The sequence below is a fragment of the Schistocerca cancellata genome, chromosome 1 (genome assembly GCF_023864275.1).
Source record: "Schistocerca cancellata isolate TAMUIC-IGC-003103 chromosome 1, iqSchCanc2.1, whole genome shotgun sequence".
In the NCBI taxonomy this organism is placed as follows: Eukaryota; Metazoa; Arthropoda; class Insecta; order Orthoptera; family Acrididae; genus Schistocerca; species Schistocerca cancellata.
This window is the reverse complement of record NC_064626.1, coordinates 67,244,142-67,316,230: the sequence shown is the minus strand read 5'-3', so window position 1 is coordinate 67,316,230 and position 72,089 is coordinate 67,244,142.

Here is a 72,089-nt window from a genome sequence, read left to right as displayed (position 1 = left end):
GATTAAACTCAACCCAAACAAAATACAAACCGTACTGGTAGGTCATTCTAGGCTCATATCAGTAATCGCTACTATCTTTAACCCTGTATGGGAACGTATCAGCTCCTCTCCTTCGGCAAAGAGTCTGATAGTAATAGATGAACATTTAAAGTGGACTCAGCCCGTAACTTCAATGTGCCCTGCACAAATACTTCCATTTACTGATTACATTGGTATTATACTGCAAGGCAATTCTCAGGAAATCTTATGCACCTGGAAGTGGTTATGAATGCCTCTGTTCGCTATATGTGTGATGTCTTCACCATCGTATGTGTAAGTACACAGCTGGATGCACACAAGCGCAGAGATTTCCATACCATTTGTTTCCTGTGCTGTTATATGAACGAACACTGTGCCTCATAAGTCTCCTAAGCTTTAACACTGTTTTTTTTTTAAAAGTAACAGTAACACACGTTCCCATTAGAGCAAAATCCTTTTGATCTCATTCCACCGTTCGACCATTTTCTTGTGTCATTCTTAGTAGCAGTGACACAACTGTGGAATAAGGTCTCACGTCATATTAGAGAAGTGAACAATATCTCCAGTTTAAGAGGACAGTTAATGACATATCTAAAAGCAATACTGATTATTACTATTGTCCCTGTACACAGACCTTACCCTTGCACATCCTTCATTCAAAACAGATCTCAAAAAAATGGTTCAAATGGCTCTGAGCACTTTGGGACTCAACTGCTGTGGTCATAAGTCCCCTAGAACTTAGAACTACTTAAACCTAACTAACCTAAGGACAGCACACAACACCCAGCCATCACGAGGCAGAGAAAATCCCTGACCCCGCCGGGAATCGAACCCGGGAACCCGGGCGTGGGAAGCGAGAACGCTACCGCACGACCACGAGATGCGGGCAAAAACAGATCTCTCTCATTTCCAAGTATTGTTCGATGGTCCAGTCTCCTTAAATTTCCTTTCCTAAGAAATCGCTATCTCAGAGCACGTATATTTTGCACACCTATAATTTGTTAAATATCTTCCACTGTTATTATTGTGACGTTATACGTGCAGACAGAAGCGACGAGTGAAAATTCGTACTAAGGCCAGGATTCGTACAGAGACCTCTTACTCGCTAGGCAGATTCGCTAACTGCCACGCCACCCTAGAAGACTGGCATTGCAAGACTGCATGGACTATCCTAGCAGGCCTCCAAAATTCCGTTCAGGCCTCAGCCCACTTCAGATTCAACCTACATATATACGCCGTAGATGTTTGAGACTTGAAATGGTCTCTGGAACCATATACTTCCATTTGATTAAAGAACCTATACCTTGGTTTCGTTCGATGCTGAGGTGATATTCCAGTACAGTCGGACAGCCTCTGCAATGCTGTTAGTGTCTAGGGACAATACCGTGAGGACTGAGGGTGGATTGGCTGGAGTTTGGACAGAGGAGGGAAGTGCGCCAGGGTAGCCCGCGCAGATGTGCGAAGCCACTGTGCCAGGGTGGCAGAGTGGTTGGCGCGTCTGCCTGGCGAGCAGGAGGCTTGGGCTGGAGTTTTCGTTTGTCGCTTTAGTCTGCATGACTACATCATAGACGCCTGAGACTTGGGAAGGTCTCTGGAGTCATATAGTTCTATTTGACCATCATTATTATTATTATTATTATTATTATTATTATATTCCTTTCTCAGACGTTATGTCTGGTTTAAAATGGAAAGTGACGCGGACCTTGATCAAGCGTGACTTCCTTTTAACTGTGTGGTATATGTTACATTGCATTTAGGAACTTTCAGGTAACTGAACATGTATCAATAATTACAGATTTCTGTAGTTGTATATATACGTTTGGATGTAGCTGTATTGCGTTGATGTACTGGTGGATATTGTGTGGTATGACTCCTGTAGTTGATAGTATAATTGGTACAATGTCAACTTTTGTCCTCATGCCACATGGCCTTGATATCCTCAGCCAGTTGGATGCATTTTTCAATTTTTTCTCCTGTTTTCTTCTGTATATTTGTTGTATTGGGTATAGATATTTCGATTACTTGTGTTAATTTCTTCTTTTTATTGGTGAGTATGATGTCAGGTTTGTTATGTGGTGTTGTTTTATCTGTTATAATAGTTCTGTTCCAGTATAATTTGTATTCATCATTCTCCAGTACATTTCGTGGTGCATACTTGTATGTTAGAACCTGTTGTTTTATTAGTTTATGTTGTATGGCAAGTTGTTGATGTATTATTTTTGCTACATTGTCATGTCTTCTGGGGTATTCTGTTTTTGCTAGTATTGTACATCCGCTTCTGATGTGATCTACTGTTTCTACTTGTTGTTTGCAAAGTCTGCATTTATCTGTTGTGGTATTGGGATCTTTAATAATATGCTTGCTGTGATATCTGGTGTTTATTGTTTGATCCTGTATTGCAATCATGAATCCTTCCATCTCACTGTATATATTGCCTTATCTTAGCCATGTGTTGGATGCGTCTTGATTGATGTGTGGCTGTGTTAGATGATATGGGTGCTTGCCATGTAGTGATTTCTTTTTCCAATTCACTTTCTTTGTATTTGTTGATGTTATGTAATCTAAAGGGTTGTAGAAGTGGTTATGAAATTGCAGTGGTGTTTCCAATGTATTTATATGAGTCATTGCTTTGTATATTTTGCTGGTTTCTGCTCGTTCTATAAAGAATTTTCTTAAATTGTCTACCTGTCCATAATGTAGGCTTTTTATGTCGATAAATCCCCTTCCTCCTTCCTTTCTGCTTAATGTGAATCTTTCTGTTGCTGAATGTATGTGATGTATTCTATATTTGTGGCATTTTGATCGTGTAAGTGTATTGAGTGCTTATAGGTCTGTGTTATTCCATTTCACTACTCCAAATGAGTAGGTCAATATTGGTATAGCATAAGTATTTATAGCTTTTGTCTTGTTTCTTGCTGTCAATTCTGTTTTCAGTATTTATGTTAGTCTTTGTCTATATTTTTCTTTTAGTTCTTCTTTAATATTTGTATTATCTATTCCTATTTCTTGTCTGTATCCTAGATATTTATAGACATCTGTTTTTTCCATCGCTTCTATGCAGTCGCTGTAGTTATCCAATATGTAATCTTCTTGTTTACTGTGTTTTCCCCTGACTATGATATTTTTCTTACATTTGTCTGTTCCAAAAGCCATATTTATATCATTGCTGAATATTTCTGTTATCTTTAGTAATTGGTTGAGTTGTCGATTTGTTGCTTCCAGTAGTTTTAGATCATCCATGTATAGCAAATGTGTGATTTTGTGTTGGTATGTTCCAGTAACATTGTATCCATAATTTGTATTATTTAGCATGTTGGATAGTGGGTTCAGAGCAAGGCAGAACCAGAAAGGACTTAATGAGTCTCCTTGGTATATTCCATGCTTAATCTGTATTGGCTGTGATGTGATATTATTTGAATTGTTTTGGATATTAAGTGTGATTTTCCAATTTTTCATTACTATGTTTAGGAACTGTATCAATTTAGGATCTACTTTGTATATTTCCAATATTTGTAGTAACCATGAGTGGGGTACACCATCAAAAGCTTTTTGGTAATCAATGTATTCGTAGTGTACCGACCTTTGTTTAGTTTTAGTTTGATATGTCACCTCTGCATCTATTATCAGTTGCTCTTTACATCCTCATGCTCCTTTGCAACAGCCTTTTTGTTTTTCATTTATAATTTTGTTCTGTGTTGTATGTGTCATTAATTTCAGTGTAATGACTGAAGTTAATATTTTCTATATTGTTGGTAGGCATGTTATGGGGCGATATTTCCATGTGTAAGTGTATCAGGGAATGTGTATGGGTCTGCAATGTAACTGTTAAATAATTTAGTTAGATGTGAATATGTTGAGGTCAACTTCTTTAGCCAGAAATTTGCTATTTTATCTTTTCCAGGGGCTTTCCAATTGTGAGTAGAATTAATTGTTCGGGTGACTTCATGTTGCAAAATTATCACTTCAGGCATTTGTGGTATCATCTTGTATGTGTCTGTTTCTGGTTGTATCCACCGTGCATGCCTGTTATGTTGTACCGGGTTTGACCATATGTCGCTCCAGAAGTGTTCCATGTCTGTTATGTTTGGTGGATTGTCTATTTTAATGTGTGTGTCATCTGATGTCTGGTAAAATTTCTTTTGGTTTGTGTTGAATGTTTGGTTTTGTTTCCTTTTATTTTCACTTTTTTTGTATCTTCTAAGTCGTTTGGCTAATGCTTGTAATTTCTGCTTCTTTTCATCTAATTACTCTACCGCTTCTTGTTGTGAGATTTTACCTAATATTTTTCGTTTTTTGTCTGATATTTCATTTCTTATAAATTGTGTTAGCTGTCCGATGTCTTTTCTCAGTTTTTCCATTCTGATTTGTAGCCTGTGTTGCCATGCTGGTTTTGTGGGTTTCTTCTGTGTGTTGGTTGGTTCTGATCTCTGCCTAGTGTGTATATTTAGTGTAGTGAGTGCTCCTATATAAACCAGTATTTGTAACTCTTCCATAGTTGTATTTTCATTTATTTTGTTGTGTATGATTGTATTGATACTTGTTATTGTTGTTTCGACTTGTGGGTTATTTGGTGGTCTATGCAAGAATGGTCTAATGTCTGTATTTGTGTCTTTGTATTCTATATATGTCAGCTGAAATTTTTCTTCTATTTCTAACATCTGTGTTACTTCGAGTTCTATTTGTGCTTGTTCTGGTGGCTGTCTTAAGATTTCGTTTTCCTCTGATTGTTTAATTGATGCGTGTTGTTCTTCGTTTGTTTGCTCTGGGATGTTTGAGTCCATTACCGTATTTTCTTCTTCTTCTGGTTGCACATTATTTTGTTCCAGTATTTGTTGTACTTGTTGTTTGATGTTTTCTAATTCTGACTAGGGTATCCCGTTATTTTTTATTACTACACGGATCTGATCAGCTAGTCGTTGTGCTGTTAAAAATTTTAATTCTGGGTATCTGGTAATAAATGTTGTGTATACTTTTGATCGGTATCCAGTTGAACTATTTCGTCACAATGCCACAACAGACATTCATATCATCTTAATATTATTTGTCTTATTAAAACTGTTATTTACTAGGTGACTGTGATGTAGAGGAGGCACTGCGTGTGTGAAACCCTGGTCTGGTGTAACAGAGGGCTTGACAGTCGTTATCAGATCAACCTAAAAAATTAATAAATGGAAAATAAAAGTAAATAAATAAATATCACTCGAAATATAACAGAGGGCTTGACAGTCGTCATCAGATCAAGCTAAACAAATGAATAAATAGAAAATAAAAATAAAAAAAGTAAAATAAATAAATATCACTCTAAAACATAGGAGGCAAAATGAAACTGCTGCTAGGTTACCACTAACAAAAATCAAAAGGTATATTGCTGGTAGCAGAGTGGCGGAAGAGAGGCTGTAGAAGGCTGTTGTCAGAATGAGGCTGAAGTTTGCCAGTGAATATGGATTGTTCAACGGACCTACGGGAGTGACCACTGGGACACCGGTCCACCGGAGCAATGACAGAACGCTGCACAAAACATCTGACGTAGCTACGTGCAGGTACTTTCCCACCAGGCTATCTTCTATTGGACGTTAACTCAAGTAACCAGTTTCAGTATCGCGAAACGCCTAGGGCTACAATAATTTGATGGACATTTGTCTTGCTAGAGTCCACAGTCCTCTAAATAGTAAACAAAAATAAATTTCACAGAATCTGTGCTTGCCGGCCGGAGTGGCCGTGCGGTTCTAGGCGCTACAATCTGGAACCGCGAGACCGCTGTGCCGTGCGTGTGATCATTGCTTGTACAGCCCTCTCGCAGCGTCCGGAGCAAGTATGGTGGGTCTGACACTTCGGTGTCAATGTGTTCTTTTTTCCATTTCCAGGAGTGTACATGGGATTTACCGGATGGTTCAAGATTTCCGATGGAAGATACGAATACAGATCGACAGACGGAATATTAAGTGAGGTTTCCGCCTTCCAATTCTCCTGTGATGTTGTTCTGTGCCTTCGCCAAAGATTCCTTGGACAGTGACGTGCGTCCGCTGTGTTTATCTGTCTGGAGCGTTGAACTGGCTGCGCGTGGCTCGGCATTGTCGCCCATTGTGCTACGCTGTCGCTGCTCGGCGGTAACCAGATTACAAGGTGTTTCCTTGCAGCCGCTCGACCCTTCTGCCCAGGAGCTGCGAAGCCCTCCACGTTTGTCAGTTTGGTCCTTTCTGACCGGTAAGCTCCCCTTTCTCTCTCTATGTTGTGTTCAGCCTCCCAAAGTTCCTTGTCGTTTCTGCGTACAGAACTTTAAAGTACATTTTAGAAACAAATATAAATGTCCACAACTTACAATCATTTACATGTAGTTAAGTCCTTGTTGCTGGTCACCTCCCGTGACCTTTCCATACATTACAATTTACTGCAGAACTTGTCAATTGTCCCATCATTATTCTCATTTAAAAGAACTGAGTTACTTTACTGTATTCAGTTATAGAAGTTACATCCACTGTTATTACAACAATAAACAAAACAATATAAGACATGAAGAAGAGAGAAAAAAAACAGGAAAACGTATAACCTATCCCAACCTAATAATCTATGCCTTTGCATTACGAAACAAAATATCTTTCTATGAAAATATAAATTTATACTATACTTTCTATCTGTTTACTAATACACTACTGGCCATTAAAATTGCTACACCAAGAAGAAATGCAGATGATAAACGGCTATTCATTGCACAAATATATATACTATAACTGACATGTGACTACATTTTCACGCAATTTAGGTGCATAGATCCTGAGAAATCAGTATCCAGAAAAACCACCTCTGGCCATAGTAACGGCCTTGATACGCCTGGACATTCAGTCAAACAGAGATTGGAAGGCGTGTACAGGTACAGCTTCCAATGCAGCTTCAACACGATACCACAGTTCATCAAGAGTAGTGACTGGCGTATTGAGACAAGCCAGTTGCTCGGCCACCATTGACCAGACGTTTTCAGTTGGTGAGAGATCTGGAGAATGTGCTGGCCAAGGCAGCAGTCGAACATTTTCTGTATCCAGAAAGGCCGTGCAGGACCTGCAACATGCGCTCGTGCATTATCTTGCTGAAATGTAGGGTTTCGCAGGGATCGAATGAAGGGTAGAGCCACGGGTTGTAACACATCTGAAATGTAATGTCCACTGCACAAAGTGCCGTCAAAGCGAACAAGAGGTGACCGAGACGTGTAACCAATGGCACCCCATACCATCACGCCGGGTGATACGCCAGTATGGCGATGACGAATACACGCTTCCAATTTGCGTTCACCGCGATGTCGCCAAACACGGATGCGGCCGTCATGATGCTGTAAACGGAACCTGGATTCATCCGTAAAAATGACGTTTTGCCATTCGTGCACCCAGGTTCGTCATTGAGTACACCATCGCGCTCCTGTCTGTGATGCAGCGTCAAGGGTAACCGCAGCCATGGTCTCTGAGCTGATAGCCCATGCCGCTGCAAACGTCGTCGAACTGTTCGTGCAGATGGTCATTGTCTTTCAAACGTCCCCATCTGTTGACTCAGGGATCGAGATGTGGCTGCACGATCCGTTACATCCATGCGGATAAGATGCCTTTCATCTCGACTGCTAGTGACAAGACGCCGTTGGGATCCAGCACGGTGTTCCGTATTACCCTCCTGAACCCACCGATTCCGTATTCTACTAACAGTCATTGGATGTCGACCAAGGCGAGCAGCAATGTCGCGATACGATAAACCGCAATCGCGATAGGCTACAATCCGATCTTTATCAAAGTAGGAAACGTGATGGTACGCATTTCTCCTCCTTACACGAGGCATCACAACAACGTTTCACCAGGAAACGCCGGTCAACTGCTGTTTTGTGTATCAGAAATCGGTTGGAAACTTTCCTCATGTCACCATGTTGTAGGTGTCGCCACCGGCGCCAATCTTGTATGAATGCTCTGAAAAGCTAACCAGCTAATCATTTGCATGTCACAGTATCTTCTTCCTGTCGGTTAAATTTCGCGTCTGTAGCACGTCATCTTCGTGGTGTAGCAATTTTAATGGCCAGTATTGTAGTTTTTAACAATAAGATTCCAGCTGTAATCTCGTTTTAGGTTATTTTCTATCTTACTTTTATGTTTGGAACAAGTGGGTGTGCTGAGGAATGAAGGATGGCCATTTGTTAGTATTCTAATTACATGCCATGGCATTCTTTCATCTAGCGCTAACTACATTTTCCTTTTCCCCTGCATCCACCTTCTACTTACTATTTTCTACGTAAACTTGGTAGTTCCGTGGAAATACATGTAGGTTAGATGTCGTTTCCAGTCAACTGCATACTGGTACGAAATTTTCGACTCTCCGATTCTCACTGCGATCTGGAACACTTATTAAAAGACAGTTACAACAATTGGCGCTGTTGTTAGGCTGCAGTACTCGTGTGAGTCTGTTACGTTGTCTACTTCTTTGTCTCCCGTCTGTAACATTAGAATGCATTCAGTGGTTAGTGCCTCTATACGTACTTTTTACTTACATCCTTGTGTTCGCTCTGCAGTTTACGTTACCCTTTTCTCTGGATTTAGGCTTTTTTTATCAATCCTTCTTTGCGTATCTTTTGGTCCGATTTTGTCTTCTTTCGATCTTCTTTGCCGTTCAATTTTCCTTGTTCCGTTCCCTATTCTAGACATAAAAAACAGAATATTTAATTATTAAAGCTAGCTACTTTAACCTAGCATTGTTTGATTTTCCGTCGCGTAACTCGGATGCTGTTACATTTCCTAGAATTATTTGTTCGCCACGTTGAAGGTTTGCCCTACAATCCATTGCTCCCCACACATTACGTGCTCCTGAAATCTAGCTTTCGCGTCTCAAAACTCGCCCTTGGCGAACGTCACAGAGCCCTGACCAAAAATCTCTCACATACGTCGCTCTGTCGGCGACCGAAAAAACTCACAAAACTTCGTCCTTCAACGCACGTCCGCGCGGACTACTCAAAAATGCGCCCCTTCAACGCCGCTAAAACAAGGCTCTACTTCTTCCTGACTGGCAAAAAAAATTCCGATATTCCATTTCGCGAACGCATCATCCTACACTTGGCTCAGTAGGTCGCTTTCAACCACTCAGCATCCCATAAGCTGACTCTGCGCACGCTTAGGCGCTCAAGTATCTTCCGTATCATAGCTCCTCCGTTCTCTTTGTCGGAACGTGCTTTTCCGTTGCAAAACAATGTTTTCCGTAACATGCCCTGTTACAAATTTATCATTGAACAATCTTCTGATCTCTTGTATCGAAGACAAGACACAAAAATAACACACTACACAAAACATGATATACCTGATAGACTCTAAGTCCTAGTCATTTCAGAACTTATTACTAACGCAACACAAGAAACACAAAGGCAAACAAATTACCATTTCTAACCAATAAAAGGTTTCGTATGCGCTATATGATGTAACCCTAATGACAGTTTACTCTCAATGTACTCTAACTCGTATGAGTTCGGGTGGGCCGCCCTTCTTACTCTGAATGGTCCATCATAAACTGCTTACATGACAGTCGGTGCGATTTCAATACGACTTTCTGTCCGACCTCAAAGCGTCTGACCTTCACCCCTCTGTCATCCGACTCACTCACGTAGGCACCGATGCGGGTGCAGTGACGCATAGCTGCAGTACGGTTCAGCACGGAGGCAGAGATTTCACAACACTTCCCAGAATACCGCAGCATGAAGCCATCCAAGCATTCCTAAATGTTTACAAAGTGCCTCACCGAATTCACACCTCAAACTGCTACTGCTACTGCCGCCTATTAAATATACAGGCGCTGCAGAGGCCACTTTAAAGTTTCACCAGCTATACTCTATGCGAATAGTTGTATCCCGCAGACTATACTAAATCCCTCTGGTCCTGTTTAGTTGTTTCAAACACTGTTTTCTAACACACTTTTGTACAATGCCAAACATGTCGGTTTTTTTTTTCTGCCACAACTTCGAGGCCCCTGCCCGGTTCTAAACTGACGCCCTTTCACAGGAAACTAGACGTTGCACTGTGTAAATCATATTCTTATGGCGGATAGCATAACACTGTACCATTTTAAATAAAAGACACTTACAACATAAGCAAACTGGAAAACTTCTACGGCGTTGGCGTGGGTCTCAAAAATACAGTCCACAGGTGATTCAGGAGTTCTTCATTTAGACTCGTCTCTCACACTCACGGAATAGCTGACAACTCTGCGTCACTTTCGACTGATTCCTCATACTGCACTCATGTACACGATCACTGTTTCGCTGCTACCAACCCCCAGAAGTTGCTGTCCATCCACCAAAACTTTTTCCCCAACTCAAACAAGCGATATCAGTCAATCATTATGTGGTAACCAATGCACGGTTGGGATGGAAAAGACACCATCGATGTACTCTAATAATAAAAATCACAGTTGACAGCACGAAGAATTTTACAGTAAGTTCAACATCAGCCAATTATGTGGCAGCATGTTTCCCCAATTTCAGTATCACAGCTAAACCATCCCCTCTCCACTTAGCGAGTATCATTGTTAACATGGATAAATGACTCTGCAGTACATCCATTCGGTGTTAATTCTCGAACACATAAATCAAAGTGTACCAGACAGCACTCCACATATGTCTATCACATCGAACATAGTGTTTAATTTACGATCTATCTCTCTGCGTATGGGAGTCACATTGCATTCTCCCTGTCTTAGTGTGAGGCTGGTCTTTCACTCTCTAATTTTACCCTGTCATTGACCAACCAGATCTGCAGCACCGTTAGCAAATTAATCTGCAACCGACCAGAAGAAGACCGCTACACTCCAAGTCTTGTGAATGAATGGAGCTTTCCGAGTCCTAACCCGCCCAAGTGTACTAGATTTCTCGAGATACGACCATCTCGAGGTGCTTAGCACTCCTTATTGATGTATAGTAATATATTTCGAAGTGCCGTTATGTAATAGCAGACAGTTAAGAAGAATCAGAAAAGATTCATTTTTGTGCGCGATGGAGCCCCAGAGGGATGGATTTCGACGCATTTTTACGTAAATCAACCAAGCTATCGACTCTGAAGTATTTTTCTAGAGTCCAGGATCCGCACCTTGAAGGTATTCGTAAGAGAGAGAACATGAACATACGCACTCTTAAGGTTACAACGTTCTGCACTTAAAACGGGCTATAATGTTAGATCGCCTGTGTTTCCAACCTATCAGTTGAATGGAATGTAGCGCTGTTAATATTCCAATGTTAGAAACATATTTCAAGCGCATGCCATACATCCTTCTTCCCAGTTTCTCTACGATAAACTATGTTATCGTACTGTGACACGAAAAGCAAACTACTTCCATAAAACACTTGCTCTCCGTGATAAGAGCACAGTACAGGGTTATTACAAATGATTGAAGCGATTTCACAGCTCTACAATAACTTTATTATTTGAGATATTTTCACAATGCTTTGCACACACATACAAAAACTCAAAAAGTTTTTTTAGTCATTCACAAATGTTCGATATGTGCACCTTTAGTGATTCGGCAGACATCAAGCCGATAATCAAGTTGCCTCCCACACTCGGCGCAGCATGTCCCCATCAATGAGTTCGAAAGCATCGTTGATGCAAGCTCGCAGTCTTGGCACGTTTCTTGGTAGAGGAGGTTTAAACACTGAATCTTTCACATAACCCCACAGAAAGAAATCGCATGAGGTTAAATCGGGAGAGCGTGGAGGCCATGACATGAATTGCTGATCATGATCTCCACCACGACCGATCCATCGGTTTTCCAATCTCCTCTTTAAGAAATGCCGAACATCATGATGGAAGTGCGGTGGAGCACCATTCTGTTGAAAGATGAAGTCGGCGCTGTCTGTCTCCAGTTGCGGCATGAGCCAATTTTCCAGCATGTCCAGATACACGTGTTCAACCGTTTCTTCGCTCACTGCAGGCCGACCCGTTGATATCCCCTTACAGAGGCATCCAGAAGCTTTAAACTGCTCATACAATCGCCGAATGGAGTTAGCAGTTGGTGGATCTTTGTTGAACTTCGTCCTGAAGTGTCGTTGCACTGTTATGACTGACTGATGTGAGTGCATTTCAAGCACGACTTACGCTTTCTCGGCTCCTGTCGCCATTTTGTCTCACTGCGCTCTCGAGCGCTCTGACGGCAGAAACCTGAAGTGCGGCTTCAGCCGAACAAAACTTTATGAGTTTTTCTACGTATCTGTAGTGTGTCGTGACCATATGTCAATGAATGGAGCTACAGTGAATTTATGAAATCGCTTCAATCATTTGTAATAGCCCTGTATAGCTACCCTGAGACGTATAGTGTCCACCATTCACATACGATCGCGGTTCAGAAATTATACGATGCCTGCATCAGGCCTATATAAAATGATAGTTAGTAATGGGGGATACATCCTACAAGGAAACACACAAACGCATAGCAGCAGCGTCCGACATGTGAAAATTACAAGTCATTCCGTCGCTAACTCTGTGAACAGCACATCTCTCGGGCAATTCTGCACACAGGGGTTGCAGTGCCTCACAAGCTCCTACCATTAACTTAGTTATGACGGTGAAGTCTCAATTTAACACCCAAGACTAATGTCCAAGTCCCTTCCCCACAAATCCTTAGCAGGAGGTGGTCGTCAGGTGACTGAGGTTAGTACACATGTCCTTTCTTTCGCGTCATTTTCTTAGCTTAGTAGAGATAACTGTGGTGTGATACATTTTACTGTTGGTAGCGAAACCCCAAGTGACCTTTCTTTACTGCCAAAATTCAAACTTGCGGCCAGTTCATAGGACGAAGTGGCAGTCGGGTGACTTAGGTTAGTGGAGGTAGCCCAAGTGACCTTCTTACCACCAAAATTCTAACTTGGTGCCAAAAGCCGCCATGTTGAATATCGGCATCGCCGCCATCTTGGATGATGGAGTGCGCTGTTGCAAAGTCTACATGACGCCATTTTGGATGACGTCATCTCTGCCTGGATACATCTGGCAACAATGCAGACTGAGCTCATGTCGGCGTTGCCTCAAGACTTCCCTGGTCATGTCGGTTTGCCAGGAAACGAGACTGCTGATGCTGCTGGTGAGGCTATAGTCCTCATCCCTCAGCCCACGAGTAACTATATTCCCTCCGGTGATGTCTGTGTTGCTGTCTGTCAGGAGGTGGTGTCCCTTTGGCATCGCCAATGGTCCTCCCTTTGCGGGAATAAGCAATAAGCTTTGCCTTATTAAGCCTCTCCCAACGCCTTGGACAACTTCCACTTGGCCCTCCTGCTGGGAGGAGATTATTTTAACTTGGCTGTGTATTGGACACTGCCGTTTTAGCCATCGTCATTTGCTCAGTGGTGCTACCTGACCACTTTGTCCACATTGTGCACAAATTTTAACTGTCTGCCACTTCCTGCTGGAATGCTCCTTTTTTAACCATTTACATTCCAGCTTGGGTTTTCCACGTGATTTATCAGTCATTTTTGTTGTGGCGTTGCAAGACAGCCACGCCACTCGGAAGTAGCCGAAATGCACGCGTTAACTCACGCCGGCTTGCGTGAGGTCTGAAACAGGATACTTAATGAATGCTATAAAGAAAAGTACGGAGCTTCTGTTTACTTAACTTTAATTCATCCTTGTGGTACATCGCTCTTGACGATACAAATGAGACTCTTTAAATACAAGCACTGTAAGGCTAATGGCGCCTTGCTAGGTCGTAGCCATGGACTTAGCTGAAGGCTATTCTAACTGTCTCTCGGCAAATGAGAGAAAGGCTTCGTCAGTGTAGTCGCTAGCAAAGTCGTCGTACAACTGGGGCGAGTGCTAGTCCGTCTCTCTAGACCTGCCGTGTGGTGGCGCTCGGTCTGCAATTACTGACAGTGGCGACACGCGGGTCCGACATGTACTAATGGACCGCGGCCGATTTAAAGCTACCACCTAGCAAGTGTGGTGTCTGGCGGTGACACCACAATTTTACCGAATGACGCTCAGGCTGTCGACCGCGTTTTACATTTTATCTGCCGCAGCAATATGGCAAAGGCCATTTAATTTTTAGTTTTGGATGTCAACTAATGTAAGGTGTTTTTATAGCCCTTTTTCCACGTGCCTATTTTTAGCTGTCTCCTATTCTGTCCATGGGGACTGCCGCATAGTCGTTTAACTCCACTCTGTGTTCGGGTTCTCTAGTATTGACTTGGGTGCATATGACCCCAGCTGTTTTTTGCGCCCTAAAGCAAAACAAAACAAAATTCTCTCAGATATATTGTGGTCTTCTGCTGCTGGGACAGACATCACAACTAATGCACAGCGCTACATGGGCACTTTGCAAAAATCAAAGTGTGCTATCAAGTCCAAACGCCAAAGAATGTTGATGCAAGCGATCATTCTGTTTCAGGGTAATGCCCACCCACATGAAGATAATTCCCTGGGAATCCCTTACACGTTCTCTATATATTCCCAGTATCTCCCCATGTGATTCCCATCTTGCTGGAGCCTTGGTGAAAGACATTAGTGGTGGTCCATTTGGTTCAGACGAAAAGCTACATGCTTGGATATGATAGTGATTCCTTAGGCAACTGCAATAATTTTTCCATGAAAGCGTTAACCATGTTGTCTCGCAGTGGGATAATCATATTAACGGTTATGGGGAATAATAAACAGTTTACTTACCTATTGTTCATCTGAAGGGTTTTCATTCAGCTGTCCCTTACCCTCACTCAACATCAGCTGCTCGGTCCTGCAGTCACTCGTCCGTCTCTTATCTCCAAGGAGGTGAGGCTAGTGGGCTTAACAAAGGGCAGTTGCACACAGAGCAGACCTCAGTGTCTGCTGTGATTATGCTGTAGCCTACGAAAATTATCGGATTCATTTTCTGAAAGATATTTGACTAAAATAGTGTCCAAAATAATTGACTACAATAATGTTGACAGTTGCAGTCATTGCAGTTATCAGTTGGAGTAGACTGCTAAGGGAGTCAGGGAAGATTATCTTTAAAGCCAACTGCAGGTCGTTTAAAGATTTGGCTTAAAGCTCGAGACAGGATTGGATTGTGAAGGAAACTGGTTAAACCAATTACAGAAAAAAATTGCAGCATTAATGTGGAGCAATTTAGGGAAATCACAGAAAACCAAAACTGGATTCATGGGTGGGAATTTGACCACCAACCTATAGAATACAAGGCCAGTCTGCTAACCAATGAAATACTTAATTTGGTGACATGTTATTGTTGAGCTAACTAAGGCATTCAGTACAGCATTCTTCCATAGCTCCAAACAGAGTGAAGGATGCGGCTTAAGGTCCTGTAGGCTCTTACAGTCCCCTCTATGATAACACCAGTGTTCAGCACTGACACAGGCACAACGTGTTTCCTCAGCTACCAAATCCTTGTATTTAACTGTCTTCACATTGGTTTGCAGGTTTTGCTATGAGGAAAGGAACTTAGGTGTATTGATCTCTGTTATATCAGATTGAATTAAACAGATTTTTTGTTGGTTATTATAGCACAATTCCAGTAAATTTCGAATTTTTCATTCTATGTGACAGTGAGAGAATCATATCTGTAGTATAAAGGGAGATCTTTCGTTACTAATACTGCTGTCCTAACTTCTGATGAATGATTTTAGTGATATCTTCATTTTTGTCAAATATGCCATGGGTTCTAGGGGTCTTACATCCAGGTGTAAAGTATAGTGTGGCTTCCTTTTGATTCACATACTTCCTGCACCTATCACTCATCCCTCACTTTTTGAGAATACAAGTGTGATAGTTTCTCTCTGAAATGACCTGATCTTGTATTGCTATGGAAAATCATGTTTCTGAGCATTAAATAGAAGTTGGAAACCTACATGCAAGTCAGTATTAACATGACTTTATCATTAATACATTTCTGGATAAGGTCTTCTTTAAGCTAAAATACTATCTCTAAGTCAATTATATTGTTCTTGCCGTTTCTGCCAGAGTGAGTGGTGTGTAATTAATGTTTAAAGCTGCTACTGCTTTATTATTTTTATCATTGTTAGGTAAAAGTTGTTCAACCTCACTTTCTCCCTCTCATAGTATCAATACCACCACACTGGATGAGAACTGCTACACACTGTGTTGCAGTGTGTGTCAATAGTGTACCCAAGGTCTAAGACAAGACAAGGAGAGGGCAGCAGATGGGATCATGGAGAGCTCACATTACTATTTATGGAAAGATGATGGGTGGAGGATATGAGGTCAGTTTCTCTCGAACTTAATTCCAAGCTACTGAAAAACGACACAACATAGTACAATTACCACTTCATAACAGCTATGTACTATCACTAGTGTTCTTACCTGAAAGTGTGCAGTTTATATGAAGTTCATAAATATTAATTCACTTTCAGGCATTTGGATACATACAAAGGTTTTCTTAGTTCACATTCTTTGTTTCTTTCAACATTTACTAGAACAGACAAAATATACAGAACTGAAGGTACAACACTGCTGTAACGTTTTATAACCCAGAACCATGTGGTAGTCATAGTTGAAAGGATAATACTGGTGAATGGTGTAATAGTTTTAAGGTTCCATAACAAATATATCTGTATCCTTTCCATATAATAGGCTTATTTAAAATGATGCAATTGACTCTGTGACAGGGCAGGAAGTGAGTCTATTTTGCAAAGATCTCAGTTTTACTGGTGGAAGGGACTGCCCTTTTCTAATCATTGCTGGAAACTGCCCTTGGTGAATATTTTAAAAAGCTGAAAATGGAGTTTCAATTTAATTATACAGGTTGTACCTAGTCAAGTAATAAATCAAAAGCAAATGAAATGAGTCGAAACTACAAATCTTTAATCTGCAGGGTTGGTTCTGAAGTACGAATCTGCAGCAGAAGAGATGAGCTCTTCTGCAACCTACATTACTTCTGTTACAGACTGTAGCTGCAAACCATAATATGTCTTTCACTCTGTAGCACAGTGTGCATTAGTCTGAGACTTCCTGACAAATGAAAATAGTGTGGCAGGCTGGTATTTGAAACCAAAACCCTACTTCATGTGAACAATGCTGTTATCATCTGAGATATCCCAGCACTACTTCCAGCTTAGAAAACTGGAGAATGTATTTATCAAATTGAAGCTGCGAGTGAAATGCATAGGTCATATCTTGATAGCTCAGCTGGAAACAGCAATGCTTGTGTATAGCAAGGTGGTAGGTTTATGTCCCACTCCAGCTCATTATTTTAATCCTAACAATACTGAAGCGTTTTCAACAAGCATTATCAAGGGGGGGGGGGAGGGAGTAGTTTATGCACACCTGAAAATGTTTTAAAAAACGTTCGTTAATTGTTGTTGAATTGTATTAACAAGATAATTATTAAAAGAGTTACTGACGTGCGAGTAGGGCCCAGAACCTGAAAATACATTTTACCTCACTCTCAGCAATATCAACACATGTTCAGTAGCATGTACTACTGACTATGAAACACCACAAAAAAATTAGAAATTGCAGATGTGATTCATTGTTATTGACTTTTACTCTCAACATAAGGGCATGAACCTGAAAATATTGAACATGACATTCAGTGGGTAAGTGAGATCTGTTACCGAGACTTAAATTTTTAGACTAGGTTTAACTGAAGAATTTAAAACATATACGGAATTTGTTACAGAAAACCATTAAAACAATTAATATTTTCTCAGAATTTTAAAATATAACATAACTGTCCAGATTATAATAATTTCAAGAAATGGCTATAAGGAATTCCCCCCTCCCCCGCCCCCCCCCCATCTTGGTATTGAGAGGTTTAACCAGGAGGTGTAATAGTGAAATCACAACATCATATATATATATGGGAACCAGTGATGCAACAGTTCTGTAGTACATATGTTACAAATTGGTGTGAATAAGATTTCATTTTTTCTCATCTAATAGTATAGTCATGCATGTATGTTGTGCAAACAGTCATAATACGAGTGGAAATGCACTGTACGTATAGCAACCCATTTGAAGATGTCCCCCAACACCTCCAACTTCATACTCCAAGGCAGTTAGCAATTTGTTACTAAATTATATGTCTGATGTTGAAATATTTATAAAGCATTTTCAGTCTCGAGTACTGTGTGTCAGTGAAATGAGCTCCACCGTGGATCTGAAGAAGTTAAATTAAACAGCACTTTTATCACTCATTTTGGAGAGGTTGTGTACTAGTTTGTATCAAGTGGTCTATCTCTCTGTGTCAAAATTATTCAATTTCATGCAAAACAAAACAAAAATACAAGATTATGAGGGCGTAAAATGTGAAGATAAAGACATATAAAGAGTAGATGATTCTCAGTTCCTGAGACTGAATATTGATAACACTATCAACTATAGACTACACTACACATATTAGAACTTGGTACAAGACTGTACTCACCATCATTTGCTACTTCTTTGATTACATCGTCTTTTGTGAAAGAGGTAAGCAAATAACTATTCTGTAGTTATTTCCTTTCAGCACTGCATTCAGGGGGATTCAATTTCAAGAAGTACAGATTTTTTACTACTCAAAAGAGCTTGATCACAATAATGAAGAGAGTCCATCCCAGATGCTTCTCCATTGATTATGTCACACAAATTGTTAAACCAATTTCCTGGTAGTTTTAAATTACTTATACATGTTTAACATTTGAAATAGAATTATAACAAGAATTTTTATTAATTATCAGTAAGGCAGTTCCTCTCAGCTCAAGCAGTTCAGATGTTATGTTACTCACTAGGCCAATGAATATCTTGCAAATAGAAAAACTTTGACATATTCAAAGTCATTTCTAGTTGGCCAGAGAAGTTCAACAGTTTCAGTCCTTAGTGTACATTTTTAATTCATGACCTATTTTCTGATGTTGTTAGTTTGGCATCAGTGTTGTTAGCTGTTGTAAAGTCTGATAAGTGACTTTCAATTTCCTGTGGAGAATATATGGGCATACAAAGAGTCAAAGTTTATCCTCAACATTCTGGACAAATTGTCGCAGTGTGTTGCATGCTAATCATCAATAAGAAGTTTGATGCCCAAAATGGTGTTGGTACAGTCAGAGAACAGAGTATTTGAGATAGTACTTTGTCGCATCTCATTTGACAGAACTATGTCACATAACACGCAATTATACCTTACATCAATCTGTACTTGGACAGCAAATTACTACTATTGTTATTTAAATGCCTCTAGTCCCCATAACCAAATTGCTGTCTGCTACCACATGATATTTGTTATGCTTGAAACATTTTTGTAGCAACTCCAGCATCCATTGATTCTCCATCACCAAACAATCGCATTTCAGCATTGCTCCCAATGTGATTCTGCTGGAACACTGTTGTCAAAGGCTATAGAATTACAGAGTAATTAAAATATTTTGTGATGGACATTTGAGTGGAATGAGTCGCTGTTATTTTTTGAAACCTACATACTTGCAGTGTGGTCTCTCTTGAACAGACGTGACAGTAAGCCTGAGAACATGCCAGAACGGCAGTAGCACCCACCAGCCAGCAGTGGTACTTGCCCACTCTCAGCTTTCAGTGACTGTGAGTCACTTACAGCCAGCAGTGGACCAAGAATTTGCCTTGTCTTTCTTGCAACATACAACATTGGTAACCATGGAGTGGTTTGCTTTACATTTCTGGTGTAGCCCGTCCCATCAGAGAAGGTAAACAGAACATAAGAGTGAACAAGCCAGATTGGACAGGTAATCGAAAATGGGGCGGAGTCCCGTAACATCAGGAAATATGCACAAGGATCATCACAAAATTATTCTGTAGATTGTATTGTTAACACTACCATTTGTAGGAATTTGTGCGTGCGTGCGCGCGTGCTCGCGCGCGCGCTGTTGTATGTGTGTGTGTGTGTGTGTGTGTGTGTGTGTAAGCTTTTTATCACTTGCTAGCTGCAGAAGAAAAGTTGGTCCCATCAGAATCTTTCAAATTGTTTGATGCATTTTCATATCAATTTCTTTCTAGATATGACATAAACATTCTGTTTTGCCTATTGTAATCTTTGTCCTGCTACGTTTTGGTTTCATCTGCTCACTACTGGTATTTATTAAAAACATGACCTTGGTGTCAAAACACTTTTAAAATATGTTTAGCATACTTCTGTTACCTTAGTGTTTCAATCACAGTGCTCCAAGAACCAAAGAAATGTTGGATTGTTCAGAGGTATCAGTTGCAGACAGCAACATTGTAAATGCAGAAAAGTAAGTCATAGAAATAAACTCTCAAAAACTTCATCTGCCAGCAGAGTCATTCAATGAAGTACATTACCATTTGTTACCAAGATTTCTGGAGTGATGGAACCATCACTGTTACCCAGGGTTCACACATTCACATCACCCTGATTTGAGAGAACGGAAAAAGTGTCGATTTATTCATCCAGCAGAGTTCATCCTATAACCACTCAAGTAATAATAATTTGCATTTTCTTCATAGCCAGTGAATTAAATTACTGTTAGCACATCAAGCAGAAATTAAATAGTGTCTAAGACAGTTGGTATTTCAAGTCATGAGAGGCAAAGAATTTGACAGTGACAATAATTATGGTACTACTAGCTGATATTATAATACTTTGATTTCAAACATAAAACAATAGGTTAATAAGTTCTCGGCATTAGGAAAGGGAAGTGTTGTGTGAAGAAAATAACGAAAATATATCAGTATTTTTACAAAGAAAATCATTTATTTTCTAAGATAAATACAAACAGGAAAGGGTACAATAACCACTTTACTAAACACACAACAGTAAGATAATAATAGTACGCATAATGCACACATGTCGTTATTTACATTCGGAGCTTTCACAGATAGTAGTACACATAGTGCACATATCATTATTTACATTCTGTAGAGCTCTTCCAGAAACCACTACTAGCATATATTCTGTGTGAATGCTGCCAACGTCCTCCTCAGCAGAGCTACCAGGCGACGACACCGCTTGCCCAGCCTCTTCCTGATGGTTTGTCGCCTGGGGGGAGACTGCCGCCCCCCTGCCCCCCGTCCTCCTCTGGTAGGAACCTCCTGATGGTCACTGTGCTGTTGTTCTCCCACAGCTGGAGGCACTTCATCCAGGAAGTCTTCATCAGGATCGGAGTCGCAGTCCTCGGCGATATGTCTCTGGACCAAGTCCTCGAATCCCTCCAGTTCCTTAGCCCAGTCCTCGAATAGCTGGTCTACCTCTGGTAGGTCCGCCACCTTCTGCAGCCAGAGCCGGTGGCTGTTGGTGTTGGCTGTCCTCAGGAGCCCCTGCCTCCTCTCCTGCATCTCTGCACTGCGCTGGCGGACCTGCTCTGGGGTCAGCACTGCACTGGGCCTCTTCATCTGAAAACAGCAAGATAGCTGTGTTTTGTAAAGTGGCAGGAAACTGCAGGGGTAGTTGCAGTTTTCAAAACAGTCATTCAATTATAGTTACCATAGCTCCACTGAAACAATTAATACCAATATAAATTAACTAGACTGATTAATTGATCTTCAAAAGCTTCTGATCGTGCCACAGTACATGTAATGTGTAATATTAGAAACTTATAATTCCTTAGTAATTCATAATAAAACGTTATATCAAACTGACAACGTTCAAAACACTGTAGCACACACATACCAAACACAAATTTGAACAATATTGTATATAATATTATATAAGATATTATTCCTTATTTACATGGAGCTATTAACAGATAACAGAAAAATTACATTTGAATCACTACATACTGACATCTGAAAGAAAGGATTATTTGCAAAGATTTGTACAGAAACTTTATAATGTTCTCCAAATGTTTAACTGAGAAATTCCCAAAACTAAACCCAGGAGGGTATGAGTAAGCAAGACACACTCTTACAAAAGTTAAAATATAAACACATACGGGTACAATATCCATCCCTTGTTATTTAGTTTCTACTTGTTTTGGAAATCTCAATTTAGAAATTATAAGTGGTAGATTAATTTCAAGAAGTCCAATAAGATGTACCACAAGAAGTTCTAAGAAAAACGGGAAACTGAAAACCAAAAAAGCAGCATTCAACGGAATAGTGCGAGGAAAATTAGAAGTCTGAATGTTGTAGGGAAGAAACAGAATGTGTAAAGGTTGTTCTAGATCTAGTTTGGGATGAAGGAAGTGAAACAGAGGGAAGATAAGGATTTTGGGTCAGACTAATAGGCCTATAGATTTAAGTGGAATTTGTTTCATTGTGGATAAGAAAATAGCCTAGGTAAGAAAATGAGCTTCATTAAACAGTGTAACTGTGTGACGTGTTAAAGTGAATGAACATAGTAACCATAAAACATTTTGGATTGAGAGTAAACAGAAAGCAGGGGAAAGTTGTGACTTTGGGAGGAGTAGCTATAAAAAAATTCTAATAAACATAACATCCAAACTGGAGACCAACAAAGATCAGGAAGGAATCATGCTACCTCAGAAGAAAAGAAACAGGATGTATGACGCAACGGCGGAAAAAGTAGACTATTATAGGTAGCGAGGACATTCCTGACAGTCCTGAGATAGACTGATTTAAAACTTGGCTTTAATTCGAAGAAGAAATTTTTGAGAATGCACATTTGGAGCACAACGGTGTATGTTAGTGAATTATTGACTGTGGGAAAACTGCAAATGAAGAGAATGGAAGCTTTATAGATGTGCTGATACGGAAGGATGCCGTACATTTGTTTAGGCTGATAAGGTGGGGAATGAAGAAGTTCTCCACAGAATCAGCGGGGCAACGAAAACATGAAAAATATTGACAAGAAGAAGGGACACGATGATACAACATTTGTTAGCGCGTCCGAGATTAGCTTCCACGACCCTAGAGTGAGCTGTATAGGGTTAAAACTGTAGGAGAAGACAAAGGGTGGAATACATCCAACAAATAACTGAGGACATAGAATGCAAGTGCTGCTGTGAGATGAAAAGGAAATCGTACGGGCCGCATCAAACAAATCAGCACAATCATGACACGAAATAAGAAGAAATATGCGAATGCAGTCAATACTTCACAATCCGATATCGAAATTAGAGGTCCTATACGGAAGGTAAAATCGAAAATTAAGACTGTATACCGGCAACTCACAAGTGATGTTTTTAATTTTAATGTGTGACAGTTTCTTAGGATCAGAATGAAAAATGAACATATAGGATAAACACAGCATATCAATAGAACACGAGTTTCAAAATACCACTACATGACCAGAGCTTGTTTTCAGGATAATACAGAATAAGTTTCAAAACAATCTCACCCGGTAAAACGGTGATATTTATGACGCTTGAATCTTCAATAGATTGGGTAATTTGAAACTTTCAGAAAAGGACCCCTAACTAAAGACAAAGAGGATATCCCACGTAAACAATATAAATCTAAGAGACGCATGGTAAGAACGCAGAGGACGTACGGCTGGGAGAATCAAAGAGAAACAGATTGTTTAGGAAAGCGCGCAGCGACGCCTCTGATCGCCGTGCTAAGTAATCTGCGAAGAACGGGACATGCAAATGGGCGAGTGTACAGATTCAGCAAGCGCCTCAAACATTAGTCGACTGTGAAGTCTACAAGTTGAGTTAATTTGGCAAAATGTGAACTGCAATGGAAGCGTTCCTCAATTCAAAAGCTTCATCGTTGCTTAAGAGCACAGTATAACCGTACGGAGAGGATGAGCTGCTGTTGTATGCCGGTCTCGTGAAGAATTCGTCCAGGTGGCTTGTCCTCAAGCAGCTCCAGGCTTAACCTGACGGAACCTCCCGTCTGCTCAGTCAGTCAAACCGTGAGTGGGGTTTACTGTATGTAAGAGCTAAGCATGTAACGACTGGTTACTACGGGCTCTCTTGCTTCCAGAGCCGACCAATTTTCTGAGTGTTTGTCAAGTTCCCTTCTTTTCAGGGAAACACAGAAAGTACCGTAATTCCGCAAGCCATTCCAGCGAAACACTAATTACGAATAGACTATTGGATATCCATCTATTGTTTGAAACTGTGGTACAGGGTGATGAATACTCCATCTCATATTTTTTAGTAAGGGCAGAAAGTGCCTTGTTCATAGCCGAAAGCTTCCTATGACACCTATATAAAACTTATTCTTGTAATCATCGGTTAAGTCTGACTCTATTAATATGTTAAATTGGAAATTTAGAACCAAGTAAAATGTTATATTGCTCTGACTGTATTAACTTACGCTTATTAATCTGAAACATTACAGAAGTATACAGGCATATTTACAGGCAACATCATCTCTATATCTGTAATAAATTACCATACACCGCAGTGTAAAATATGAAGCTTTTGACTTTCCCTACACTGATAATATATTAACTAAAAACGACAAATTTTAAAATCCTTCAGCAAAGAATGTCGTTGTTTGCATAAAGCAGAAACGTAGTATTGTGCAGTGGCAGTATTATTGAATTTATATATATAAACTGCAGACTAGCTTACTAAATCAGGACAGGGCCAATACTTCGATGGACTGTAGAAACTGAAGTATTATACAATTACAGTGTGTAACAACGCAGGTAACATTACAAACTTCTCTGCTTTACCTGTTACGCTCAATGTTCGATCAGTACAGATAATTTTAACCGTTGAAAATGAGCACGCAGCAACAACGAATTAAATCAATTAATTCATCCGTCAATGCTTTATGCAAAGACACGATATACCCTTAAAATTGTTCTCTTATTAATCATTACAAGAATTCTGTTGGTAACGATCTGGAAGAATAGTGCTGAATGTTGTTAAGAAACGATGTCGGAACAATTTTGCCAACAACTTAGCTCCTAGAAGCCTTCTGAACGTCACCTTCTGTAATTAATTTACCATGAAAAACAATGACACACTGTATCACACAAAACATACACAATTACAGAACACTGGTGTCAACGTTCTTAAATCCAAAGAGGTTTTTTCTCCGCTCAGATAAGGTTGCTATAAATTGGGCGAGTGAAGTAGTTTATCCGTGTGACTGATGCCAGCGTGTCATGACGCTGCACGTAGAGTAAGACAGGTATTTGGTGTTTCTAAACCACGGAGGTAAGACAGATTTAAAACAGGTTACAGTAACGAACGAAAACTATAACGATTTGGTCTCTAGGCCTGTACAGCCGCCCAGCAGTAAGTGCTACGGCACACGAGACTACGAAATATGAAGAGCTAGAAACGATCAGAAAGACATTATTTTTTAAACATATCTCTCAGAATGTTGCAAAGTAAATATCATCACTAATTTTTGATAGCTATGTTGTGTCTAGACAAGACAGTCTAGTAATCCACATTTGTAGAACATTGCTCTTGATGATACATTAATAGAATCTCAATCTCAATTGAATACGGCGCCTTGCTAGGTCGTAGCAAATGTAGCTGAAGGCTATGCTAACTATCGTCTCGGCAAATGAGAGCGTAGTTGTCAGTGAACCGTTCCTTGCAAAGTCGGCTGTACAACTGGGGCGAGTGCTAGTACGTCTCTCTAGACCTGCCGTGTGGTGGCGCTCGGTCTGCAATTACTGACAGTGGCGACACGCGGGTCCGTCGTATACTAGCGGACCGCGGCCGATTTAAAAGCTACCACATAGCAAGTGTGGTGTCTGGCGGTGACACCACAAGCTAGTTGGAGATTATGAAGTTTTGTACAAAACTGATGTCGCGACACGATGTTTTTACAAATAACGAAATGATTATTTCGTATACAGTGTTTATCTGCCACACAATTGTCACTTAGTCTGTGCTTCCATTTACGTGTTAGCTCAACACTGATTGATACAGAGACTACAGTTACTATGAATGGAAAATAAAGCAACTATAAAAGATATTTTCTCCTTTAATTTTGGACCTGCTGCGTCAACTGTTTCGCAATGACTGGTATCATCACGAAACATTGATATTTATTGCATTGCTCAATCGGAAGATTCCGTAGGAGTGTTGCCATTGGAATGTTTTTGCTATACTGGAATTCGTTTTGAAGGCTCTTAACGCGCTTGAGCTTTGCTAGATATAAGAGAAATACATGGCAATAGAAAATCACATTAGTTAGACACGCCAACAAATACAAAGTGACCTACTATAAAATTTCGCAAAGGCAGTAGCTCGTATTCAGGTTATATTTCGCGAGAACGGCACACACAGGCACTGGTTACACTGGAAGCACTAATGATGGTTCATTGCCGCCACGAAAAACTAAACTACGCGCAGTTAACTCGATTCCTCATCAAATTTACGATAATTCCGGATAGAAAGAGCTGATAACAAAGGCCAAAAAAGAAAGCATTTCCCTGGACAGCAGTGGAGATCACGAGACAAATGCCCTCATTGAACCTCTCACCTGTCTTCTCATCTCGCGTCGCTGGTTCCCCGGTGTGTGCAGCAGCGATGCTGGAAGCCTTCAGCTAGCGATGATGCTGGCGCGAGCTCCTCTTGCACACTGATTGCCGCGGTCGGCCTGTGTGTGACGTCACTACCACCCTCTCCCCCACCACCACCCCCACCCTCTACATCTCAGTGACGTGGCGACAGTGCTCCCTGCTTTTCTGTGACCGGCACCACTACTAGCGAATCCAATTAGGTCATTTCTCAAGTGTTCCGTTAACTTTTGTGGTCTTTGATGATACTTGTGGATTAGAAAGTTGGACACAATTCTTCGTTCGTCAAATACTACAGTTCTTTATCGTTGCCAACGTCTCACTTGACTTACGGTTGTATTTGTAACAAAATGTTACGTATTTTGCACCAAAGCTAAATAGTTTCGATAGCGAGATATTCTTACTTTTTATATAAAGAAATCCTATTTTTCCAGCAACGAACACTAAATGCAGTCCCAATAAAAGTAATAAAGATGGAACTATTTTGAAACTAAGCGTACAATCAACAGTTACTTCGTGTATGCTCTTCAACTATCACACTAGCACGAGTTAACTTACGCTTCTGTTCCACTGAGTATCGCATTAGGAAATACAGTTATATTCGATCAGAAACTTAAGAAGAAAACGTAAAACTAATTTCTGTTTTAAGATTTAAACATGTTCTTTACCCAGAAGGCAAAAACTTTTCCTATCACAAAACCAGGACTCCTACACACGTGTTACTACAGAGCACGCTGCAGATTCTGGTCAGCAGAACCTTCTCATTGTCAACGGAATGCCGTTCTGAAGATATCGAGCCAAATCAAAAATATGCCGGTAGCAGAATAAGTATGATCATTATACTGCCTAACATTTTTCAAGTTATTCTGCTCCTATGAAATTTCGTTCATCACGGTATATTCTACAGAAAGATATAATAGGAGAAATAGTGATCGTCAGCAAGAAATAAGTCACTTGAATTGTAAACTGCAATGCAAGAAACGGATCTCTCTCTCTCTCTCTCTCTCTCTCTCTCTCTCTCTCTCTCTCCACCTGAATTATAATAAATCGGGGCAAACGTACGCAAACCGGCGGCAGTGGAGTTGCTGGCAGCCTGGAGCACTCTGACTGTCGGCAGGACCACGTGGCCGCCACCCCCGCCTCCCTCCTCCACCTCTGCAATTCCTACCCCTCCCTTCAACCTACACACCTCATATTGGCGGCGGTAACGGTTCCTGCATTCCTGTAACAAGCTCGCACACCAATGAATGCACTGATGTTACTTATCAGATGTCCCGTCTACTTTCGTGATCTCTGATCCCACAAAGATTTGGGCAACATTCTTTCATAAGATACGGAATTTATGAGTCGATGGTGCAAACAGCATCTAATATTTCGTTGCAATTGTTTTACTTGACGTGAGGTTGTGCACGTAAAAACATTGCAAATTTCGTGATTGTGCTCATGATGTGTACACTGATCCTTCATAACGCTCTACAAAGACTTTAAAATGCAAGTATTTGGGAACTAGTCCTCCATTATGAGGTACAATGTACGGCGTCGGAATATTTCAACGCATAAAGCAGAACTTTGATTCAAATAATCAAATCGCTTCTTGGACGCCTAGAAGACACGTTCACTTTTAATCAAATTTCACAGGAGACAGTTGATTTGTGGGAATTAGTAACCCTAAATATAATTTAAGATAATACACAGCTACGTCACGTAATTTCTTCACACTCGCATTACACTTCAACAGAATCGTTAAATTTAATTTATTTAACCGTATGGCTAGCCCCCCCCCCCCCCCACCCCGTTGGGCACACCGTTCGCCGGGTGCCGGTCTTTCAATTTGACGCCACTTCGGCGACCTGCAGTCGATGAGGATGATAGAATAATAATGACAACAGAACACCCAGTCCCTGAGCGGAGAAAATTCCCCGACCCAGCCGGGAATCGAACCCGGGACCAGAGGATTGGCAATCCGTCACACTGATCATTTAGCTACCGGGGGCGGACAATCATTAAATTATTCAATGATTTACTTTTATTACACTAACGACTGTATTACAACCATTCCAAGTATACATTTCACTCCGGTCGTTTTTCTTTGATGAACGCCATGAAGGTTGTAACAGAGATACTGAATTTAGAGTAGGAATTTACTCAAACAAGTCTAATACAACGTACTGTATTCCTGCTCTTATTATGCCAGTGAATGATTATTATCAACAATTCCATTATCTGCGATGCAAAATTCCAAACACCACTAAATCCTTCGAACTGCTCATATTTTATAATACTAAATTATCAAAAGAAGGTAATTACTGTAAAAATATTACCGGTACACCATCCCGTTCTCGCATAGCCATAGCTACGGAAGAAGACGTGGTAGTAGTTGTAGAGAATGTGGGGCGGCTGGTGGATTTTATGCTGTTATATAAATGTAGAATTGTAATGTAGAAAAGAATGCATTTCCCGGCCGATTAACCATATCTGGGGTGGCGGGTGGAATTAATTGTTATATAAATGTTCCTATTATTTATGCTGGCTTTTGTCGTCCTCAACACTGGCTCTCTAACTACAATATTGGCAACCAGAAAGTGATTAGCAAAACGTGAAGCCTGTAATTAGAATTCCTAGTGCCCACTTCATCTGAGAAATACACTTATAGCTACAGCTTATAGCTCTGAGGAATTAGGAGATTGTCTGGGATTCATAATCAAAAACGATCCTGTAAAAACGTTCGCTATATTCTGAAAGTCACAGATCAAAAAAAAGGATCCACACTATCCAACTACCAGAGCAGTTCAGAGTCTAATGCGCTGATACAACTATAACTGTTCAAATTAAATGTTTAAATGAATGCTCGCCATAATCTGATGAATATGCTCATCAAACGCCACGCTAAATAATGGTAGAATGTTTGTCCCGCGGCGGCACGTGAAAATACGACATACGCAAACTGAAGATAGATCATTAAAGTCATCCCAGAATTAACACTTCACTCGAAAATGATTTCATGGTTACGCGTATCCCGAGTAACTTGATACGGCATCCGAGGCTGTTTATAGCAATAATACCGACGCGACGCGACTCCCGACACAGATGGTGTGCCATTCAGCGTCTGGAGAGAACTGGGGCCTTCCTTCCTTACTTTTTTTTTCTTTATTGTGATTTCATTCCCCTGCCCCATATGGGCAGGGGAGGGCTGTCAGCAGCACAATCCGCCGCTCTTCAGCCGAGTGACACGACAACTAAAACAAGAATAAAATAATACATACATAAGGAGATAAAAAAGGGGAACATAAAACAGAGTAAGGGGAGAAAATGGAGGTAAAAATACACTGACATGTAGACGTTCATTGGGGACAGTTAAAAAAGTCACCAGAAAGTTAAAAAACACAGTTGGCGATTCTTAAAACACAGAGAAGACACTGGATGCGCATGCACAGGTTGAAAGTTGGCCACAGTATTAAAAACACTCCGAAACAACACACTTAAAACCCACTTGGAGCACACACGACGAAGAATAAAACTACCAGGTGGGACCTGCCGAGGGAAAGGTCAAAGAGGATGGAAAAGGAGGGGAGAGCATGGGGCAGCTGGGAAAGCGGCGGGATGAAGAGAGGAGGGGCAACTGTGGGTTCACGAAGAGGCAGGAGACACATGGGGCAGGAGAGGAAAAGGGAAGACAGGGCAGGAGGGAGCGCAGAGACACTGAAAGAAGGCACAAGAGATGGAGGGGGAGTAGGAGGGGAAATCCGCTCAGAAGGAGGGAGGGGGAGGAGAGGGAGCCCTGAGGAGGAGGCAGGAAGAGGGGGTTAGAGTTGGTAGGAAGGGTAGATGTCAGGGTGAAGCTCATCATCCGGGAGGGGTAGATGGTGGAAGTTGTGTTGGGAAAGGAGATGGAGGGTGTGGAGATGGAGAGAGGGAGGGACACAACGGTAAAGGCGCGGCAACTGGTTGGGAGTGGAGAGGAAGGGAGACACCAGGGAGTGAGGGGGATCAAGGCGGCGGACAATATATAGTGTGCGGATGTGTTCAAGGAAAAGGAGAAGGTGGGGGAAGGGGATGAGGTCATAGAGGATGCGCGTGGGGGACAGAAGGCGGATGCGGAAGGCGAGGCGGAGTGCATGGCGTTCGAGGATTTGGAGGGCTTTATAGAACTGGGGAGGGGCAGAAATCCAAGCGATGCTGGCATAACAAAGGATGGGGCGGATCATGGATTTGTAGGTGTGGAGGATCCCTTCCTTCCTCGCGCAGCGTTCTTATATACAAAGACGCGGTGCGGACGGCTAAGGGAACGCCTGATCAAATCGGCTCTCCCAACTAGCCTCTGGGCTAGTAATGCACCCACTTTCAGTTATTGAATAAATCATCGCTTCCTTTGCTGATGGTCGATGAAGCTCTCAATTTAAATGTGCATTCAGCACACAGGTAAGTGATCATAATAACAGTCTGACGTGGCAAAGTAAAATATTTTGGGCGAGAGAATTAATTTAATTACACTACACGCAGTAAACGAGCTCTGAAATTGCCCTTTGGAGATACGCTATCGCTATAGTTTTATAGTTATTAAATTGAAACTTCTCACATCTTTATGATTATAGCGGATCTCCCTTCTACTTAAATTTAAACATCCTAGCCTTATTTATTAGCCTACTTAATCTATCTTGCTTCCTTAATTTCTAAGACAAAAACCCGAAAATCATGAATTTCAACTAAAATCTTAATTTGTGAGATCCAGAAGACTGTTTCTACTAAATTATTATGAAAAAGGAATCTAAATATAAAATTTTAAATCTCTAGCTCTTTTCTGTTGCGCCAATGATTTTTACAGAAAAACGTCCAAATTTTGAAAATGGTTAAAGTTATCGAACTGACATTCAACACATATTGATTTAGTATTACTCCTGACATGCTAGAAACGTTTCAGGTTATTGACTTGATTTTTAAAGTATTGCGCAACATTTATGACGTCAGAGCTAGTTACAGCGGGCTAGGCTGGCACACAATGGAAAGACTGATGAGAATTTTATACGGCGTGAGTAGGCTGCTTCCCTACAAGAAGAACTTCATTGCAAGATGAGTTTCGTATTTCGCTGAGAGATTACTTCAGTTGTGTCATTGATGGTGTAATGCTGTTCTCGTTTGTGTGAACTTATACCTCAGGTAAATATAAAATGATTACATTTCTTCAAAAGACGCCTGACGAGCAGTTCACAGTATTTTACAATTATTGAATACAGAGAATAAATTTAAATCATAACTAACTGGATCTCAGAATTTTCCTGTAGTGAAAAATTTTCGTTTTACACAATTGTATCGTTGCAGACCAAATATACTTTTTGCGAGTTATTCTCATCAGTGTAAATGATGTTCTCAGCCATAATATTTCCTTCTCTTGATGTCTTAAGAGTATAATAGTTCATGTCCACCTTTGAAGCTAACTTCTGATCACGCGAACGAAAGAAAATAGGATGTGATGAAGCCCAAGCAAATGAGAAAATTCTCTTGAAAAATATGAAGGGATTGATATGATTTTAAAATAGCAACTTCAGATAAATCGTATTATTACTTCCGAAATGGATTTTCAATCTTGCTTTCTTCCAGGAGTGCTAGTCCCTCGAGATATGCAGGAGAATATCTGTGAAGTTTGATAGGCAGAAGATGAAGTACTGGCGCAAGCAGAACTGCGAGGGCGGGTCGTGAGTCGCGCTTGGGTGGCGTTCTCGTCGATGGAAGTGCTGTGCGACATCCCCACACAACTGCTGATGAAAACTGACGAAAAAACAGAAACAGAAACATGCAGCGAATAAAAACAAAAAGGTCCATTGAGCACTTGCCCGAGAAAGGCATTTGCACGGTCCGGCAAACAGTTTTAATCTGCCAGAAAGTGTAATATTACACATACCCATAGAAACCATTTAAGTTCCACACAGTATTTCTTAATAACTCGAATGACCTGGTAAACAGTTTCATTCGGGTGTTCGCGATTCACCCCAGAATGTGGGTACGTGAACCGGTAGTCAGTATTATTTGAAGTCTCACGTCCCTTACACTTCACAGCTGCGGAAGTACGGTACAGCACTAACGCGAATAAATGCCGGACTACAATGGGGACACGTTGGAGAGAATTCATTACTTGAAGTACGACGTAAATCAGGCCCTGCATGTTTAATAGACGTATTTCAAGAAGACAGAAAAGCTTTCCTGCAAATAAAATGCGCTGTTATTATCGACAGATACACTACAAGGTCCCTGAAAACGGTACTTTTTGCTGGTGGTCACAGCAGCTGACTGTTAAAAGTGCGGCGTGACGTGTAACAGTCGTTTTCCACCTTTAGCTTTTCCGATGATGCGTGGTAAGTGCTCCACAGCGATTAGTTTTGCCCTGCGTATCAACGAGGCTCACTTGTCGTAGCAACTATGATTAACTTCATTTTACTCATATTGAATGTTATGAACTTCGCGGCTGTTAATGATTTGATGAAGAACGAAGCCAATCACTAATAGTTTAAAATGCTTAATTTCAGTACGAGTACCAGTTACGGACTACCATGCTGATCAATGTAATTGAAAATGTTAGCCACGTGAAGATGGGAACGAGTCGCAGCAGTGTAATGCGAAATTTTAGCCATCTGAAGAGTGGCGTGGTAGCCCTTAACTGCTAATGGCGTTTAAATGAAGCATCTGAAAAGTGTGTGTGTGGATGGTCGCGTTAGTCACCAACCAACAAGTATGACTAAACTGGTGGCAAGGTTTGCTGTTGGGTGCCCTGTATGGGATGGTTCTGAATTCTGCAAAAAAAAAGTACTAATAGCAGTTTAGTAGTAATGAATAAATTTCACCACAAACTAGCAGCATGGCGGATATTATTCAGTCCATAAAACAGCAGTAGCACGAACACAGACATTTTCTTATTATTTTACCAGTATTGCAAGGGGAGGCTACACTGGACGATCCGAAGAATTCTCTGCGCTTCAAAACATGATATTGGGAGAATTCAAAGAGTACCGTTGTAACAGGGTTCGCATCAATAGGCTCCAGTAAAAGCAAGTAGATGATCTAATGCATATCGTTTGTACTGTCGCTCAGGTATTATCTTCGTAAGAATCCATTGAGTGTTAAACGTCATTCAGAATATAAAGCATACATAACACAATCTTCTGCACCATGCACATTTAGTAAAACACATTTTGCGTAATAATCGCTGGAAAATATATGAAACGTCCCCTTAGAACAATTTTAGAATTACTGTGCTGATAAACCTCTTACATTATATGCTTTTCAAACAGCTGAGCAAAACTGAACGTACTCAAAGATTCGCTAAAGTGACACACAATATTTTTAGCGCAACGCAATCTGACTTTCAAAAATCCCTACAAAAGAATGGCCCTGACTAACATTAACCTATACCTTTCACAAATCACTTACCTCACAAAAATCTTCGTTACTCAAGCTACAGCAATACAGCGAGCGCCACTACTGCCAGCTAAATAACAGATTCAAACTACGGAAGGCACTAACTACTAGTAGGCATAGTTAGCAAATGAAAGATTTTAATAGAGAACAAACAATGTATTTACCTTAATAGTCATCAAAAGTCATAATATATACAGCAGTTCATGACATACATTTTTACAAATTTCAAAACTCCGCCACTTCTCTCCCCACATCCACCACTGCTGGTGGCTCACCTCCAACTGCGCAACGCTACGGGCTGTTCACATCCAGCTGCCCAACACTACAATGGCAGACAACAATGCAAACTAGCCGCAGACTGCACACAGCACAGCCAGTGATTTTCATACAGAGCGCTACGTGGCGTTACCAATAAGAAAACCTAATCAGCCTACTTACAAAGAAACCTTAATTATATTCGACCGCCTTCATGAAAAAGCAACATGCCTGTAATTAGTTAAAGGTAAGGGACTGCCTGAATAACAAAATAACAATACAAAACGTTATGCGTGTCAAAAATCTATAATCGTATATTATTTTATCCTTACCTGTATAATCACAGTATCTTTTAATTATTGCCGCGCGGGGTAGCCGCGCGGTCTGAGTCGCCTTGCCACAGTTCGCGTGACTACCCCCGTCGGAGGCTCGAGTCTCCCCTCGGGCGTACGTGTGTGTGTGTGTGTGTGTGTGTGTGTGTGTGGGTTTCTGTCATTGTTTACTCTTCAGTGTTCTCAAAGGTTGTATAATTTATTTGCAAGTGCTTTGGACAAGGAGTCACAAGGATAACGAGAAATAATTTAAAGCTTCATATAAAATACACACTTTTAAGTTCGGTAGTTACGTCCTCGACAATGACATGAGATTTTCGGATCTTGGGAGCAGTCTAATGTCCAATCATTCGTCTCCTACTGCCAGAGAAATAATTCTTCTTCTTAATAACAATAACTTCGCCCTAAATGACAGAAGACGGAAAGTTAAGCACAAAAAAAGTCCCAAACCTCAAACACCGTACGTCACGAAGGCGGAAAAGAGCTTATCTGTGTATCTGCTCATCTCCATCCACATGTTCATCACTATTCCATTATTTGGACTTAAGTGCCTTCCAGACGGTTCGTCGAACCACCTTCAGATTTTCTCTACCGTCCGATTTCCTAAAAGCGCAAGGGAAAAAGTAACTCATAAAACTTTCTGTACGAGCTCTGATATTTCTTATTTTATTGCGATGATCGGTTCTCCGTATGTATATGGACGACAGCAAAATATATCCCCATTAAAAGGTGAAATTTGATGATAGAAATTTCGTGACAGCTTCTCGCCGCTACTAAAAATGGCTTTGTTTTAATGATTGCTACCCTATGTCGCTTACTGTATTCGTGACAGTATCTCCCCTATTTCGCGATATTACAATACGAGCTGCCCTTACTTGAAATTTATCAGTGTCCTCCGTTATTTCTCTCAGATGAGCATCCCACACCGTGTAGCAGTAGTGTAGCAGTGGGCGGACAAGCGTGGTGTAGGCACCCTCTTCAGTTGACCTGTCGCATTCTGGAAGTGTTCTATCAATAAAACGCAGTCTTTGGTTTGTCTTCCCCAGAACATTTTCTGTGCGATCGTTGCAGTTTAAATCTTTCGTAACTGTAATTTCGAATTATTTAGTTGAATTGTCTGTCTTTAAATTTGTGTAATTTATCGTGTAACCGAAATTTAACGGATTATTATTATTATTGTTATTAATCATTCATTTTAGTGCTTGTGTAGATGACTTCATACTTTTCCTCATTCAGGTACAATTTCAACTTTTCACAACATACAGATATCATGTTGAAGTCATTTTGCAATTGTTTTACATTTTGGAGAGCGGAGCAGCTTGTTTACTGCTCTATAATTTCTCTTCTCCGTTTTTCTCATAGACAGGAACAAGGCCGCAACATTGAACTTCTTTCCACAAACATCGATTAAAATGAAAGCTGCAAGCCATAGCATGTGTTTCAGGAAAGAAGGTTCTAGGTGATTGGACTGTAGCAATTTCGAATCATGATAGATGCAGGGTTCTCTCAAAGCACGTTGGTTTCAATAGTTAAATAAAAAGTCGTATGTTACTCGCTTTATGTACGGTAGCGAAATGTAGACAGCCGAATTGGGTTTGTTTCCTCTCAAGAACTTGTAAGACCGATGTAAAGTGTAAACAACTGTCAAAACTATTTGATCGAACTTTTGAACGTTCCATTCAGAGATAGTGGAAACAGATACAAGAAACAGCTTGATAAACAAGATTTTACCTTTTTGCTGGCAGACACCAATATTCTCTGTTCGGTCCCCTATTGTCGCCTAAAAATAAAAACTTGCTGCCATTATTAAACTATTTTGTTGATAGAATACATCCGCAGAATGGACCGGATCTTGGACAGGTCCCGCGTATTTTCTCCTAATACGATCCAGTTACTGTTTCCACTTCGATGTGATGGTAGTGGGGTTACTAAGTCAGAGCTCAGACTGTCTAGTATGATAAATTAAAAATTGATATATTTCAATTTTTTCAATTTTAATCTAATACTTATATAGGTGTTGTATTTCATAACAGAATGTCGTGTTCCCAGTTTGGCACAGCTTTGCACGGGAAACACGAAAGAGGCCGAAAACGTCCGTCTTCTGCTCGGCTCCTGATCGCTGTCAGGAGGAGGCTAGTTTTTGATTACGCCAAGGTTTCTATTATTTGGAAAAGAACAACCCGGATTCCTTTACGTAATCAGTATGAATTTATAATTACTTAAGGGCCCTTTAACAATGAATAATGAAAATTGCATTTTCAAATGAAATCATTAATAAATGGGGTGGCTATGAGTTTTATAGAAAACACGAAACGGCCTTCTGTCTACGACCAGGATGCCGCAGTATTCTCTGCTGTAGTAAAGGTTTTTTGACATTTATAAAAATAATATGCCATGGAGGTAAAAAAGGAAAAAAAATAGAATACGAATTCTAGTAAACACTAAATATATTTAAATAATTCTCACAAGCAATTAGGGCTTATTTATAAACCGTATAACTTACATAAGTAATTTTATGATTATGTTGGTGCGATAAGATTCCAGCCTGTTCTGTGATCGCTTCTTGATTCACGTCTATATCACAAATTACACTCATTATCTTTCTCTTTCTTTCGTTGCAATTCTTTCACTGTTTAACACTTTTATAACAATAACTTGCTGATTTACACTATCGAACATAAATTACTTGAATTTTACCAATTAATAACTGTTGTCTGCACGCTTGCAAGACCGGTCACTCTTATGGCTTAAAGAGGACCTTCTTTACACTTTCACATTACTAGAAGAAGTACGATGAACTCTGAAGATCTATAAAGGTTTTTGGTGTCATTTTCTTATTTTTTTTTTTTTTTAGATCGAAGCGGAACGCTCAGTTCAGCTTCTGTTAAAATGTTTCTCTGACTGCGAAGTCGATATACACTCCTGGAAATGGAAAAAAGAACACATTGACACCGGTGTGTCAGACCCACCATACTTGCTCCGGACACTGCGAGAGGGCTGTACAAGCAATGATCACACGCACGGCACAGCGGACACACCAGGAACCGCGGTGTTGGCCGTCGAATGGCGCTAGCTGCGCAGCATTTGTGCACCGCCACCGTCAGTGTCAGCCAGTTTGCCGTGGCATACGGAGCTCCATCGCAGTCTTTAACACTGGTAGCATGCCGCGACAGCGTGGACGTAAACCGTATGTGCAGTTGACGGACTTTGAGCGAGGGCGTATAGTGGGCATGCGGGAGGCCGGGTGGACGTACCGCCGAATTGCTCAACACGTGGGGCGTGAGGTCTCCACAGTACATCGATGTTGTCGCCAGTGGTCGGCGGAAGGTGCACGTGCCCGTCGACCTGGGACCGGACCGCAGCGACGCACGGATGCACCCCAAGACCGTAGGATCCTACGCAGTGCCATAGGGGACCGCACCGCCACTTCCCAGCAAATTAGGGACACTGTTGCTCCTGGGGTATCGGCGAGGACCATTCGCAACCGTCTCCATGAAGCTGGGATACGGTCCCGCACACCGTTAGGCCGTCTTCCGCTCACGCCCCAACATCGTGCAGCCCGCCTCCAGTGGTGTCGCGACAGGCGTGAGTGGTGGGACGAATGGAGACGTGTCGTCTTCAGCGATGAGAGTCGCTTCTGCCTTGGTGCCAATGATGGTCGTATGCGTGTTTGGCGCCGTGCAGGTGAGCGCCACAATCAGGACTGCATACGACCGAGGCACACAGGGCCAACACCCGGCATCATGGTGTGGGGAGCGATCTCCTACACTGGCCGTACACCACTGGTGATCGTCGAGGGGACACTGAATAGTGCACGGTACATCCAAACCGTCATCGAACCCATCGTTCTACCATTCCTAGACCGGCAAGGGAACTTGCTGTTCCAACAGGACAATGCACGTCCGCATGTATCCCGTGCCACCCAACGTGCTCTAGAAGGTGTAAGTCAACTACCCTGGCCAGCAAGATCTCCGGATCTGTCCCCCATTGAGCATGTTTGGGACTGGATGAAGCGTCGTCTCACGCGGTCTGCACGTCCAGCACGAACGCTGGTCCAACTGAGGCGCCAGGTGGAAATGGCATGGCACGCCGTTCCACAGGACTACATCCAGCATCTCTACGATCGTCTCCATGGGAGAATAGCAGCCTGCATTGCTGCGAAAGGTGGATATACACTGTACTAGTGCCGACATTGTGCATGCTCTGTTGCCTGTGTCTATGTGCCTGTGGTTCTGTCAGTGTGATCATGTGATGTATCTGACCCCAGGAATGTGTCAATAAAGTTTCCCCTTCCTGGGACAATGCATTCACGGTGTTCTTATTTCAATTTCCAGGAGTGTATTAGCGTTTGCGCTAGGTGCTCATCTTTGCAGTTACGTAAATTATATAAATCAAATGTCTTTCAAAGAATAAGTTTCATCTTATAAGTTGAACATTTAATACGTAGCTTGGTGAATGCCTTTCCAAGGGTACTTATAGCTTTCATGCGACGAAAAGCCGAATAATATTAAACTCAAGACCTTCTTCTTCAATGAAAATTGATAAAATTGTTGTATCTTTTGCTTTTGCAAGCTCTTTTGCAATTACAAATGGTTTTCGCACATCATTTGCAGCTTCATTTTGAATACAAAGATGGCTACTTCCGGCTAAAACAGTGCCATTTTAGACCACAGTTTTTTTCGCATTCATTTTCATATCGTTTACACAACGCCAGTAACTTCCATCTTCTTCCGTGATAAATTCCAATAAATATTAATGCCCGACGTAAATCAATAAAGACTTCCCTTTGCTGAACACCATGTCTACAACACACAGAATTCAGAACACTACTTGCCAGTCAGAGATTATCTGCAGTACTGATCTCTGTATCTACATCTACATGATTACTGTGTAATTCACAATTAAGTGTCTGTCAGAAGTTTCATCAAACCACCTTCAAACTGTTTCTCTAGCGTTCTACTCTCGAACACCATGCAGGAAAACGAACACACAACCTTCTGCGAAAGGTCTGATTTCTCATATTTTGTTATGATCTTGCATCATCTAAATGTTCTGCCAAGAAAGTCGCGTTCTTTGGTTCAGGTTCCCTACAGCATTATCTATGTGATCGTTCCAATTTAAGTTGTTCGTAATCGCTAAGTACCTAGTTGAATTCACAGTCCTTAGGCTTCCTTTATTTAGCGTGTAACCGACATTTAGCAGATTCCTTTTAGTACTCATGTGGACTCAATTTTCGAATCAAAAAAATGGTTCAAATGGCTCTGAGCACTATGGGACTCAACTGCTGTGGTCATAAGTCCCCTAGAACTTAGAACTACTTAAACCTAACTAACCTAAGGACAGCACACAACACCCAGCCATCACGAGGCAGAGAAAATCCCTGACCCCGCCGGGAATTGAACCCGGGAACCCGGGCGTGGGAAGCGAGAACGCTACCGCACGACCACGAGATGCGGGCAATTTTCGAATCATCCAGGTATGTTGTCTAAATATTTTCGCAATTAGTTTTGATGATCTGATGACTTCACAAGATGGTAAATGAGGATCAGCATTATCTGAATGCAATGTAAGAGGGCTGCTCAAATTCTCTCCTAAATCATTTGTATAAATCAGTAACCGCATTTTCTTGGGGAACGCCAAATATTACTCCTGTTTAACTTGAAGATTTTCCGTCAGTTACTAAGAATTGCGACCTTTCTGACAGAAAATGAGGAATCCAGTCGCACAACTCCGTAGACACACACTGTAGAAGTCGCTTGTGAAGCACGGTGTCAAAAGACTTCTGTAAACCTAAAAATACAGAATGAGTTTGACATACACTGTCGACAGGACTCATTACTTCGTGAGAATGAAGAGCTAGTTTTGTTTCACTAGAACGATATTTGTCAGTAAACAGTTTTAATCGAGATAATTCGTTCTGTTCGAACACAGTATATGTTCCGAAACCCTACTGCAAATCGATGTAATTGATACGAGTCTGTCATTCAGCCGATTACTCCTGTTTCCTTTCTCGAATATTCGTGTGACCTGTGCCACATTTCAGTCTTTGGGTTCGGATTTTTGAACTATCGAGCGCTTGTATACGACTGTCTAGTATGGATCTATTCTATGAGCATTCCCTGAATAGAACTGGTATACAATCTGGACTTGAGGCCTTGCATTTCGCTACGCAGAGGATATCAACGTCTAAGTTACATATGATGCCAGTTTCTCTCGATTCCAATTCTGGAATCTTTACTTCGTCTTCTTTGGTGAGCGAATTTTGGAAAACCGTGTTTAGTAACTCTGTAACATCATCGTCAGTTACGGTACTGATTGCGCCTTGCGCTAGTGCACTTAACATACAGGGTGTTTCATAAATGACCGGTATATTTGAAACGGCAATAAAAACTAAACGAGCAGCGATAGAAATACACCGCTTGTTGCAATATGCTTGGGACAACAGTACATTTTCAGGCAGACAAACTTTCGAAATTACAGTAGTTACAATTTTCAACAACAGATGGCGCTGCGGTCTGGGAAACTCTATAGTACGATATTTTCCACATATCCACCATGCGTAGCAATAATATGGCGTAGTCTCTGAATGAAATTACCCGAAACCTTTGACAACGTGTCTGGCGGAATAGCTCCACATGCAGATGAGATATACTGCTTCAGCTGTTCAATTGTTTCTGGATTCTGGCGGTACACCTGGTCTTTCAAGTGTCCCCACAGAAAGAAGTCACAGGGGTTCATGTCTGGCGAATAGGGAGGCCAATCCACGCCGCCTCCTGTATGTTTCGGATAGCCCAAAGCAATCACACGATCATCGAAATATTCATTCAGGAAATTAAAGACGTCGGCCGTGCGATGTGGCCGGGCACCATCTTGCATAAACCACGAGGTGTTCGCAGTGTCGTCTAAGGCAGTTTGTACCGCCACAAATTCACGAAGAATGTCCAGATAGCGTGATGCAGTAATCGTTTCGGATCTGAAAAACGGGCCAATGATTCCTTTGGAAGAAATGGCGGCCCAGACCAGTACTTTTTGAGGATGCATGGACGATGGGACTGCAACATGGGGCTTTTCGGTTCCCCATATGCGCCAGTTCTGTTTATTGACGAAGCCGTCCAGGTAAAAATAAGCTTCGTCAGTAAACCAAATGCTGCCCACATGCATATCGCCGTCATCAATCCTGTGCACTATATCGTTAGCGAATGTCTCTCGTGCAGCAATGGTAGCGGCGCTGAGGGGTTGCCGCCTTTGAATTTTGTACGGATAGAGGTGTAAACTCTGGCGCACGAGACGATACGTGGACGTTGGCGTCATTTGGACCGCAGCTGCAACACGGCGAACGGAAACCCGAGGCCGCTGTTGGATCACCTGCTGCACTAGCTGCGCGTTGCCCTCTGTGGTTGCCTTATGCGGTCGCCCTACCTTTCCGGCACGTTCATCCGTCACGTTCCCAGTCCGTTGAAATTTTTCAAAGAGATCCTTTATTGTATCACTTTTCGGTCCTTTGGTTACATTAAACCTCCGTTGAAAACTTCGTCTTGTTGCAACAACACTGTGTTCTAGGCGGTGGAATTCCAACACCAGAAAAATCCTCTGTTCTAAGGAATAAACCATGTTGTCTACAGCACACTTGCACGTTGTGAACAGCACACGCTTACAGCAGAAAGACGACGTACAGAATGGCGCACCCACAGACTGCGTTGTCTTCTATATCTTTCACATCACTTGCAGCGCCATCTGTTGTTGAAAATTGTAACTACTGTAATTTCGAAAGTTTGTCCGCTTGAAAATGTACTGTTGTCCCAAGCATATTGCAACAAACGGTGTATTTCTATCGCTGCTCGTTTAGTTTTTATTGCCGTTTCAAATATACCGGTCATTTTTGAAACGCCCTGTACAAATAGAAGGTATTTGGGATTTCTGCCAGATTTCGAATCGGATTTTCGTTATGAAAACTATTAAAAGCCTATGCGGGAAAGCCACGCGCCACGGTCTTCTGCCGGCGAAACAGTGAACAGGGAGAGTCCTCTGTGCTTGCAGTGACCTCTCCAGCAGAACATCGCAGTTAGCGACGGGCAGCCTGGTGTCTGCTACTCCTGCAAACCCTGTACAGAGGTCCACCACCTGAAGTATCCTGGGCTCGTAGGAGTGTCAGCACATTCCATCTCCGTACAAGCGTCACTCCGTAAAAGTGTCACAAACTCTTCCTATCTGCCCGGTACATCAAATATCCGCAGTTCCGCGGCGGTTAAGTGATTCTCGGAGAGCCAGCAAACGTGGCCCTCACTTCAGAACTTCCTCCTCTCCAGCGTCCAGTGACTGTCAGATATTTCTCGACCGGACCGAGGAGACGGTTTTTCTATTCTTTCTCGTCACCACCTCACATAAAACGAAATACATGAAAAAGAAAGAAAACACACACACACACACGCAAAGGAAGAAAGATGGAGGATCTACACGGCAGTCATTTGAGACACGTGGTGCAGACTCACCTCGTGTTTATCAGAACGGGCCAGTGAGTCGCCAGTGTCCTGTCACTCACACACCAGGAAAGCAGTCTCTCTTGCCTTCCACAGCGGTACAAAGACATCCACACTGCTCCTCCTTATCCACTACATGGTAATCTGTGTATCATTATGCACTGAGTTAATGGCACTAAATAAATTATGTGAACTGACCGAATGTGTCACACTATGCGACTAAACTAATGAATTGAACAAGACAGCCTATAAAGAAATCTTTCGATTGGCGGCATTGTTTTAGACACCTGATGCGCGATTTTTAGTTTCCTTCTCGTAGAGTTATAACCTGATTAGTCAGAACATTATGACACCTGCCTAATAGCCGATATGTCCATCTTTGGCACGTATAGCAGAGGCGACTCGATGTGGCATCAATGCAATCAGGCCTTGGGAGGTCGCTACTCACACAAGTCGCATAATTCCCGTAAATCTCAAGAAGGGGGCCACCAGCTCTGACGCCACATTTAATCACATTCCAGATGTGTTCGATTGTGTTCGGATCTGGCGAGCTGGGGGGCCAGCACATCAAATGGAGCTCACCATTGTGTTCCTCGAACAACCCTGTCACACTCCTGGCCTTGTGACATGGCGCATTAAATTGTTTAAAAAACGCCACTGCTGTTACGAAACGTGATCGTCATGACGGGGTGTACGTGGTTTGCAACCAATGTACGATACACCTTGGCCGTGATGGAGCCTTGCACGAGCTCCCTGGAACTATGAATGCCCACGTGAATATTCGCCAGAACATAATGGACCCGCATTCCAGCTCATCACTTGCCCGCAGTACATGTGTCAAGGAGCTGTTCCCCTAATCACCCGATCGATCAACTGCCGACATGCCGTACAGTTTCCGAAATGCTCGTGCCGAGCCTCCGGGCCACCATAATCTGCCCTCAGCCAAACGCAAATAGATCGTGCGCCTCCCATTCTACATCTACATCCATACTCCGCAAGCCACCTGACGGTGTGTGGCGGAGTGTACCTTGAGTACCTCTATCGGTTCTATTTCAGTCTCGTATTGTTCGTGGAAAGAAGGATTGTCGGTATGCCTCTGTGTGGGCTCTAATCTCTCTGATTTTATCCTCATGGCACCTTCGCGAGATATACGTAGGAGGGAGCAATATACTGCTTGACTCTTCGGTGAAGGTATGTTCTCGAAACTTTGACAAAAGCCCGTACCGAGCTACTCAGCGTCTCTCCTGCAGAGTCTTCCACTGGAGTTTATCTATCATCTCCATAACGCTTTCGCGATTAGTAAATGATTCTGTAACGAAGCGCGCTGCTCTCCGTTGGATCTTCTCTATATATTCTATCAACCCTATCTGGTACAGATCCCACACTGCTGAGCAGTATTCAAGCAGTGGGCGAACAAGCGTACTGTAACCTACTTCCTTTGTTTTCGGATTGCATTTCCTTAGGATTCTTCCAATGAATCTCAGTCTGGCATTTGCTTTACCAATGATCAACTTTATATGATCATTCCATTTTAAATCACTCCTAATGCGTACTCCCAGATAATTTATGGTATTAACTGCTTCCAGTTGCTGACCTGCTATTTTGTAGCTAAATGATAAAGGATCTATCTTTCTGTATATTCGCAGCACATTACACTTGTCTACATTGAGATTCAATTGCCATTCCCTGCACCATGCGTCAATTCGCTGCAGATCCTCCTGCATTTCAGTACAATTGTCCATTGTTATAACCTCTCGATACACCACAGCACATCTGCAAAAAGCCTCAGTGAACTTCCGATGTCATCCACCAGGTCATTTATGTATATTGTGAATAGCAACGGTCCGATGACACTCCCCTGCGGCACACCTGAAATCACTCTTACTTCGGAAGACTTCTCTCCATTGAAAATGACATGCTGCGTCCTGCCATCTATAAAACTCCTCAATCCAATCACACAATTGGTCTGATAGTCCATATGCTCTTACTTTGTTCATTAAACGACTGTGGGGAACCGTATCGAACGCCTTGCGGAAGTCAAGAAACACAGCATCCACCTCTGAACCCGCGTCTATGGCCCTCTGAGTCTCGTGGACGAACAGCGCGACCTGGGTTTCACATGACCGTCTTTTTCGAAACCCATGCTGATTCCTACAGAGTAGATTTCTAGTCTCCAGAAAAGTCATTATACTCGAACACAATACGTGTTCCAAAATTCTACAACTGATCGACGTTAGAGATATAGGTCTATGGTTCTGCACATCTGTTCGACGTCCCTTCTTGAAAACGGGGATGACCTGTGCCCTTTTCCAATCCTTTGGAACGCTACGCTCTTCTAGAGACCTACGGTACACCGCTGCAAGAAGAGGGGCAAGTTCCTTCGCGTACTCTGTGTAAAATTGAACTGGTATCCCATCAGGTCCAGAGGCCTTTCCTCTTTTAAGCGATTTTAATTGTTTCTCTATCCCTCTGTCGTCTATTTCGATATCTACCATTTTGTCATCTGTGCGACAATCTAGAGAAGGAACTGCAGTGCTTTCGCGATTACTAAATGATCCTGTGAAAGGTCTCTGTTGGATTCCTTTCATGTTAATTTCTTAAATCTGTTGTCATTTACGGCATAAATTCCTCTTCTAAATTTACTGTGGTGTTTCTATCTGGGAGGAGACTGAGTAGTGGAAAGTGTTACTTTTACACATAAACAAGAACGATCTGTCACACTACTACACTTTAAAGCACAGTTTATATGTAATTCATGTCACACAGTCTCATACGGAACCTACATCCGCTTTCTTTTATATACTGTATATGATGAGATACTGTCATCCCCCTTCCCTTCTGTGTGAGAGGATGAATGAACAAATGTATTTCTAGTTGCATGCTTGAGGGTAGCAGACAAGCCTGTCTGCTAGAGAACAGTAGGACCAACTAAAAGCAAAGAGGTTTCTATTCTTAGAATGGTCCTGTCTGTCCCTTGTCATGTTGGTATAGGAAGCTGCCCCTCTGGCCACTTCCGTTTGTATTTGTGAGCCACCCTCAGGAAGTGACCAGGTCAGTCTGTCCGTGGCGAGCGTCTGAAGTGGTAAGATCTCCGGCTAAGCGCGTGTCTGCTAAGTCCGTAGGACAATGGATTTCTTAAGTTCAGCCTAACTGAAAATTTAATCACCTTTATTTCAGGTTTAGCTCTCAAATATCTAATGTTATCTTAAATTGCAACGCAGTGTCATTCGAGTGTGAAGTTCAGAGTATATTCCGGTAGTTGCTTTGTCATTACTTTGTGAGTAAAGTGGAACCACGTGTTGATCAGTAACTCTAACTAAGATCATCAATCTTAAATGCTAATGTGCGTGAGATTATAATGTCTCGACTTGACAATATTTTTCAATATAGCAACTTTTCTTTATGTTCAACCCACGTGGGGTGTACTTTGTGAGACCAGTACCACGTGCTTATACAATTGTTTGACCCATCAGGTTAATAATAAGACGATAGTAACCAGTTTGAGGTTTTTCTTTTTTAAATTGCTTTTCGATCCAATTTATTTTAATTATCAAAATCATTGTGGAGTTACACTCTTTGTGTAAACCAAGTTGACCACGTGAAGCATGTGGTGTAATCATCAAAGTAGCCCTCAGCTATTCTTTTCGGGAAGATTTCACAGAGAGTTAGTATGAATTTAGTATACCAGTGTGTGGTAATTACATGACGGACAGGATTGTGCTACGAACGTAATTTCTTTGCGTGAAAATTGAATCGGTTGGTTTTGGTTAATTTTCTCTTGCATATGTTTCAACGTTCTTCGTGTGTTATTTTATGAATGCAGTGTTGTATGCAGTTTCCCAATCTTGGCTCCATATTTGATGTGTTCCGTAAGATTACAAACTCACATTTTCACAGTCCTAAATAAGGCACCAGCTTAGTTATGACTCACGTTTAATATGCTGAAATTTCAATGATCAATGTTAAAATAAATTTCCAAATATAAACTGATTTATTTCTTTTTATTTAAATTCTCTTATATATATATATATATATATCAGTTTATATTTGGAAATTTATTTTAACATTGATCATATCAATGGTTGTCGTATGACTATTAAAAGATTATAATTAATGTTAGTCTGGTTGGGAATTTGGTAAGCTAGAGAGGATACCTGGTGAAACAGTTGCGCAGTAATGCAAGGTTAACTTCCCCAGACAGCTCACAGCTTTTAACCCGCTTTTATTGTCTATCAGCACCGCTTTCATAGCAAATTAAAGTAACAACATTACACCTGTAACGAAGCGCGCTGCTCTTCGTTGGATCTTCTCTATCTCTTCTATCAACCCTATCTGGTACGGATCCCACACCGGTGAGCAGAATTCAAGCAGTGGGCGAACAAGTGTACTATAACCCACTTCCTTTATTTTCGGACTGCATTTCCTTAGGATTCTTCCAATGAATCTCAGTCTGGCATCTGCTTTACCGACGATTAATTTTATATGGTCATTACATTTTAAATCACTCCTAATGCCTACTCCCAGATAATTTGTGGAATCAACTGCTTCTATTTGCTGACCTCCTATATTGTAGCTAAATGGTAAAGGATCTTTCTTGCTGTGTATTCGCAGCACATTACACTTGTCTACATTGAGATTCAATTGCCATTCCCCGCACCTTGCGTCAATTCGTTGCAGATCCTCCTGCATTTCAGTACAATTTTCCATTGTTACAACCTCTCGATATACTACAGAAGCATCAACAAAAAGCCTCAGTGAACTTCCGATGTTATCCACGAGGCCATTTATACACTACTGGTTATTAAAATTGCTACACCACGAAGATGACGTGCTACAGACGCGAAATTTAACCGACAGGAAGAAGATGCTGTGATATGCAAATGATTAGCTTTTCAGAGCATTCACACAAGGTTGGCGCTTGTGGTGACACCTACAACGTGCTGACATAAGGATGGTTTCCAACCGATTTCTCATACACAAACAGCAGTTGACCGGCGTTGCCTGGTGAAAAGTTGTTGTGATGCCTCGTGTAAGGAGGAGAAATGCGTACCATCACGTTTCCGACTTTGATAAAGGCTGGATTGTAGCCTATCGCGATTGCTGTTTATCGTATCGCGACGTTGCTGCTTGCGTTGGTCGAGATCCAATGACTGTTAGTAGAATATGGAATCATTGGGTTCAGGAGGGTAATACGGAACGCCGTGCTGGATCCCAACGGCCTCGTATCACTAGCAGTCGAGATGACAGGAATCTTATCCGCATGGCTGTAACGGATCGTGCAGCGACGTCTCGATCCCTGAGTCAACAGATGGGGACGTACGCAAGACAACAACCATCTGCACGAACAGTTCGACGACGTTTGCAGCAGCATGGACTATCAGCTCGGAGACCATGGCTGCGGTTACCCTTGACGCTGCATCACAGACAGGAGCGCCTGCGATGGTGCACTCAACGACGAACCTGGGTGCACGAATGGCAAAACGTCATTTTTTCGGATGAATCCAGGTTCTGTTTACAGCACCATGATGGTTCAAATGGCTCTGAGCGCTATGGGACCCAACATCTGAGGCCACCAGTCCCCTACAACGTAGAACTACTTAAACCTAACTAACCTAAGGACATCACACACATCCATGCCCGAGGTAGGACCGTAGCGAACGCGCGGTTCCAGACTGAAGCTCCTAGAACCGCTCGGCCACCTCGGCGGCATCATGATGGTCGCATCTGTGTTTGGCGATGCCTGCGAAACCGTATATTTCAGCAGGATAATGCACGACCGCGTGTTGCAGGTCCTGTACGGGCCTTTCTGGATAATGTTCGACTGCTGCCCTGGCCTGCACATTCTCCAGATCTCTCACCAATTGAAAACGTCTGGTCAATGGTGGCCGAGCAACTGGCTCGTGACAGTGCGCCAGCCACTACTCTTGATGAAATGTGGTATCGTGTTGAAGCTGCATGGGCAGCTGTATCTGCCCTGCCCTGCTCTGTTTTACTCAATGCCCAGGCGTATCAAGGCCGTTATTACGGCCGGAGGTGGTTGTTCTGGGTACTGATTTCTCAGGATCTATGCACCCAAATTGCGTGAAAATATAATCACATGTCAGTTCTAGTATAATATATTTGTCCAATGAATACCCGTTTATCATCTGCATTTCTTCCTAGTGTAGCAATTTTAGTGGCCAGTAGTGTACTACAGCATCATCCGCAAGAAGCCTCAGTTAACTTCCGATGTTATCCACAAGGTCAAAAAAATGGCTCTGAGCACTATGGACTTAACAGCTATGGTCATCAGTCCCCTAGAACTTAGAACTACTTAAACCTAACTAACCTAAGGACAGCACACAGTCATCACGAGGCAGAGAAAATCCCTGACCCCGCCGAGAATCGAACCCGGGAACCCGGGCGTGGGAAGCGAGGACGCTACCGCACGATCACGAGCTGCGGACGGCTCCACAAGGTCATTTATATATAATGTGAATAGCAACGGTCCTACGACACTCTCCTGCGACACACCTGAAATCACTCTCAGTTCTGAAGACTCGGACAACAAACACGCTGATACTACATTCATCGTGCGTGTGTCTCACTAACAGCCATTCCTCGTCAGGTGACGCTGCTAACGCCTGGTCAGATTTACAAAAAAAAATGGCTCTGAGCACTATGGGACTTAACTTCTGAGGTCATCAGTGCCCTAGAACTTAGTACTACTTAAACGTAACTAACCTAAGGACACATCCATGTCCGAGGCAGGATTCGAACCTGCGGCCGTAGCGGTCGCGCGGGCACCCTACTGTAGCGCCTATTACCGCTCGGCCACTCCGGCCTTCTCGGATTTACACCGATAGTAGGTCGGTGGGCACAATGTTCTCGCTGACAAGGGTACTTTTTGTTCAGCAATGATCGTTTGATGATATGTACTGGTTTATTACTAAGTAAAGTTTGGATTTGTATTAGAATTATTATTCTTTTCGAAGTGCTATTCTCCAGTTAAAATTGGTAACAGGTTAAAATAGTGAAGTTAGGGATGGTGGAGAGAGAATCAGTAGCAAGTTGAAGTCGATACGTGAGGCATGCTCTGGCAGCACAGGTGGGAGAGAGCTGCTGACGGGAGGTGCGTCTCTTGAGTCCCGACCTGCCACACTGTCTTAAGCTCTAACAAACATTCCACTTACGTTAAGGGGCTCCGGAACGCCCTATACTTGCAATGTTAAAATAACGCTTATAAATTACATCTTTCCTCACAAAGTATTTGAGGTAGGAAGTTGAACTTTTTACAGATTATTTATTGGAATATGGGCTACAACTTAACACAGGGATTTTACAAAATTTTAGTTCAGTTATTAAAGATGATTTTTTTCAATTGTAATGAAAATGCACAGCATTTTTTTGCAATTTTTTATTTATATATTCAAAAATATACAGTTTTTTTGGAAAAAGGCTGTGTTAAACTATGCAGAAGGTGCTGTGTAACATTTACTGAAAGTTTGAAACAAATATGTTTGGAAAATCCTTAGAAAACATGTAATTAGTATGAGAAAATAAAAGTTTTGGGAATCGAGCGACAAAGATTGGATTAACTTTTTAGTGCATTCCAGGTCCATAGGATGGATTATCTTCATCATCTGCAAACTCCTCCTCCAGCTTCCTCTTGTTCCTTCTCCTGTTTACTCTTGCTTGTATTTCTAGACTCTTTACAGCCCTGTCTGCAGCCCGAAGGCGTTCCTTGTCTAAAGCAAGCATCGCTCGTACCATGTTAGAACCTATCTTCATTCCCATATTTCTAAATACCTTGCACCTTACAATGTTGCCATCATTGAAAGTCGCAACAGCATCATACACACCAAAGTGAAGTGTTTCTATTCCAACAAATACAGTCTTGGGGATTCTCGACCATATAACACTATTTACACTTTCATTGGGGTTTTGAGTTTTTCCGTGAATACACTTTTTCAACAGTTCAGGTGCTGCTAAGTCTCTGAAAATAGGTTTAGCCACAACACATACTTTATCTCACATCACTAAAATGTACCTGATGAACACGGACGTTAATAATAACACCATTTGACAGCAGTTTAACAGCGCCACAGTGGGTCACGCCCATGTAGAACACATTTCAAAAAAAATTTAAAAATAGTTGTAGTCTTCGGAATTGAATAAATTATATATCTATTAAAAGATAATAGTCTGCAGATTCAGAAAACGCAAAAAAGTAAAAATTGAACTTTTCATGATTTTGAGCCTTTCCGGAGCCCCTTAATACATGGATAATTCACAGACAGTTAGAACAGACATTAACGATGAAGCATTTTCGTTCTTTCAAGATCACAACGTAAACCGGACTACTTCATCTTTCTGTAATATTCGTGGACGTCACAGAACACTAACGTTGATACGGGGCACGAAGTTCCCCATCTCACTCTCTCTCTTCGCCCCTCCCCCTCCCCCACCCCACCACGCCACAGTACCTGTACCGTTAACTACGCTTCACACTGACTAATCATCATCTTATTTTGCTCCGGAAACATCTCACTGTGAGATAATTACCCCATTTACGTAAGGATATTTTTAACACAACTTTTTACTGGGTTTTGGAAACAAGAACATAGTGTTTTTCTTACGTGATGGCTGCCACTTAATTAGGATAGACCGTTCTCAGATATGCTGTGCGAAAACTGAAAAAAAGGAAAGGAAATAAAAGAAAATGAAATCACTCCCGCCACTGAATCCTAACCATTTCCTACAATATTAACCTTCTCACCAATGGCAGGCAGGTACAATTTTGTCGGTTTATGGATGGGAGTGACTTGTGTTGTGAGTTACGTACTGGCCTACAGTAATGTAACGCATCTGACGAATCCAAGGGATCGAACCACCAATTTTGCTGGAGGACGCATAGGATCCAGTGCTATACGTTTTAGTGGTGTATCTTCGAGCTGAGAAGAATTTGCTTGAATACACCTATACCATGATAATTTTTTCTTCTAAACATGAAGCTGTGTGTGGTAAACTAGCGTAGGCTATATAGAAAACCAAACATTCATAAGTAGCACGTCCTTCCATTGATATCGAGCTGTAGAGACAACGATTACTATGTTTTACTTTCCAGACGAGTCCCTCTGTCTGTCCGGAACTCTCTCTTGTAGAAATTTAGACATCCGTACTTTATAGCATCTGTGGCGGTGCGACGTGAGTGCTTGCTTTAATTTGTCATATATAACTGTTTTAGATTTATTTGGTTGTGAGTACACGCAGAAGAATTTCAAAAGAGAGACATCTAACATCGACCAAAGCTCAGGTCAGTTGTTCTTCAGTTACTAAAGCTATTCGTCTCGCATCGTGAAAAGAAACGTCGGTCTCACACTGGAGTGTGTATGATGGGGAATACTAACATTCGTAAGTCGCTTATGTGAATGATGTTTGGTAATGGAGTGCCACCTTGCAGCAGTTCCATAGTCAAGAATGAGCTTATCCCACGAATGAAGGCCTCCAAAGATGTAACGACGTTTGTCGTAATATTGGAAGCTGTACATGATCGCAAGACACGTAGAATAATACAGTGCCTTCAGTTCCTTTTTCCAGTTCGTTGGCTGTAACTTCAGATGGTAACGTTATACTCTTCAGAGAACATACACCTCTGTGAACCCCAAATTGTGTTTTTAAAAAACTCTTTGTTATTCTAATTGCTGTTAGACCATTTTCCCTTTAGCCTACTACTGTTAACAAAAGAAGATAAAGCTACAGGTCTATACGAGGAGGCATTACTCGGGTACGTTCTACAGTTCAAGGTTGGAAACACTTTTGTTTTCCAGTATTAGGTTATTTCTATTGTTTTAATCTTCAAGCACTTTATCTAATGTTGAAGAGGGTAAATTTTTTTAACATTGCGATAGCTGATTACATTAAAACCTCAGTGAACAATTTCGTATGTTTCGGGGCTTTGTCCTGTTCTTGTGCAAATGGGGATATGTCACTGTTACGTTCTTGTCTGCCGCTTTGAAGTGCTGCAGAACTGCTTCCAGGTGTTGATATCATCCTTTGCAGTTTAATTAGAAGTACCAGTCTTTAATACAGACAAGACGGAAAGTGATGTACAGTGAAGTTTGGTCATTTACACAAAGACTTCACAAGGAACTTTATCGCTGACAAACGAAACGTAACAAATAATTATTTTCCTCAATTTAGTCTGAAAGCTACTTGCAACATCCGCAATAAAGGAAACCAACACTTAGGGAACACCAGCGTGTTTAATGGAGCAACGACAGCGCTATGAAAGGCAATGGACTGGGATCGGCGAAATGCCGCGAGTGATGAGGGTAATGGACAGGGAGCACCACGTTCGTAGTGTGTGGATGAGTTGAGAACCTGCGTCTGACGGGAGGCGTGCTGGGGAAACGTGTGCAGTTGCTGTGACTGTGGTGTCCGGGTGGCCCAGTGGTCAGAGCGTCTGCCAAGTAAACAGCAGACCCGGGTGCGAATCCTGGGTTCGAATTTTCAACTTCTCCACTGATTTCATGAATGCCCGCCTGATGTCAATGTCTGTAATCCCTTTGTGCCAAAAAAGACCGACTTGTAGAACCAACAAAAAACCTGAGGAAACAGGGGGAAGATGTTGTGGATTACTTACTGTAGCTCCCTAAATAAAAACAGTAACATTTGGCAAGTGGCGTAAAGGGTAAGAGCGTTAAAAGTTGTCCACAGAAACGTCTTCAATCACATATCTAGTGGATGGAGGAAAACTTTGAAGGGAAATCAGTGAATGTAACCTCGAAGAAAAGGAAAAGTAGTTTTCCACGGACATAACACATCTCTACTAAAAATGGTTCAAATGGCTCTGAGCACTATGGGACTTAACAGCTATGGTCATCAGTCCCCTAGAACTTAGAACTACTTAAATCTAACTAACCTAAGGACATCACACAACACCCAGTCATCACGAGGCAGAGAAAATCCCTGACCCCGCCGCACATCTCTACTATTTTAGCCCATTCCCACCAACAGTTTCGTCTCCAATTATATTTAATTTGTTTTATTTCATTTCTTACACGGCTGTCGAATGTGACACCAGATTATGTTTAATTATTCCTACAGTGTGTTCAGAACGCTTCAGTTGTACTGCACTATTCCAAAAGAGTTTCCCTGCCTGCTGCTTAATTCATTATCTTGAACTGCCCTCCTCTTCAAATTTTAATGGTTTCGGCAGAAAAATAATTGATGATGTGATATCAATACAATTTCCGAAGTTCAGAGTCACTGGCCAATACTAATTTTCAGGTGCTTAGCTCCCTTGGCCTATTGTCTCACCTGAACACTTTTAATTGTACAGTATCTCTTCTTGAGAGATGTGTCTGCCAAATTCTTCAGAATACCACCAGTTTACTATCGCGTGGTTAGTCCACCACAAGAGATCAAACTCCTATAAACAAGTTAAGTTAATGTGTGTGAAATAGTAGGTAAACAGATTCCATGCATACATAGCCCCGGTTTTCAACGTAAACATTCAGTTTGTTTTCCTTTTGCATTGTGTTATCACCGGGTATAATTGCTCTCTGTTATCTGCCAGACAGTACTCGACCTTGTAATGGTCGCCTGGTCGTAGATATAGCTAATTGCTATAATCGCACTATTTCACTCCCATTTACGGAGCTTGTTAGCACTTGATGTTAGGTTGGCGCCATTAAAATGCATTGTGTTGTGGTAATCGCTGCTACTTGCTGGATCGCTGCTGTGTCTCGATGCTGATGCTGGCTCTAAATCTGGTTGTCTAGGGTTAAAAACATGAGGTCCCGTGTTTTTTATGTGCTTTTGATGATAAAGAACGAGCGAAACCAACAAATATGTAAACTTCAAATATTTATTACTCTGGTGGCCATCTTAATTCCACTGTCCACCAAAGACCATGACACAACACAAAATAGTACTTTCTTTACATGTTATTTGCTTTGTTTATCCACCTCAAACAATGACACACAAACACACTTTACCAAAGTGACATTCCGACTGCCTCTCGACCGTTCTTGCTGCTTGTATTTATAACATTGTCAAAGAACTACTAAAAAGAGATATAGTTTACAAGTCACATGTACATCTGTTATCATAATTTGTGCAGAAAAGTTATTAATTTGCATCGAGTGACATAATTTAACATGTTATTAAAATGACAGACAGATTTGTTGACTTGACAGAATAATTCTTTGTTACAAAAAAGGCCGTTTTTTAGAAGTTTGTCAATTGACTTCTCTAATTTGCATAAATAAGTAAATAACATGAATTATTAAGAATTACATTGGTTTTCGTCTAAAATAGGATTGCTTACGTGAATACTGAGTGAAAACGCTCCTAGTGAACAAATAGGTTTCACTGGGTGATTTTTATTTAAGGAGATCCAAAATACCTAAGTTGGCCACTATTTTTCTTACTTCATATTAATTATTTAAGATGAACTTAGTGTTTTTACAGGATGACATTTGTTGTATCAGTGATCAAGTGATATAAACTTTTGTGTGGGTCAGTTTCTCAGTATAATTTAATGGGTTGACTGTTTATGCAGACATGTTATGCAATCATTGTTAACATACACAATAACTTTTCTATAATCATAAATACTCATTAAACTGGTTGAATTTGGAGGGTATCGCATACTTCGGTACAGTAAAGCCTTTAATATGTTCCGTTACAACCTCAAAGCAGCTTTCTTATTTGCCACAAGAGCCGGGTGTTGAGCTCGTCCTCGTCCCTGGCGTTCATATCTTCCTCTATCGTCTGGCGGGATCAGAGAGGAAGCGCCGACGAGCCGTTTACCTGCGCTGCCGACTGCGAGGTGTTCGCGTCAGAGGTTTGAGAGACAGCGGGCTGACTCCGTCTCCACAGCTAATGGGGATATCCATCTCTCGTCACACACCGTATTACAGAGCGCTGTTCCTGGAAAGTCTTGTGAGCAGAGCAATAACTAATAAGTGTGATACACATTACGTGTACAGTTGAGTACTGTTCAACACGGTGTCATACCACTGTTTACGGAAGTCTTCAGTTTATATTCCGCAAAGGTACGATATTGGTGTTGCTCACCGTATCGAGTACTGTCTCATGTTGTATCCTTGGAAAAAAGAAGTATTGGTGTTCGTTGGATAGCTGTTGCTATTTGTCTCTAAAGAAAATGTATTCATTACTTTCTTGTCGTGCTTAACTTGCTTTTAAACAACAAACACAGAAAAATTAACTCATTACAATAATTCCCTTTCACGATAGATGAATCGTAAAATATCAACCTTTGACTGGAACTATACTGCGCCACATTATGTCTGAGTTGGAATGAACAGGGAGAAATGTACAACATTACTTCTCTTGTGGTCTTTTTAGCTGTTATGTTTAGAGAATCGGAATTTTCAAGAGGTCACGATAAAATGAATAATCCTGAATGTATGCTGGTTGTCTATATTTCTCGGAGAAGCTGTGAAACACTGATTTCCCAATTGAAATTGACCTTTAAATATGGTAGCAGAACAGGTCATGTATGTCTACACAGGGACTGGCTAAATGTGTTAGGTATTCTTCTGGCACACGTAGGGGGTAAATTCTTTATTACTTCATTGTGGTGCTGTATGCATTTAACAGTATTACAGATGAATTCTACAAAAATCCTAATAACCAATACATTAAATCATCCCTTCTTTGTATTCATTTCATGCACTCAAATCTATTTTATCTTCTAGAAATCCGTAATATTATACTATTGTGTCAGGCTTAATTCGGTTATTTTTAGTTGACATTTGCATTTTAGTGCAATATTAGGAAAACTAACGAAACATAATAAGAATTGACATTAAATTTTGTTTCCAACCAGTTCTGAATTCTTCTTGTAAGACTAGCTTTGTACCTGTAAGTATAATGTGAAAGACAATTAGGATCTCCTCCATGTGGAGTACTTTTGTACATGATATGAAATGTGTATGAACAAAAACTCCGTACTGAAATCATTCACGATAAAAGCACTGGTGAGTTGTCTGAAACGTTACTGAATAGAGCTCGCTGTTTGAGTTCTGTAGGTAGGGGATAGTTATATGTTCAGGGGGCAACTAAGACGTGACCGTCTTTGTGTTTATCTATTCAAGTTGTTTCTCAGTTGAAAGTTCTATTTGTGTTTCTGTCTCTTGGCATATGTTGGCTGCTTTTCGAGTTATTCAGACGAGATGCGGAATACAGAAGACATATTTGCTTTTACTTCGTTTAATGATAAAGTACTCAATTAAATTCGATTTTTAGTTAAAATCCTATGTTAGTTGGTTGGTTGATTCGGGGGATGGGATCAAACAGCAAGGTCATAAGTTCCATAGGATTACGGAAGGACGCGAAAGGAAGGCGGCCGTACCCTTTCAAAGGACCCATCCCGGCATTTACATGAAGCGATTTATAGAAACCACGGGAAACCTAAATCAGGATGGCCGGACGCGGGTTTGTACGGTCGTCTTCCCGAATGGGAGTCCAGTGTGCTGACAACTGCCCCATCTCGCTCGGTGATATATTGGTCTTTCTCAATACTTGCTTGGTATTTCGTGTAATTTGATTTGACCATCGGCAGTCAACCTTTGGGATCAGCTACAGCTATTTCATATGTATGGCTATCCAAAAGGTGCGATTTGCTGTAGGAAAACCACAAAATCATAACTTTGGGAAGGGAGATGGTAAGCTTTGATCTGTTTGAACAATCGTTCTTCCACGAACGTGGTCTATTACAAAATTCTATCGTCCTGTTATCAAGAATTGGTCTTAGAGACGTGGGGAGAGTGGCTGTTACACACGTTGCTCCGCAACACGACAGGAAGCGGTTAGCAGGGACCACGTCGACCGCTCTCGGTACGCCGTGGTCGTAGAGTCGCTCGTACAAACGATGTGGGGACCATTTTGATAGCAACAACTGAACGCCCACCGTTAATAATCAGTGCTAACTCTAACACAGCGGCGCCTGGAAAGTGGATGACGGAAACACCAAGATGTTGTGTCCCAAGAACTTATTCGTGGGTGAGAAACCAAATAGTTTGCATGTCAAATTGGACACCCATGACATCCCTCAGCGACAACAGAAGAGATAAAAGCCGCTAGCCCACCGCCACTTCACATCACAGGTGGAAGCACAAGCGACCAAAGACACTGCTAGCTAGGGCATAGCCACCTATGGTAAACTAACATACGCAAACAGCGACAAACGTCGGCAAGCCCCTGCATATCAGCAACACTGACTGGCAACTACCAGCTGCTATTAGAGCCGACCAACAGGCCACAGCAGGGACACCGACGAGCTCGCCCACAGACGCACAAACAATCTGCCAACATTCCCTCACACTGTGCCTCCGGTATATGACCTATCGGACACAAGATCGATAGCAAACCTAACTGTTGCAGGTTGCTGACGCTGAACGAGGACTCTGTACCAGCACCCAGCGCCAGCCGCCGAGCAGCAGAAACGCACAACGTCAAGGTATCGACATGCATGATACCCACTACTAACAAAGCCTATCCTTGCACAACCTATCGCAGGCAGCAAGACAACCGCTACTGCTCTTGCCGCCCGACCTAACTTTCGCAGAGGTTTTTTTCCCTTGGCTCTTGCTTTGGCACTTTTTTCCCTCTGCCCTTCAAACCGCTACCCGTAGTCAGATTTCGACCAATCTATCTCCAGATGAGCGCGTATTAATGGTTAATCCTAACCAGACGTACGCAAACATCGCAGTACCCACATCCTGCGACACCTCACTTTAGTGAATACTAACCCTTATGCAGAGGTGGCAGTAGACCTTTTGTGCTGGCCATCATGCCGGTGTGGGCGTGGAGGGGCTCCACCTCTTGTGAAAAAAAGCCACTTCACATCGGCAGGTGAAGTGGAAAGCAGCTAGTACGACTTACGCCTTTGCATCCTCACTGTAGAAAGTAAGGGTCAAAGAACAGAGATACACAAACCTATGGCCAGAACGCGCATAGTTTTTTTTTTTTTTTTTTTTTTTTTTTTTTTTTTTTTTTTTTTTTGTATATTCCTGTCGGACCAAACTGCTGAGGTACCGGTCCCTAGGCTTACACACACTACTTAATCTAACTTAGGCTAAGCACAACACACACATACACCAGTGCCCGAGGGAGGAGTCCAACCTCCGACGGGGGAACCGCGCGAACCGTGGAAGGGTCTTTTTGACCGCGCGGCTATCCCGCGCTGCAGGCGCTTAGTTCACTCATCTGACCCGAACTTAGCAAAATTTAGGGACACACCATATCAGCTGGTCGAAGTACGGCCATAACTGAATTGACTATAGCGTAGGCTGCTAATGTCCTGGACAGTGGCAACGACTCCAGTGGCTGTCACGATGGTGACGTGTATGACGACAGTGACAGAGACAAACACTGAAGTCCTATTTCCTGTGTTGCTAAGAGTATCCTATGTCCGAGGACGAAAACGTCTAGAATGTGCCCTCCAGAAAGCAGTCCAAGAACCATCACCACATTTAAACGCCACATAATCTACTGTTAATAGGAGACCGTGTTCTAACGCCGTAGTACAGTCACCCAGCCGCCCCGCAGTTTGACAGATTGAGGCGTGACGTCAGTCGACGGGAGGGGTAGGAGAGATGCAGAGGGATCGCGTCTCGCTCCTCTTGCCCCCGCTTATATCCTCCCGCCGCCGAAATCAGAGCACTAAAAGGGTACCGAGTGACCATCATACATTGTGGTACGCAAGCGACCAACATATCGCAGACCATTAGTGCCCAAAGGAAAAGAACTGGAACTCTAGCGACCAACACAGAAGTAGACTGCAGGCGAGAGATCGACATTATTACGATCAACTATCCGAAAATTCAGTAAATTCAGTAAACTGTGCGTCCTGAAGCTATTATAAAAATCGTTGAATTCCAAGTGGAAAACACATTTCACCCATATGAGATATCTCAGACACACTAGCGTCGCAAATGAGTCTGGTTGTGACGCAATTTACAGTGTCGAATTTTGTTGTAGCGACCATTTTGCGATTACTGTTTCGATTACTTGTATTTCTTTTCAGCAGCTGCAGCTTTGCTAGCGATATTTATTCGTGTTAAATTTCTATTTTCGGGGGAATATTCCTGGTTGTTGTTACATGTGCTTTCTCAGCTATTGCAAATGCGTGTCAAGACATTTCACCCGTTAAGCGTATTTTGTTTGTTGATTTATTTTCTATGAAACGTCCCCTTTGAACAGTTGTACACGACTGTGCTTAAACTGACACACAATATTTTTAGCGCAACGCAATCTGACTTTCAAAAATCCCTGCAAAAGAATGGCCCTGACTAACATAAATCTATACGTTTCACAAATCACTTACCTCACCAAAAATCTCCGTTACTCGAACTACTGCAATACAGCGAGCGCCACTACTGCCAGCTAAATAAAAGATTCAAACTACGGAAGGCAGTAACTACTGATAGGCATAGTTAGCAAATGAAAGATTTTAATAGAGAACAAACAATGTATTTACCTTAATAGTGTTGAAAAAGCGTAATATACATAGCAGTTCATGACATCCAGTATTGGAAATTTCAAAACTCCGCCATTTCTCTCCCCACATCCACCACTGCTGGCGGCTCACCTCCAACTGCGCAACGCTACGCGCTGTTCACATCCAGCTGCCGCTGCCCAACACTACAATGGCAGACAACAATGCAAACTGGCCACAGACTGCACACAGCACAGCCAGTGATTTTCATACAGAGCGCTACGTAACGTTGCCAATAAGAAAACATAAACAGCCTACTTACATAGCCCCCATGCTCCCCCACAAAAAAATTTTACAAATTCTTTTGGGCAGTGGCCAATAATGATTTGATAAAATTTTTCATAATTACAATAACAAAGATATCAAATGCACACACTTATTGATAAAATGTTGGTCAAAAGCTAAAATTTTCTCACAGTCCATAAGGACAGTCCAGATTGTTCATCACTGCAAAATTGCAGCGTTTTTCTCAAAGTCTGAGCAGTAAAAGAAAATGCACACGGAAGTAGTGGATTTCCATGCAGTCTTGAAGAAGTAGTGTTGTCCTTCCAACGGAAAGACAGTGCTGACTCTTGACATGCTGACAGGTAATAGGCCACAACAGAGCAAACCCACAGCAGAGTCTGTCGAAGTTGATGAATATTGGTAGGTAGGTCATCACAGAGTAGACCCACTGTAGTCCGGGTAGAGATTGTGGTATTGGTGGGCCACCAGAGGTGCAGACCCACTGCAGTCCTTGTAGAAATAATGATATTGGTGAGTCATCACAGGTGCAGACCCACTGTAGTCCTTGTAGAGACGGCCAGCAGCCATCTGTTGCGACTGTGCAGGTGCACAATCACCATCGAAGAGTCTTGCAGAGAAGATAGCAAGTCGATAAACCACCACTTGTGCACTCACGAAGTTTTTGGAATTGTCCTTAGAACCAGCAATGCTGTTATCCAGTCCCTTGCTGAATTAAAGTAACACACGTGCAAACACTAACAGTCACAACTTCTCACATTTTGTGCATTACTATGACCAACAGAAATGTGTGCAGTGAAATGAATGCTTACAAGTTACTTAATTTGATTAACTGGTGTCAACTACAATATTATAACATGAGAATAGAATAAAAAAGGTACAAAATGCATCATTAAAGAACATAACAATACAGATAACATTTGTAGTAAAACAGGCTTAGCTAAATAAAAGATTCAAACTACGGAAGGCACTAACTACTGATAGGCATAGTTAGCAAATGAAAGATTTTAATAGAGAACAAACAATGTATTTACCTTAATAGTGTTGAAAAAGCATAATATACATAGCAGTTCATGACATCCAGTATTGGAAATTTCAAAACTCCGCCATTTCTCTCCCCACACCCACCACTGCTGGCGGCTCACCTCCAACTGTGCAACGCTACGCGCTGTTCACATCCAGCTGCCGCTGCCCAACACTACAATGGCAGACAACAATGCAAACTGGCCACAGACTGCACACAGCACAGCCAGTGATTTTCATACACAGCGCTACGTAACGTTGCTAATAAGAAAACATAAACAGCTTACTTACATTTCTTGCTAGCGTTTGTTCGCCGAATGATAGGCTAGGCTTACGTTTCTTTTTTATTGAGTATGAGTAGGGCAGATTGTGCCAGATTGGGAGACAAAGAAAAATTACGCGTGACGAAAGTCTGGTAAATATTCAAGGAATTAGTGCGGAATTTATCAAGGGTAGGCAGTACCAGCAGTTGCCACGTCTGATACTAGGGGTACAGAACAGAGTATCGAGCAGAGTGGAAATATCAGGCTGGCAAAAGAGGGATAAACGTTCTGCCCAGCAATCCGATTTTTCCACCTGCAGGGGACGTGGCACGATGGATTATGCAGGCATTACAGGCGCTGAGTAAAGAGACAAAAAGTCAAGAGGCAGACAGAGCTAAAATAAAGGAAAGAGAAGCGGAAACAGAAGCGCATAGAAAGAGGCGAAGCGAGAAAGAAAGCAAAAAATTGTTCAAATGGCTCTGAGCACTATGGGACTTAACATCTGAGGTCATCAGTCCCCTAGAACTTAGAACTACTTAAACTTAACTGACCTAAGGACATCACACGCATCCATGCCCGAGGCAAGATTCGAACCTGCGACCGTAGCGGTCGCGCGGTTCTAGAACCGCTCGTCACACCGGCAGGGAAAGAAAGAAATTTTGGGAGAAGATGGTTTAGCTGGATAGAAAATTCGATGCTAGGCTACAGGCTATTCATGGGAAAATCGAGGTTGTCTCGAAAAGAGTAGACAACGGTATAACAGACCGAAACTAGAACAGGAAGAAAGGTAGTAACACGCCTTCGAAAAAGGTAAAAACAGTCGATAGCGTGAATAAATAAATGGCGCAAAGAGTGCAAAATCTATGGGAACGGTCTGTTTCGAAGGCGACTCAGCAGGCATCATTTATCGAAACAGAGGATTTCGCTACGATAAAATGGGACATTCGGAATTTAAAACGAGGAGCTGAGCGTCCACAAGCGATGGAACCGCTTTCGGCCCTATCAGAGAGAAGAACACGGAAGGAAAAAGAGCCCATCATGTGCAAATTCTCAGTCAAATGGAGCGAGACGATGCGATACAGAATGAGTCTCTATAAGGTAAATGAGTACATATTCGGAGTCCACGGCAAGGGAAGGTAGCTTTATTAGAGCTCCGCCACTTGCTCCAATGCGTTTCCAATCGTACGCCAATTATTTTGATGAATTTATGAAACGAAATCAACATCTGGATCAACCATAGACCGGTGCTGAGTTGATCCATATATGCGTTAATTCGATGACATCGGAGCAAAAAACAGCACACATTGGAGATTTGAGGGGAACAACCGATGTGGAGGCATCCAGATTATCTCGGTCTGAACTAGACGAGGCTGAGGTGAAGACGAATGTGCCGTAGTCTCCCACGGGAGATCTCAAAACGGGAATGGCTGGAGTAGCGACCAGAGAAGCACACATGCAAAGGAGAATGACAATACAAGCCACGATTCCAAGTCGAATTAGCGCAGCCAAAAGCCACGGCAATTAGAGGGAAAGATGCCTCAAAATCTCAAAATAAGAGATGTCGGCGCCGACAAGGCAGCAGGAAAACAGGTCTATCGATGCGATAAAATTTCGGAAGTGCGCTCCAGTCCGTAGCCGACAGTCCTCACACGAAAGGAAGCAGGTAACGAATGTAAATAAGGACCGTGTTTACAATGTAAAGATGCTACACTATGAAAAAGTAAGAGATGACCTGCTGGTTGAGATGGAGCTCGCCGATGAACTGGTGTGTTCAGTCATAGACGTCAGTACAGGTGAACGGATTTTCTAGTGCTCCTTATCTGTAAGTTTCGCTTATCATTAGCTAAAAGTTCTGTTTTGTTTTCTCTGTACATATTTTCCCTTTTATTTGGTATCCAGTATGTAATGTTTTTTGCTGTGTTAGGTTAAATCATGCATAGAGTTGTGCTTGTCTGTGGTAATGGTTTATGCGCTTCGCAGATGTTTTGGGAGAATTTGTGCGCGTGCCCGAGTATAAGCGCGTCTGTTCATTTTACTTTTGCACCCGTTTTCATGGAGATTCGTTCACTATCAGAAAGCGAATACGCGTTTTCCGACTGTTATAAAGTGGCGGTTCGGCGAGCTACCACAACCAACGGCAGAGATGAAAGATGTCCTCTTTGCTTTTGTTTCAGTCATATTGAAAGGAAGGAGCAAGGTAACAAAATTGTCATTTATAGTTGTGCCCTAGTTGCATCTTTTAATTGTATCTAATGTGGTGCCTTTCTTCGTTCTCCAGTTCTCGGTTCCCTCTGTTAAATACTGTGATCACTGTTACGAGTCTTAGGAACTACTCTAGTCGTTGAAGACTGTCGATCTCAAGCACTGGTTGACAGAGATTGGAAGGAAATAACTTAGTACATTCACTGATTTTGCGATTCGTGATAATAGCAACCCTTACTATAAATCAAATGAATTAGTTCGGTAATACAGGAAATAATTTGTCACCCGTGATGCTCTAACCAATTCGAAGCTCCAAATCACGATAACTGATGTCGGATAGAGCGTATCACAAATATACGTAGGGATAAAAATTTTGGGGAGTGGACACTTATTTATTCTTGTTACTTTTTCTTCTCTTGTGAACTAGAAGCATTAAAGTCTTTGCGATGGAAACCGTATTTGTTTTGGTTAATTCCATAAATTGTACAACGGTTCCACTTTCAGTAGAAAACAGTAAGTAAAACAGAGTGTTAGCATCTACGTATGGGACTTTGATGAACAGAGTAATGTTCCATTAAGCTTACGCTTGTTTCGGATACTGCGGCGAATACCGCACAGGCGAAGGGTGGGTAACGGTAGCGGGCAAGGGTGTTTTGACCTTCAGCGAGCGGGCGGCAGCCGAGCTGGGTGAAACTGCCTGCCTTCACACCGAAAGGGTCTGCGCGTGCCCCGTATCAGGCAGAGGACTGGGGACAGCTGTAAGCGCTCTGCAGAACACGGCCGGCGGCACCTGGCCACAGGCCGCGGAGTCTTTGTCTGCCGTAAACGACGATGTCAGGTTCAAATGGCTCTGAGCACTATGGGACTCAACTGCTGAGGTCATTAGTCCCCTAGAACTTAGAACTAGTTAAACCTAACTAACCTAAGGACATCACAAACATCCATGCCCGAGGCAGGATTCGAACCTGCGACCGTAGCGGTCTTGCGGTTCCAGGCTGCAGCGCCTTTAACCGCACGGCCACTTCGGCCGGCCGACGATGTCAGGCAACGGGTCGGCGTGACTGGTATGCGTCATAGTGCCCCGTTTATACTAAGACACACACAAGCACACGCACGCGCACACGCACGCACACGCAAGCACACACACACGCACGTACGCACACTCACACGCACACGCACGCACTCGCACACGCACTCACTCACACACGCACACACGCACACACGCACACAAGCACACGCACGCGCACACGCACGAACTCACACACACACACACACACACGCACACACACGCACGCACACCACACACTCACACGCACGCACACGCACGCACACACACAAGCACACGCATGCACTCACACAAGCACACGCACGCACTCACACAAGCACACACACGCGCACACACACACACACACGCACGTACACACACACACACACACACACACACACACACGCACGCACACGCACTCACGCGCACAGCACGCACACACACGCACACATGCACGCACACACACGCGCACACGCACGCACACACACGCACTCACACATGCACACACGCACGCACACACACAAGCACACGCACTAACTCACACACACACACACACACACACACACACACACACACACAGGCGCGCGCGCGCGCGCGCGCGCACGCACGCACACGCACGCACTCACACAAGCACACACACGCGCACACGCACGCACACACACAAGCACACGCACGCACTCACACAAGCACACACACGCGCGCACACACACGCACGCACGTACGCACACACACATGCACACGCACATGCACACGCACACACACTCACGCGCACAGCATGCACACACACGCACACACGCACGCACACACACAAGCACACGCACGCGCACACGCAGGCACACGCACGCACACACGCACGCACACACGGACGCACTCACACACGCACACACGCACGTGCACACACAAGTGCACACACATGCACACGCATGCGCACACGTACGAACGCACACACACAGGCACACGCAAGATATTTACGAACTCTTCTTGATAACCATTTTACTTACAGTACACAGCATCATACAGGGACACTGGAATAGATGTAATTAAGCCACATGCCATCATTTTCATAAAGAGCCAAGTAGTGCTCCTAATTCAAATTTAATGATTAAGATATTCATTTGTTTTGCATACGTGTCAAGGCAAATGAGACAGTCGCCTCTCCAAAATCATTTTTACTTGTAATTTATTTCCTTTTTTCTATAATTTTGCTGCTGCTGTGAGCAGATTACCACATCCTGGTCTCATTTTTAGTATTTCTTTATGTTTTTAGTGTAACGTCAATACACATTCCCTTGTTCTTATGAAAACTTGGAATATTGTAACATCCCAATGAGGAATCATATGAATATAACAACAAATTTAGAATTTTTTTTTCTGTAGACTGTAATCAAGAAAGTGTTCATAAGAAGCCAACCTGTCATGTGCCCCAGGCTAGAAAATAATAAGACAGTACACTTGAGATATCCCAGAGTGCTAGAAGGCACCGTACTGTCTTTACATTGCCGGCCAGGGTGGCAAAGCGGTTCTAGGCGCTACAGTCTGGAACCGCGCGACCGTTACGGTCGCAGGTTCGAATCCTGCCTCGGGCATGGATGTGGATGATGGCCTTAGGTTAGTTTGGTTTAAGTAGTTCTAAGTTCTAGGGGACTGATGACCTCAGAAGTTAAGTCCCATAGTGCTCAGAGCCATTTTTTGTCTTTACATTGTAATGCCACGAATTCATATATACTGTGATTTCATGCTATTTTTATAATAGTTTAATGTAAGAATTTTGGGATATTCGGTTTTCGAGCTTATTCGTGACAGTTTGCTTTCTTAGAGGGCCAATATTCAGTGACTTCAGGGAGATTTTATTCTTTTCCAATAAAGAGGGATGAGAGGGTTATGTGATGTTTCTGTCACACGTCGGTATGTTGCGATTAATAGCTTTATTTCCATATTTCTTGAATATTAACGAGGATAAGTACGTGGCTGCGAGATCTCAGCAGTAAAAGCCTCATTTTGCCTCGACGGAGACACTGACCGGAGCTGCACGAGAAAGTTTATATGGTCCTCCACCAGGACTCCAACAGGGAAAGTGCGGATGCGCAGAATCTAGCAGGCTGGTGTCCGCATCTGATTCTGGCGATACGACACCGCAGGCCTTTACAGTCTGTCCACCAACCGCAGTGGAGTGTTGTGGAGCGTAGAGAATCGTTCATCCTGTTTCGGCTGATACGGATATCAGGCTCGCTATTTTTACACTTTACAGTGGGGAAAATGAAATACTTTTGTAGTTCTGCAGTGAGCATCCAATCGAATTGCTTGGCTCTCATTTGCGCTCTGGCACGAAGACCCTCACAGTTGAGTGGGATCTGCCTTTAGTTCCACGTCGACATCTACATGGAGAAATACGATTGGCAGCTGGCGATGTACCCCCGTGGCCTAGGGGTAGCGTCTCTGATCTGAAATCGAGACGTCATCATCCCTGGGTTCGAAAACTGTCAACGGCTTAAATTTTGAATAGTAATCAGCAAAGGCAACCGAAGACTTCTGGTATAAGAAATCATCCTCATTTTGCCAACGGTCCTGTCAAAAAGGGCGGAGGAGCGGACAAAGGTTCTGGGTTTTCCCTTTCCCTCAGGTGGGAAAATGCCCTCAGGGGTGGAAGCATCGGCAGTGATCAGCGACATGAGGATGCAGAATTCAATAAAAACCAATGCCTTAAAGACATACAATGTGTATCCACAGGACAGATGGCGTGTAATTAGAAAAGTGTCGTGATTATCTCTCCAATGGCTAAATATTCCGGAGTAGTCCCCTAGTCGAATCTCCAACCGAGCGAGGTGGCGCAGTGGTTAGGACAATGGATTCGCATTAGGGAGGACGACGGTCTAAAACCAGCGTCCCGCCATCCAGATTTAGGTTTCCCCTGATTTCCCTATATCGCTCCGAACAAATGCCGAGATGGTTCCTTTCAAAGAGCAAGGCCGATTTCCTTCCTCTTTCCTGTAACAATCCGCGCTTGTGCTCCGTCTCTAATAACATGTCGACGGGAGATTAAACACAATCTCCCTTCTTGTCTTCGGATCACCAGGAGGTGACTGCCAAGGGGGAGATAACTGTTAGGTAATACCAACAGTAGCAGAAAATGATAAACGGGAGTAGGATTCGTTATGAATAGGAAGGTACGGCAGAGAATGTGTTAATGTGAACAGTTCAGTCATAGGGTTGCTCTCATCAGACAGCAAACCAGCACCGACGACAACAGTTCATGTGTACATGTCTAGCCAGAAGCTGTGGCCGAGCGGTTCTAGGCGCTTCAGTCTGGGACCGCGCGACCGCTACGGTCGCAGGTTCGAACCCTGCCTCGGGCATTGATGTATGTGATATCCTTAGGTTAGTTAGGTTTAAGTAGTTCTAAGTTCTAGGGGTCTGATGACCTCAGATGTTAAGTCCCATAGTGCTCAGAGCCATTTGAACCGTTTGAACCAAGTCCGGAACCGCGCTGCTGCTGCGGTCGCAGGTTCGTGTCCTGCCTCGGGCATGGATGTGTGTGATGCCCTTAGGTTAGTTAGGTTTAAGTAGTTCCAAGTCTAGGGGAATGATGACCTCAGATGTTAAGTCCCATAGTGCTTAGAGCCACATACATGGCTACGTTGCAAGCTGAAAATGAAGAGGTAGAGAGAGTATACGATGATATCGAACGGGTAATGCAGAACATAAAGGGAGATGAAAATCTAACAGTCATGACAACGGGAATGCACTTGTAGCGAAAGGAGTAGAAGAAAGTGATACGGCAGAATATTGGCTTGGTAGTTGGAATGAGAGAGGAGAAAGACTGAGTTTTCTAACAAATTTTAGCTACTACAGTAGAACCCCTCTAATCCGATCTCGGATGGTCCGTCACTCCGGTTAGTCCGACCATGCTCAGGCACGCAAGCCTGTGCCGACTTGTCACTGACTGCACGCCTGTCGGGCCATTGTTGCGGTGTCTATGGCTGTGCATATTGTTATACTGTACGTTATTGTGCAGTTTTATCCTTTGTTGGGTCTAAAAAACGTCGTTGTTTGCTTTATTCCGTGCTCTCCAGCACTTGATACTGTAGGTTCATTGTGTGTACAGTAGTCTGTTTTTCAGTATGTCTGGATTCAAACGTAAAATGTAACTCTTTCACTAAATGAAAAATTAGCAGTGCTACAAAGACTGGACGAAGAAGAATCTTTCCAAAAAATTGCAAAGGAACTGAATGTAGGTGTTACGACAATTAAGGATTGGAGGAATAATCGGAAAGACATTGAATCCTATACAGTTATGATTGATGGTGAAAACACTCTGAAGAATCGCAAAACATTAAAAAAGCCTAAGCTTGAACTAAGCAGTTCAAGCTTAGGCTTTTTTAATGTGGACGCATTGTGGATGCCGTTTTGTCAAGAAAGAAGGAAAGGAACTCCAATTTCGGGGACAATTCTCAAAGAAAAAGCGATCGTTTTGCACAAAAACTGGAAGCCGAAAGTAAATTTGCTGCCAGTGAAGGCTGGACTGATCGTTGGAAAACCCGTCATGGTGTCCGATTTGTTTCAATTTCTGGTGAAAAACTATCTGCCGATGCCGCAGCTGCTAAGGAGTTTTCTGTTAAGTTTCAAGAAATTGTAGAAGAAAATGAACTGTTACCCTGCCAAATGTAATAACAAGGACGAGACAGAGTTAAACTTTAAAATGTTGCCAAGAGAAACGCTCGCAGCTTCAAATGAATCCGTGGTAGGAACGAAACTTATAAAAGATAGAATAACAGTAATTCCTTGTAACAACGCAATAGTACCCACAAGCTCCTCTTGTTCGTCATTGGCAAATCTAAGAAGCCAAGGGCATTCAAACATGTAAACTTATCTTCCTTGCCAGTTTATTACCGCAATCAAAAATCTGCTTGGATGGACTGCAACCTTTTTAAATCTTGGTTTTTCGACGAGTTTGTGCCATCGGTCGAAAAAGACTTGAAGCAAAAAAATCTGCCTGTTCGTGCTCTACTGCTGTTGGATAATGCACCATCCCATCCATCTGAGGAAGATTTGGTGAAAGAGGACATAAAAGCTCTCTTTCTGCCTTCTAATGTGACCTCACTCATCCAACCAGCGGATCAGGGCGTTATCGAATGGTTAAAAAGGCGATATCGCAGAAAGTATATCAGCTCAATCTTGGAAAAATCTGACGGAGGTCATAACTTATTTGAGGCAATGAAATCCATGAACATCATAGATGCTATCTACACAATCGCTTCAGAATGGGATGAACTGAATTAGTGAAGTTTGGATTACTCCTAAAAATAACGGAGATCCCGGTAACTAAGCCAAATTTTATCTCACCATTATTTTTTATTTGTATGATGTGATGTTTTATTTGTCATTTGGATTGTTGTAAAGATGTATGTGTACGTTACTCCGGATTGTGGAGAGTACAATGATGCAACAACTGTGTCAATAATTTGGTAAAGTAACAGCATTTGGTCGTCTATTTGAGGTCACCAGGAGCTAAGGTCTCCTCCTGGTTATTTTGATGACTTGCTACGTTTGTTCTAATTCAGCTTTCTTAAAAAAATGTTCGGAACTACCCTCGCATTGCAAGGATAGTACCGTGCCATTTTTTTCTGCATGGCTAGCCGGTGGTGAAAGGGTACACTACTGTCCGACAATGAAAATAGGTACAACATACTTCATTATCTTTGTCAGAACAACACATTTATTTGTAAAATAACTCAATTTCAATTAATACAGCGAAGCCGGATACCAGTGTGGGAAAGAATGACAATTTATTTATTTAATTGATCACATGTGCACTCCCACAAAATAAATCCCTACGTCCAGTTTGGTGAGATCTTTTGAAATGAATGAATGTGTGGTGTCACCGCCAGTCACCACACTTCCTAGGTGGTAGCTTTAAATCGGCCGCGGTCCATTAGTACATGTCGGACCCGCGTGTCGCCACTGTCAGTGATCGCAGACCGAGCGCCACCACACGGCAGGTCTAGAGAGACGTACTAGCACTCCCCCCAGTTTTACGAAGACTTTGCTAGCGACTACACTGACGAAGCCTTTCTCTCATTTGCCGAGAGACAGTTAGAATAGCCTTCAGCTAAGTCCATGGCTATGACCTAGCAAGGCGCCATTAACCATTTCTAGAGAGAGTCTCACTTGTATCATCAAGAATGCTGTATACAAATGATGGATTAAAAGTTAAGTATTCCAGCAGCTACGTACTTTTCTTTATAGCATTCATTACGTATCCTGTTCCAGACCTCACGCCCGTCTGCGTTAGATTATAGCGTGCATTTCGGCCTCCTCTATCTACAAGGTGTTGGCACATTTGCCAACACATCAGAATGTATGGTCGTCTGCTAACCGCAGATAGTAAACGTGAATATATGATCATCTTTGAGTCGATCCTTTGGCCACCTTTGGTGGGACCAAAGAGATGAAATTTACCTGAGCTTTGAGCGCCTGAAATGTGGCTGACCAATACGGTAGCAAGGTGCTCCCCCACTTCAGCAGAGGTGCGAGAGAACCTGAAGAACGGCCATGTTTCAGCACTCTGCCGCTGGATCTTGTGCTGTTAAGGCCTGATTTAGTTGTGCTCCGTAATGACGAAAGAGTGGAGACATGGTATGCGTGTGGAATATTTAAGAGTAGTTTGAAATAATAATTTCTCTATTTCAGGAACTTTTGTGGGGAGAATTAAATGTCAGGCAGGTAATATTAACGGGATTGTAGTAATCTTCGGAAGTGACCAACGGTCACTATGAAACCACGTGTAGCAATAAGTTGAAATACTTCCGTGTGCTTAAGTTAAGCTGAATTACTAGCGTGTGTACAATAAGTTGAAATATTTAAGAAACAGCGTGTGTACCATAAGTTGAAATATTTCAGAAATGGCGTGTGCAGGACTTGAAATTAGAGACGAGTATTTCCACGTGGTGAGTACTGTGTGAGTCTCAAACTGTGTATGAGACAAAAAAGATAAAGAGAAGTACTCGTCCATGGTAT